The 69,997-nt window shown below is 55.3% G+C and overlaps 3 protein-coding genes across 10 annotated transcripts in view; 2 read left to right on the forward strand and 1 right to left on the reverse strand.

Annotated features, from left to right (window-relative positions):
* Positions 1-2,820: 2,820 nt before the first annotated feature.
* susd4 (sushi domain containing 4) lies at positions 2,821-31,173 on the forward strand. Its single transcript, XM_052024122.1, has 10 exons — positions 2,821-2,854; positions 3,330-3,479; positions 12,596-12,799; positions 14,354-14,569; positions 17,779-17,958; positions 21,754-21,942; positions 22,664-22,855; positions 27,406-27,550; positions 30,002-30,399; positions 30,906-31,173. Exons 1-10 carry the CDS (start codon positions 2,821-2,823, stop codon positions 30,914-30,916), a joined length of 1,719 nt encoding a protein of 572 aa, XP_051880082.1. The 3' UTR covers positions 30,917-31,173.
* A 6,667-nt stretch (positions 31,174-37,840) lies between these two features.
* Positions 37,841-53,486, forward strand: LOC127574781 (toll-like receptor 5). Of its 3 annotated transcripts, XM_052024120.1 has the most exons (3): positions 37,841-37,984; positions 40,690-40,772; positions 47,078-53,486. In XM_052024120.1, the coding sequence occupies exon 3, from the start codon at positions 47,087-47,089 to the stop codon at positions 49,703-49,705; it is 2,619 nt and encodes an 872-aa protein (XP_051880080.1). In that variant the 5' UTR covers positions 37,841-37,984; positions 40,690-40,772; positions 47,078-47,086; the 3' UTR covers positions 49,706-53,486. The 3 variants fall into 3 exon arrangements, with proteins under 3 accessions (XP_051880080.1, XP_051880079.1, XP_051880081.1); XM_052024119.1 differs by lacking the exon at positions 40,690-40,772; XM_052024121.1 differs by lacking the exons at positions 37,841-37,984; positions 40,690-40,772 and adding an exon at positions 41,668-41,693.
* Positions 53,487-64,166: 10,680 nt separating this feature from the next.
* Positions 64,167-69,997, reverse strand: part of disp1 (dispatched homolog 1 (Drosophila)) — a 319,043-nt gene continuing 313,212 nt past the window's right edge. For all 6 annotated transcript variants that reach the window (XM_052024116.1, XM_052024114.1, XM_052024112.1 and 3 more), the window contains one exon: positions 64,167-69,385. In XM_052024116.1, coding sequence (XP_051880076.1) covers positions 66,641-69,385 — 2,745 coding nt within the window. In that variant the 3' untranslated portion in view covers positions 64,167-66,640. The remainder of the gene's footprint in view (positions 69,386-69,997) is intronic.

Consider the following 69,997-nt stretch of genomic DNA (forward strand, 5'->3'; position numbering starts at 1 on the left):
ACTATGACCATGTTTGATGTGCTAACTGGGAAAATAATCTGGAACATTCCCTGATCTCTGTCACAATGGTGCAAAGATGTCTGATGCCTGGTTTGACATAGGCCAATTAACATAGCCCGTTGTCTGTACGTTTGGCCAGTGCAGACCTGAATATCTCATAGTTGTGTCAGTTTCTAAACCATATCACTTCAGTGGCTTTCTGCTGTGAGCTAGCAGCCTACTCTCTTCACAGACAATGGTGTTTATTCATGTAGCTGTTCATGTTTGAAACTAAATAAAACTTACATTACAAAACAGTTTGTAGGTTTGGTCTTGTTTGTATTAAAAGCTACTAAATCCTACACTTTATACTTTCCAACTATGGTCACTTTTCCCAAACAAGAGCAAACTAGGGAGAGAAGAAAACATTCATTGCCAACATGAAAGAGAACTAGAGCAATAGTGGGGGAAGGAGCATGGTGCATCTTGTCCTGTCTTTGGTCACCTCACCCACCATGTCAACTGTCATTAGCTGGAATGCCCTCAATCCTCTGTTCGTTGACAGCCGCATTATCTGGAGCATGGTGAAGACCGCGCTACATTCCAGACATTCACAGCTTCTGGCAGGAACAAAATGGCAGGGGAAAGGTTTCACTCCCAGGATACTCTGGGATTGTCCAGGAGAGGGCAACTTCTTCACACTGAGGGTGGTGAGTACATGGAATGAGCTGCCAGAGGAAGTGGTTGAGGCAGGCACAGTAACAACACTTAACAGACATTTAGATAAGTACATGGATAGGAGGGACGTAGAGGGATATAGGGCAAATGGGACTAGCTTAGATGAGCATCTTGGTCGGCATAGACAAGTTGGACCAAAGGGCCTGTTTCCGTGCTGTATGACTACATGATTAATAATCAAAGGGGCGACTAACAAGAAACAGCATTTGGATTTCTGAGGGGAGACCTGATAGAAGTTTATAAAATTATGAGAGGCATAGATAGGGTAGACAGTCTTCCCAGAGTCGAAATGCCTAACCCTAGAGGAGATGCTTTTAAGGTGAGGGGGGAAAGTTTAAAGGAGATGTGCAGGGCAAGTTTTTTTTACACAGGGAGCGGTGGGTGCCTGGAACTGGCTGCCTGGGGTGGTGGTGGAGGCAGATATAATAGAGGTGCTTAAGAGGCTTTTAGATAGACCCATGAATATGCAGGGATGGAGGAATACGGATCATGTGCAGGCAAAAGAGACTTACTTTAATTTGGCATTGTGTTTGGCGCAGTCATCATGGGCTGAAGGGTTTGTTCCTGTGCTGTACTGTTCTATGTTCTTCTACCCTGGAATAAAAATGACAGGGCTGGGGGGAAGGTGAGGGATAGAAGCAGAAGCCTTCATCTGCTTGCCCATCTGTCTACCATAGTGTGGAGAAGCAGAAGCCTTCATCTGCTTGCCCATCTGTCTACCATAGTGTGGAGAAGGGCCGATATTTTTTCAGATGGCCAAGCTGTTTAATGGAAGGTAAACAATCCGACCGAGTATTGGCTACAATCAGGCATCATAGTTGGGGGTATTCTTGGCATCTGGTGGGAGTGGTGGTCATCAGACACCGGGAGTGTGGAGGGGAGAGCCTGCAGAAAGCAGGGTGGACATTAACTCTGCTCCTATCCCCACAGCTGCTGCCTGACCCGCTGTGTGTTTCCAACGTCCTCTGTTCTCGCTTCAGTTTTCCAACATTCCAAATCGGGCAGATGGCAGGGAGGATCTGGGAACTGAGGAACTGTCGGTCAAGAGTGAGGTTATCCATGAGACGTGGGAGGAGGCCATTCGGCCCTTGGAGCCTGCTGTGCCATTGAACAGGTTCACAACTGATCTGCTATCTCAGCTCCATCTTCCTGTCTGATTCCCCCATCCCTTCATTCCTCTAATATCCAGAAATCTATTGCAACAAACAGTCTGCTGGAAGAACCCGAAGCGTCGACAATTCCTCTCCTCCCACAGATGCTGCTTGACCTGCTGAGTTCCTTCAGCAGACTGTGTGTTGCTCCACAGTCCAGCACCTGCAGTCTCCTGTGTCTCTGTATCTATTGACCTCTGTTTTGAATGGTCAGTGAATCAGCCTCCACAGTCCCCAGGGTAGAGAATTCCAAGGTTCACCATCCTCCAAGTGAAGAAATGTATCTTCACCTCAGTCGTGGTAACTGACCTACCTCTTTTTCTGTAGTGGTGCCCTCCAGTCCTAGACTTCTCAGCCAGGAGGAACATCCTCAATACACTCAGCCTGTTGAGCCCTGTTACACTTTATATATCTCCATATATAAAGTAACTAGTCTCTAAAGGATAGAAACCTTTCATCTTTAATGGTCAGTCCAAGGGCATAGGCGGAGCCTGTGGGCGAGCTGTCAGTCAAATAGGTATGGGTGGGGCCTGTGGGTGAGCTGTCAGTCAAATAGGTGTAGGTGGGGCCTGTGGGTGAGCTGTCAGTCAAATAGGAATGGGCAGAGTGTGTGTGAGCTGTCAGTCATATGGGTATGGGTGGGACCTGTGGGTGAGCTGTCAGTCAAATAGGTGTGGGCGGGGCCTGTGGTGAGCTGTCAAAGGGTGGGGCCTGTTGGTGAGCTGTCAGTCATGGGTGTGGGCGGGGCCTGTGGTGAGCTGTCAAAGGGTGGGGCCTGTTGGTGAGCTGTCAGTCATGGGTGTGGGCGGGGCCTGTGGTGAGCTGTCAGTCAAAGGGTGGGTGCAGGGTCTGTGAAAAAGCTGTCAGTGGAGGGCGGAGGCGGAGCCCCGACGAGCTGTCAGTCAAACGGCGGGGGCGGTGCCCGTGGAGGAGCCGTGGGTGATGTCCTATGATGACAACGGGCAATGCATGGAGATACCCAGCAGGTCGGGCAGCGTCTGCGGGCAGGGAATCTGAGTCAGTGGGTCAATGACGAGAGCTGCCCGAGCCGGGAGCGCGCCTGGACCAGCGGAACTGTCAATCAAAGCGTGGGCAGCCGGCTTGCACCGCCCACTGCTTTGCCTTGCAGCCCAGGGCCAGGGCAGGTATGAGGAATGCGAGATTACTCCGGCAACCGACGTACAGTGAAGAGACTGCAATCACATTCCCATCTCCCCCCCCCCCAAAAAAAACCTAAATAATAACGGATTTTGCTGCAATGTTTTTGTTTGCAGATGCATGGTAATTATGCACCCGAGAGTCTTACACAAAAATGCCTTTCCCTGTGCAGGGACTTACTAGGAGCAGCACAGGTTTGCAAAGAGCAGACACCAGTGCTATCAGCACTTAAGCTTCCGAATTTTGTTTTGTCCGGGCGAGGTTGTCAACCGCGCTGTTACATATTTAATGATTCCTCTCCAGGTTGTTACAGTCGCTGCTGCCGAGAGATGTATCATGGAGCGACTTCCAGCAGCCGAGTTTCAGTTGGGACCCACCGGCATCTTCCAGTGGCCGCTCTGATGCTCTGCGCTGATGTCTTGCTTTGTGTGTGCACTGCGGATCAGATGTCCGGTAAGTTCCCGAACAGGACTGGACCGAGTCCCGTTGTGTTAGTAATGCCTTAGCGCGAATGTGGTTCAAGCCCGTGTTATTGCAAAATGCATAAATATGAATTGTACAGGTTAAGATCTGTTCCAATCTCCTATAGTATAAGCCAGATGTGCATATATTTAAATGATATAAATATTTATGGATAGTTGATTATTTCAATGTACACCATTGCAGTGAGTCTTGCCCTAAGTTGACTGATACCGCCTTGTGAGGGTTGAAGATGGTAAGATACAGGAGCAGAATTAGGCCATTCGGCCCATCAAGCCTGCTCTGCCATTGGCTGATTTACTTTTCCCTCTCAACCCCATTCTCCTGCCTTCTCCCCGTAACCTTTGACACCCTCACTAATCAAGAACCTGTCAACCTCCGCTTTAAATATACCCAATGACTTGGCCTCCACAGGCAATGAATTCCACAGATTCACCACCCTCTGGTTGAAGAAATTCCTCCTCACCTCAGTTCTAAAGGGACGTCCTTCTATTCTGAGGCTGTGCCCTCTGGTCCTAGACTCTCCCACTACTGGAAGCATCCTCTCCACGTCCACTCTATCTGGGCCTCTGAAGGTGACTTCCACACCGGTGGTGTGGGTTCTGAGATACCACATGAGGCTGGTGCAGACTCTTCCACGGATGGGGCAGGAGGTGTGTAACTGGGAGTGGGCCCTGGGTGGTCTGTGAGGCGGTGTGTTCCTTCCCTCACTGACACAGGGCGTCTGAGAGCTCCCGATGCATGGACTCGAGGTTCCCGACGCCATCCTGAATGCTCCTTCTCCACTCTGAGTGGTCACGGGGCCAGGTATTCCCAGTGACGATGTTGCATTTCTCCAGTAAGGCTTTCAGTGCATCTGCCCAATGATTTCTTCCTGTGACAGAGCTCGGAATAGATTGCGAAAAAACAGAAAATGCTGGAAATACTCAGCTGGTCAGGCCGCATTTGTGGGAAGAGAAACAAGAGTCGGCATTTCAAAGGCAGAGACCCTTCGTCAGGGCTGAAGAGGAGACTAAGGGGGCTGGAAGAGCTGCCGGGAGAGTGGGATATATCCGGGGTGACCACAGGGATATCTGTCAGCAAGGTTGTCTGGTCAGTGAGTCAATGGGAGCAGTCAGAGAGAGAGGACATAGACAAAAGAATGTGGGAGTTGCAAAATACAGAGCTGGAAGACGTGTCCAGCAGGTCAGGCTGGGTGTGTCCTCCACTCAGAGAGAGAGAGAGAAAGGGAAAAAACTGAGCTAATATCACAGATTGACTGATATAGACAGAGATATCAAGTTACCTGAAGTTGTACAGCTCGGTGTTGAGTCCTAGAAGGTTGCAATGTGCCCTGACAGAAGATGAGATGTTATTCTTCAAGCTTGCATTGGGCCTCATTGTAACAGTGCAGGCCACAGTCTGATAGGTGAGAGTGGGAAGTGGGATGGGGAATTAAAGTGACAGGCAACGGGAAGCTCAGGGTCACCCTGTGGACTGAACGTGGGTGTTCCACAAAGCAATCTGGGTTCGGTCTCCCCAGTGTAGCGGAGACCGCACTGTGAGCACCGAATGCAGTTCACTGGACTGGAAGAAGTGCAAGTGAATCGCCACTTCGCCTGGACTGTCTGGGTCCCGGGATGGTGGGAAGGGAAGGGGTGAAAGGACAGGCGTTGTATCGCCTGCAGTTGCATGGGAATGTGCCATAAGAATGGGGTGGTTGGTAGGGATGGACGAGCGGACCCGGGGGTCAGGAAGGGAATGGTCCCGGCAAAATGCTGAGAGGGGAGGAGAAGGGAAGATGTGTCTGGTGGCGGAAACTGCATTGAATGACCTGTTGAATACAGATGCTGGTGGGGTGGGAGGTGAGGACGAGGCAGACCCCATCCTTGTCCTGTCCCAGAGGAGAGCAGGTGGGAGCAGAGGTGCGGGAAATGGATGAGGTGTGGCCAAGGGCTTTGTTAACCATGGCAGAGGGGAAGCCACGGTTCAGGAAGAAAGAAGATGTTTCAGAGGCACCTGCATGGAGAGTCTCATCATCGGAGCAAATACGACGGAGGACCCGGGAGAGCGGAACGGTCCTTACGGGAGGCAGGGTGGGACAGAGCAGTGGGGATAGCTGTGGGAGTCAGTCGGCTTGTCCTGGATGCCAGGAGCTGGCCTGTCTCCTGGGATGGAAACAGAGAAAAGGAAGGGCACCGTCAGGGCAGAAACTGGCAGCAAAAGTAATGAAGCTGCAGAGTTCTGCATGAGTGCAGGAGGCAGCACCAATGCAGTTGTTAACCTGCTGGAAGATGGGTCGGGGGAGTGGGTCCCGGCAGGACTGGAACAAAGATTGTTCCACGTGTCCCACAAAGGGAGCGGCAGAGCTTGGGCCCGTGCGAGTGCCCGTGGTCACACCTGTGATCTGGAGGAAGTGAGTGGACTGGAAGGAGAAGTTGTTCAATGTGAGGACACTCAGCCAGGTGAATGAGTGTGTTGGTGGGGTCGGGGTATTGGTATTGGTTTATTATTGTCACTTGTACCGAGGTACAGTGAAAAACTTGTCTTGCACACCGATCATACAGATCAATTCATTACACAGTGCAGTTATATTGAGTTAGTACAGAGCGCATTGAGGTAGTACAGGTAAAAACAATAACAGTACAGAGTAAAGTGTCACAGCTACAGAGAAAGTGCAGTGCAATAAGGTGCAAGGTCACAACAAGGTAGATCATGAGGTCAGAGTCCACCTCATTGTATAAGGGAACCGTTCAATAGTCTTATCACAGTGGGGGAGAAGTTGTCCTTAAGTCTGGTGGTACGTGCCCTCAGGCTCCTGTATCTTCTACACAATGGAAGAGGAGAGAAGAGAGAATGTCCCGGGTGGGTGGGGTCTTTGATTATGCCGGCTGCTTCACCAAGACAACGAGAGGTAAAGACAGAGTCCATGAGGGGAGGCTGGTGTCCGTGATGCGCTGGGCTGTGTCCACAACTCTCTGCAGCTTCTTGCGATCCTGGGCAGGGCAGTTGCCATACCAAGCTGTGATAGTGGAAGAAGTTGTTCAACGTGAGAACACTCAGCCAGGTAAATGAGTGTGTTGGGGGGATGAGGGAAGAAGCAGCGGCCCTTGGACCCACCTGATGTGGGACAGAGGTGTAAAGAAATTGTGCGTCCACGGTAACGATGAGTCTTTTGGGACCAGGGAATGGGAAACAGCCAAAGTGGCAGAAGCGTTGACGGTGTCACGGATATAAGTGGGAACAGGCTGGACCACGGGAAAGGGTAGAGTTTAAGGTAGGAAGGAGGAAGTTTGGAAGGGCGAGGACAGGCTGAAACAACGGGACTGTCGGGGTTGTCCTGCCTGTAGATTTCGGGCTGGAGATAGGTGTGTGGGTCAGGAACGCTGGAAGCTGTGGAGGAAAGATCTTCTGAGGAAATGAGGTCCATGACTCTCTGAGGCATGAGTTCAAATCCTGGCTCAGCAACTGTGGAATGTAAATTAAGGAATTTAAAAGGGGGGGGTGCAAGATAAACACAAGCTAGTCTCCGTAATGATGAACCCAAAACTACTGTGTTGTTGTAAATACCCTCTGGTTCTCTGTTGCCCCTATGGGGAAGGAAATCCGCCATCCCTACTGGTGACTCCAGACCCATTCCGTGGGCTTGACTGTCGGATGCTCTCTGGAAAAGGCCTCAGCATGGAACCCCAGATCCTAAACCACTGGGGCTAACGAACCAAAAGGTGAGGCTGTGCAACAGCACCTCAGAGAGTGGGACGGACAGAGAGGCGGGCATTTGGTACTCGTGGGCAGTGGTCAGAGAGACGATGGAGGGGAGCAGGAGGATCCCAGTCACAGGTTGAACCAGGACAGACCCAGAGCTTGGAACAGCCCGCCACTGCTCCACAAGAGAGGTTCGAACAGTGAGCTTTGGCAGAAGTCAAGTGGAGGTTATTACCATGTGCACAAGTACGGTGAGGTACAGGTACAGTGAAAAACTTGCTCACAGCAGCATCACAGGCACGTAGGTACAGACAGCACACAGGACATAAAATATACATAAATTGTACAATATAGTGAAGAAAAAGGCTGTCAAAACAATACATTAGTGCAAAACAAAGATACAATCAGGGACAAGTCCATGACGGTGCAAGAGGTGGTCCGTAGTGTTCCGTTGCTGAGGTAGGGTTCGGGTTGTGCAGGTTGGTTCATGAGGCTGGTCATGGAACACATTCACTCCAGCCTCCTGCCGAGCTCGACCCACTGCAGTTTGCCTACCGCCGAAACAGGTCTACAGGTAGCTGTTCCCGAACCTGGTGGTGTGGGACTTCTGGCTCCTGTGCCTCCTGCCCGATGGTAGCAGCGAGCTGTGCTCCTTCTCTCTGCGTACAGACAGAAGCTGAAACATGAGGATCCAGTACAGAGTCACACAGTGCTGGTCTGAGGAAATCGAGGAGCTTCTACGCGACTGCTTTGAGTCAGTGGACTGGACAATATTCGGAGACTCAGCTACCAGCCTAGTTGAGTATGTCACCACCGTCACAGACTTTATCAGCAAGTGTGTTGAGGACTGTGTACCAAAGAGGACAATCCGGGTGTTCCCAAACCGGAAAATATGGATGAACCGGGAGATCCACTCTGGGAGTCAAGGGCTGCGGCGTCCAAATCAGGTGACCTTGACCTATGCAAGAAATCGAGATACGACCTCCATAAAGCTGTCGGAGATACCAAGAGACAATGCCAGTCCAAAACTGAATCCCAGACCAGCCATCAGCTGTGGCAGGATTTATGTGCTATAATGGGCTACAAAACAAAGTCAGGCAGCATCGCTGACAACAGCGCATCCCTTCCCAATCAGCTTAATGCATTCTATGCACATTTTGAACTGAGGGAGATTGGAAAGTCACCACCCACCCCAACAGCCTCCAATGCACCTGAACCCATGGTCACCGTTGGGGATGGAAGATCAGTCTTCCGGAGAGTGAACCCACAGAAAGCATCTGACCCTGATGGTGGCCCTGGCTGTGTCCATAGATCCTGAGCAGATCAGCTGGTGGGGGTACTTGCAGACATATTTAGCCTCTCCCTGCTTCAAACTGAGGTTCCCACCTGCTTTATGACGGCCGCTATCATCCCAGTACCTAATAAAACAAGATAACGTGTCTTAACAACTACCACCCCGTGGCTCTGACATCCACCATCATGAAGTGCTTCGAGAGGCTGGTCACCGCACGCATTAACTCCAGCCTCCCGGAAAACCTCGACCCACTGCAATTCGCCTACCGCCGAAACAGGTCTACAGCGGCCGCCACCTCCCTGGCCCTACACTCAGCTCCAGAGCACCTAGACAGTAAAGTCACCTACGTTAGACTATTGTTTATTGACTACAGCACCACCTTCATTACTATAATTCCAAGCAAACTCATCACAAAACTTTGGCACCTGGGACTCAACACCTCCCTCACCAATTTTTATCGATGCACCATAGAAAGCATCCTATCTGGATGCATCACGGCTCGGTCCAGCAACTGCCCTGCTCATGACCATAAGAAATCACAGAGAGTTGTTGACACAGCTCAGCACATCACAGAAACCAGCCTCCCCTCCATGGGTTCTGTCTATACCTCACGCTGCCTCGGAAAAGCAGCCAGCATAATCAAAGACATTCTCTCTTCTCCCTTCTCCCATCGGGCAGAAGATACAAAAGCCTGAAAGCACGTACCACCAGGCTCAAGGACAGCTTCTATCTCGCTGTTATAAGACTATTCAACACTTCCCCAGTACGATAAGATGGACCCTTGACCTCACAATCTACTTCATTATGACCTTGCACCTTATTGTCTGCCTGCACTGCACTTTCTCTGTAGCTATAACACTTTATTCTGCATTCTGTTATTGTTTTCCCTTGTACTATGTCAATGCACTGTAGTAATGAATTAATCTGTACAAACGGTATGCAAGACAAGTTTTTCACTGTACCTTGGTACTTGCGACAATAATAAACCAATTCCAAGGCCATGACCCAGACGGTGGGGATCCTTGATGATAGATGCCAGCTTCTCAAGGCAGTGCCTCCTGTAGATGCTGTCAGTGGTGGGGAGAGCCATGCCTGGGGTGGTCCAGGCCGTGTCCACTGCTCTCTGCAGCCTCCTGCGTCCCTGTGTGTTGGAATTGCTGTACCAGACCATGATGCAACCAGTCAGGATACTTTCAACAGTGCATCTGTAGAAGTTTGTTAGAGTATTTCGTGATGTGTCAAACCTCTTTATTGCAGAACACAGATATGGTTTATGTAACCTCATTTCCCCAAGAGCATTACTGTATACACATTAACTTAGCTGAAAGTTTTGATGCGATTCCAACCTCCCACTTCCCACATTGATGTATCTATCCACGGCCTCCTGTACTGCCTGCTGAGGCCGGGCGCAGGTTGGAGGAACAACACCTCGTATTCCGTCTTGTAGTCTCCAACCTGACGGCCTCAGCATCGATTTCTCTGACTTCCGTAACCCCTCTCCTCTGTTCTCCCTCCCCCCTTTTGTTTCCCCTCATTCCCAGGGCCCCCTCACCCCTTCTCTTTCCCCTCCCCCACCCTCACAGCCTGCCCACCTCCTTCCTTTATTCCACGGTCCACTGTCCTCTCCTATCGGATTCCTTCTTCAACCCTCGGCCTCTTCTACCTCTCACCTCCCAGCTTCTCACATCATTCCCACTTCCCCCTCTCCCCCACCCACCAACCTTCCCCCTCTCACCTGGAATCACCTGTCACCTGCCAGCCTGTGCTCCTCCCTCTCCCCCACCTTCTTATTCTGGCTTCTGCCCCCTTCCTCTCCAGTCCTGATGAAGGGTCTCGGCCCGAAACGTCAACTGTCCATTTCCCTCCACAGATGCTGCCTGACCTGCTGAGTTCCTCCAGCAGTGTGTTAGTCCCTCCCAGTTATCAGTGATTCTCCGCACAAACCCTTATTTTCGCTGTTAGAGCACTGAACATATTTGGGAAGAAATTGTGGAAAATTTGACACACTTGTTGCCTGGTCGAGTTGTGACCTGCCTGCCCTGAATATCCCTCAGCCTGTCCCTCGGGGAAGTGTCCCTTTTCCCCGATGAACATATTTCTGAAGTTCCCGGTCTGTATCTGACCCCCCCCCCCCCCCCCCCCCCATTAGAGTTAAGCTGGTTCTTGGCACATCTCTGGGCAGCTTGTGCCCAGAAACATTTCTCACTTCAGAATCAAGACCAGATTTATTATCACTGACATATGATGTGAAATGTTGTTTTGCGGCAGCAGTACAGTGCAAAGACATAGACTCCTGACCTCACAATCTACCTTGTCTGACCTTATTGTCTACCTGCACTGCACTTCCCCGTAGCTGTGACACTTTGCTCTGTTCTCTGTTATTGTTTTTACCCTGTACTACCTCAATGCACTGTGTAATGAATTGGTCAGTACGATCGGTATGCAAGACAAGTTTTTCACTGTACAAGTGACTATGATAAACCAATACCAATAGTTACAGAAATAAATAAATAGTGCAAACAGAAAGGAATAACGAGGAGTGTTCTTGGACACTGTCTGCCTCTCATAATTTTCTATAACTCTATCAGACTCTCCCTCGGCCTCCTCCGCTCCAGTGAAAACAACCCCAGCCTGTCCAGTCTCTCCCATCACTGAAGCACTCCCCTGCGCCCTCTCCTGCACTCCAGAGACCCCGGTTCGATCCTGACCTCAGGTGCCGTCTGTGTGTGGAGCTTGCACGTTCTCCCTGTGACTGGGTGGGTTTCCTCCGTGTGCTCCGGTTTCCTCCGTGCTGGTGGGCTACTGAACAACTGTATGCTGCCCCTGATGTTTGTGGGTTGCAGCAGGATCAGGGAGGGGGTTGAACATTGAGAGAGAATAGGGTGCAGAGGAGTAAGTCAGGGAATGGGATTGATGGGATTGCTCTGAGGGCCAGCATAGGCTTGATGGGCCAAATGGCCTATGCCGTAAGGAATTATGAGAAGGTATGAGGTCTGAACCAATAATGTGTATTCCAAAAAGGCAGAGAACCGAGCATTGAGCCCCATTGACCTTCCAATCACAAACACCATCAACCATTACCCGACTCATCACTCCAGCGCAAGAGATAATTCTTTAAGAGTCTAAGTTGAGTTTATTGTCATATGCACAAGTACCTGTGTGCACAGGTGCAGTGAAAAACTTACTTGCAGCAGCATCACAGGCACAGAGCGTTAGAAACACAACATTCACAAAAAAATGTAAATTACACATAAATTATACAAGAAAGAACACAGTTAGAACAAACAAGAACAAAGCCCGTTGTAGTGCAAAGTGGTCATGGTGTTGCTATACTGAGGTAGTGAGTAGGTTTGTGCAGGTTGTTTAAGAACCGAATGGTTGAAGGGAAGTAGCTGTTCCTGAACCTGGTGGTGTGGGACTTCAGGCTTCTGTACCTCCTGCCCAATGGTAGCTGTGAGAAGGTGGCACAGCCCGGATGGTGGGGATCTTTGATGATAGATGTTGCCTTCTTGAAGTATTATGTAGATACTTCCGATGGTGGGGAGGGACGTGCCCGTGATGTATTGGGCTGAGTTTACTCTCTGCTTTGTCCACCTGCTTGTAACATCCTCAAGGATCTTGAATATACTTAGAAATGAGGCAGTTAGCTGCAACTCATTACTTAGTCATTAATGTTACTAGGTTAAAGAGTCAGAGGCCTACAACACAGAAACAGGCCCTTCGGCCCACTGAGTCCGTGCTGACCATTTACACCAATCCTACACTAATCCCATTTTATTCTCCCCACATTCCCATCGACTCCCCCCAGATCCCACCCCTCACCCACACACTGGGCGCAATTTACAGCGGCCAGTTATCCTGTTCTTAGAGGCACGAGGGAACGTCGACTGTCCACTTCCCTCCACAGATGCTGCCTGACCTGCTGAGTTCCCCCAGCATCTTGTGTGTTTAACCTATTGTTGGGATGTTTGGAACTTCAGCTGAATGGAAGTGGGACTGTTTGGTGGGACTGTTTGGGCAATGTTTGAGGCTCGTCCTTCCCACTGAGTGTCCGGTGGGATGTGTGGGGGGGAGTGTGACCGTGGTAACGTGTGGACTCTTGCCTTCGCAGCTCCTACCTGCACGGTGCTGAGTGTGATGAATGCGGAGGTGGAGAACCGGACCTACCAGGTGGGAGAGGTGCTGGGCTTCCAGTGCCTGGCCGGATACCACCTCGACTTCCACTCCTCCCACCTCCAGCCCCGGTGCCGGGGAGATGGAGAATGGAGCTCAGTCCCCAAATGCATCAGCAACTTTGTGATGGGCCGCTCGTCAGGTGAGGGAGGGCGAGGCTGGAGGGGGAATGGGGGCGAGGGAGAAGGGATGTGAGTGGAAGGAGTGGGGGAGAGAGGGAGGGGGAGTTGGGGAGAGAGGGAGGGGAGAGGGCGGAGGAGGGGGGAGGGAGGGGGGAGGGGAGGGGAGGAGGAGGAGGATGGGGGAGAGGGAAGGGAGGGGAGGACGGGGGAGAGGGAGGGGAGGATGGGGGAGAGGGAGGATGGGGGAGAGGGAGGGGGGAAGGGGTAGAGGGGAGGAAGGGAGAGAGAGAAGGGATGGAGGAAGGGAGGATGTGGAGAAGGGATAGGGAGGGGAGAAGAGTGGGGAGGAGGGAGAAGGGATAGGGAGGGGAGGAGAGGAGAGGGGGAGGATGAGGGACGGGGAGAGGAGGGAGGATGGGGGAGAGGGGGAGGATGAGGGAGGGGAGGGAAGATGGGAGAGAGGGTGAGGTTGGGAGGGTTACATTTTGGCTGGAAGAATGAGAGGAATGTAAACCAGAGCCCACGTCCTGACAGCGGATTGGTCACACACCCCCAGGCCCACGTCCTGACAGCGGATTGGTCACTCACACCCCCGGGCCCACGTCCTGACAGCGGATTGGTCACTCACACCCCAGGCCCATCTCCTGACAGTGGATTGGTCACTCACACCCCCAGGCCCACCTCCTGACAGCGGATTGGTCACTCACACCCCACAAGTCCACCGGGCAGTGATCAGCGTGGGACGTCCTGCAGATACTGCGGGACGGGGCACTATGGAACCTGTGGGGTGGTTCCCGGAGCAAACAGTCCAAACCATCTGGCAGAACGCCTCATCGCCAGGCTTGACCAACAAGCCCCAAGACCTTGCTTGGGTGACGGTGAGAGAGGCCCTCCCTGTCAGAGCTTTCCTCTGCAGACCACACATCACCCCCAATGCACGCTGCCCTCGGGATGGCTGCGGTGGGGAGCAGACGGTCACCCACCTCTTTGCAGACTGTGGATTTGCTCAGAGGGTGCGGAGACGGATGCGAGGGTCCGTGTCCCGGTTCATCGCCAGCAGCTGCATGACAGAGGACACTCTGATCTCCGGGCTGTTCCCGGGGGGACACACCGAGACAGACATCAAGTGTTGCTGGAGGGTCATCAACTCGGTGAAGGACACCCTTTGGTCTGCCCGAAACTGGTTGGTCTCCCAACACAGTGAGATGTCCGTAAGGGAATGCTGCTGACTGGCACAGTCCTGGCTGCAGGAGTCCGTGCTGAGGGACACACTGAAGCTGGGTGCAGCCAATGCAAAGGCTCTGTGGAGAAGATCCACAGTCTCGGCTCCTTCTTATACTGCACGTGGAGGGACGGGGTTGGGTGGCGAAGCCCCTCGAACAATGAAAGGGGTCTCACCTCGGGGCCACGTGAGTGGCAACAGTGCGATGTTTGGTTTTTTCATAAGTTTACACTACTGAATGTAACGACCATGAATGTAAAAGTTTTATGCACTGTTTTTTCCTTTGTATTTATTCTTTTATTATGAATAAAGTCTGTTTTTGAAATAAAAATAATTACGCTTGTTGTTGCAGAGGTCGGTGCTGTGGAGACCTGCCCTGAACCCAGCCCTCCAGACCATGGGGGGAGGCTCCCTTCCTCCCCCAGCCTCTTCCACGAGGGTGCTCTGATCCGCTTCCACTGCCAGCACGGGTACAAACTGAGGGGCCCACCGAAGGCGGAGTGTGAGCGCCAGGAGGACGGAACCCTGGCATGGGAGCCCAGCTCTGCACCACAATGTCTCCCCGAATGTAAGTCCCAGAGCAGTGAACCCTGAGTCAGCACCGAGGGAGAAGTCACGGTGATGCTGGAGGAACTCAGCAAAGCAGGAGGTCAACTTTTCAGGTTAGAGGGCTTCCTGTTACGTCGGTAGTAGGATAGTTTGGAAAAATTAACCAAAGAAGGGTCCTGACCCGAAACGTTGACCTCCTGCTTTTCCCCACGGATGCTGCCTGGCCTGCTGAGTTCCTCCAGCATCATCGTGGTTCTCATCTAGATTCCAGCATCTGCAGTCCTTTGTTTCTCTCAGAGGGAGAAATCAGCTCAGTCACTCACACAGCAATGTGTGAGCGTGTAATTGTTTCTGTAAGTGTGTGTTCATGTGAATATATGTACACATGTCTCTGTACATATCCATGCATGTGCCTGTGGATCTATGATACGTCTGTGCATGCTTCTATATCTGTGTTTTCTGCAAGAGTGTTCATCAACAAGCTCTGGGCAAGGGACGGGTAATTGATTTGCAACAACTTTACAGCAGGCAAGTCAAGTCAAGTCTGGAGAAGGTGGTCCCGTATCTCGGGAGCTGCCTCTCAGTGAAGGAGGCATCAGTAATGAGTGGGACAGGCTGCAGTACCTTTCCCTCAAGAGGGCCAAGGGTGACAGGGTAGAGGTGCTTCACAAAATAATGGGGTTCGATACAGGGGGGGGTGCAGAGAACATGGCCACGTGGGGGAGACAATGCTGGATAATCAGAAGAGGTGGTTTTGTTAAACAGAGTTTGGTTAATTTCTCCAAGCTATCCTACTACAGATGTAAGAGGAAGCCAAATTCCACGTTATTGATGCGGATGGTGAGCAGAATCCTGGGGAACAACATAGTTCACTCTCGTCTCACTCTCTGAACCCTCCAGCCCTCTGTCAGTCCGTTTTGCAGGCTTGCCCCTAATTCTGTGCCCCTCAGCTATCTTCAGTAGGGTTAACCTCTCTCACAGTGCATCTACTACCTTGTTAAAAAAATGTTTCTTCGTAGTCTGGCTGCATCCTGCAAAAGGACTGGGTGGTGAGGAAGGTATTGGGAGAAATCCCAAGCCAGGCTGACCAGGAAGGAGAGCAAATGGGCCAAACACAGGTAAATGGGACTAGCTTAGACGGGCATCTTGGTCGGCATGGATGGGTTGGGCTGAAGGGCCTGTTTCCGTGCTGGTATAACTCGGGTCAAGTCGAGTTTATTGTCCTGTGCACAAGTACGGTGAGGTACAGGTAGAGTGAGAAACTTGCTCGCAGCAGCATCACAGGCACGTAGGTACAGACGACACACAGAACACTAAAGGCAGCCTTGCAGAGGTCATACCTGTCTGATAGAGTGTGTTTGCCAGTGCCTATGTGTGCGCCTGTGTGTGTGTGTGTCTATGTGCATCTGTGTGTCTGTGTATGTTTCATTCAATTACAACGTGATAGTAGGCCATTCTGCCCTTTTGATCCATGCTATCATGCTATACTGGCCTCTTTCATGTAATCTGGTCAGCATATCCTTCCAGTCTTTAGCCAGCTCCTTAAACTGATGAGGCTGGTCCCTTTAACTGCCCCCTCTGTGAGTGCGTCTGCCGTCCCGCCCTCCCCTACATCAAACACCTCTTCTGATTATCCAGCGTTGTCTCCCCCACGTGGCCATGTTCTCTGCACCCCTCCTGTATCGAACCCGTTATTTGATGAAACCCCTGTACCCTGTCACCCTTGGCCCTCTCAAGGGAAAGGTACTGCAGCCTGTCCCACTCATCACTGATGCCTCCTTCACCAAGAGGCAGCTCCCGAGATTCGGGACCACCTTCTCCAGCTGCCTCACCTCTCCAGAGACCCGGGTTCGATCCTGACCTTGGGTGCTGCCTGTGTGGAGTTTGCAGGTTCTCCCTGTGACCGCGTGGGTTTCCCCCCGGGTGCTCCGGTTTCCTCCTGTAGACATGCAGGTCGGTGGGTTAATTGGCCACTGCGAATGGCCCCCAGTGAGGGTGGGTGCAGGAGAATGGTGGGCTGAGGGAGGGGCTGACAGGGGTGCAGGGAGTGCCAGCATACACAGCAGGCTGAATGGCCTCCTCCAAAGTTATATAAGAAAATAAAAATAAGTGAATTGTATGGGATTCAGCCGGTTAGTGAACATTTACTTAACGAATCTTCACCGCTGGAAAGTTTCAGCCTGTAAGTTTTGTCTTGGCAAGACCAGCAGGGAATGGCTTTTGATGTACTGCATCCTGAATGGAGGAGCTGACGAGCCTCTGGGCTGCCACCACCCACCACAACTAGTCTTCCCTGTGCAAGGGTTTACAGGACCTCCCACCGTACAACTCGCCGCACGGTGAAGGGAGCCGGTCCCACCTGTTGACCGGGGGGTAGACCCATGCACGATCATTCTCGCACCTTGAGCTCCGATATCGTGCCGGGGTGCCCTGCGTTAGATGGTGGTGTGGATGCTAGTCTGGGGAACACAATGATCACCTCTGGTGATGGGCGAGCTTGTGCCAAGTAGCACCCAGTGGAATAATTAAAACCAGTGCTCAAACAAGAGTGGAGAGGCAACCTGTTATATTTCATATCATTCATTATTCCTTACAATATAGAAGGCCGTTCAGCCCATTTAGCCTGACCTACTATCGGAGGAGTCCCATCAATCCCATTCCATTTCCCTGTAACCCGTTCTCCCCACGTTCTCATCAACTCCCCCCAGACTCTACCCCTTGCCCACACACCGGGGACAACTTAACCCACTGACCCACACGTCTTTGGGATGTGGGGGGAAACTGGAGCACCCAGGGGAAACCCATGGGGAAACGTGCAAACTCCACACAGACAGCAAAGCCCACGGGGTCACAGGGAGAACGTGCAAACTCCACACAGACAGCAAAGCCCACGGGGTCACAGGGAGAACGTGCAAACTCCACACAGGCAGCAAAGCCCACGGGGTCACAGGGAGAACGTGCAAACTCCACACAGGCAGCACTGGACATCAGGATCACTGTGTCTCTAAGGCAGCTGTATTATGTACTGTGCCACCCCCCTCCCGACTCTTGCGGCTGCCAGCGACTCCATATCTCTGATGTCCCTCCCCGGCCACTCCCACACGACTCCCAGTTCCAGCCCGGTGGGAGTGACAGCCCTCAGGAGAGGAGGGAGGGCAGGAGACGGGCTGGGTAAGGCTGGTCACCCGATGGCTGCCCGCTCCTCACCTGCTGCCTCTTCACTCCAAGGGACCGAGTGCCCCCTGCCATCCATTGAGGATGCTGACGTGTACAACATCACCTACCGTCCCGGGGACCGTCTGATCATCAGCTGTCACCAGGGCTTCCAGATCCGTTACCCCGACATGGACATCATGGCAGCAGTGTGTCCAGAGGATGGGACATGGGACAATCTGCCCAGCTGCCAAGGTCTGTATGCCTTCAGGTAATGAGACACAGTTTCTGCATCAATGCCTCCCACCACATGTCGTGCACAGACTATAAGAGCTGGGACGTCACGCTGCAACCTTATAGAGCACTAGTCAGCCCACAGCTGGGTTATTGTTCACCCCATTGTAGGAAGGAGGTGGTTGCACTAGGGAGGGGATTCACCTCTGCAGTGCACTCAGTCTTTTTCCCCAGGGTTGGGGAATCAAGAATTAGAGGGCACAGGGTTGAGGGGAGAGATTTAATAGGAACCTGAGGGGCAACTTTTTCACCCAGAGGGAGGTCCGTATATGGAACGAGCTGCCAGAGGAAGTGGTTGAGACAGGTACGTTAACAACACTTGGACAGGTACATGGATAGGAACGGTTTAGAGGGGTATGAGCCAAAGGCGGGCAAATGGGACTCACTTGGACGGGCACCTTGGTCGGCATGGACCAGTTGGGCCGAAGGGCCTGTTTCCGTGCTGTATGGCTCTATGACCAGGATGGAGTGTTTCAGATATGTGCCTGAGTTTGTTTTCTTTGGAGGGGAAGAGGCTGAGGGGGAACCTGAAAGAGTTAAACAAAATGATGAGGGGTTGAGAGTAAGGATCCTTTTCCCATGGCGGGGGGGGTGTAAGACGAGAGGAAGCAGGGCGATAGGTGGTACGGAGGGGATCTGAGAGGGGGTTGTTTCATGCAGAGGGTGCTAGGGCTTGGAACTCGCTGCCTGAGGGATTGGTGGAGACAGAGACTCCCACAACATTTAACATGTATCTGGACCTGCTTCAGTGCTATATGACAAACCAAGCCTGCGTGGGGTTTGACCTCAGCATCTTGGGATGGTGGTTGGGTGGAGGGTGGAGGGAGCAGAGTGAAGACCAGGGATGGAGGGAGCGAGTACAGGGAGTGAAAGGGAGGGATACAGGGCAAAGAGATGGCAGAGAGGTGGAGGCAGATAAGGAGAGGATGGAGGGGGAGGGTGGAATGGGAGGGGAGGGGAGGGAGGGACCATATTGTTTTCAACAAGCTGCCTAATGTGACTGCTGTTTAGCAAGGCAGAGTGATGATTGGTTAATCCCCTTGTCAATCAAGCTTGGTCACTGCTCTGCAGTAAGAGTCTGCGATTTTATGCATAGAATTTACATTCCTACTCTTTGTACTCTGTTAACCAACTGCATATTACCCCAATTTCAAGTGCTCTAACCTTATACCAATCTCCCCTCTGGGACTGTACTGAAACCTTTGAAAATCCAAATATACCACATCTGCTGGTTCTCCCGCATCTACTTTCCTACCTACCAGCCTCCCCTCCGTGGACTCTGTCTATACCTCTCGCTGCCTTGCTGAAGCAACCAGCATAATCAAAGACCCCACCCACCCGGGTCATTCTTTCTCCTCTCCCATCAGGTAGAAGATACAGGAGCCTGAGGGCACGTACCACCAGGCTCAAGGACAGCTTCTATACCGCTGTGATAAGACTATTGAACAGTTCCCTTATACAATGAGGTGGACTCTTGACCTCACGATCTACCTTGTTATGACCTTGCACCTTATTGCACTGCACTTTCTCTGTAGCTGTGGCACTTTACTCTGCATTCTGTTATTGTTTTTACCCTGTACTACCTCAACGCACTGTGTAATGAATTGATCTGTACGATCGGTGTGCAAGACAAGTTTTTCACTGTACCTCAGTACAAGTGACAATAATAAACCAATCCCAATACCACATACCAACACCTACTATTGACTGACACAGTGTTATTCGTAAATATTCTACATTTTTATTTATTCATTGGAGTTCTTTTTTAAACATGCACCTTGCCCACAAAATTTGCAGATATACAATACAGGATATATAACACTTTGGTTAGGCTGGGATTGGAGCATTGTGTGCAGTTCTGGTCACCCCCTTACAGGAAGGATGTGGAGGTTTTGGAGAGGGTGCAGAAGAGGTTCACCAGGACGCTGCCTGGATTAGAGGGCAGGTGCTATAAGGAGAGGTTGGACAAACTTGGGCTGTTTTCTCTGGAGCGGTGGAGGCTGAGGGGAGACCTGATAGAAGTTGTTTACACAGAGAGCGGTGGGTGCCTGGAACAGGTGCCAGGGGTGGTGGTGGGGGCAGATACGATAGTGGCATTAAAGAGGCTTTTAGACAGACACATGAATATGCCGGGAATAGAGGGATGTGGACCATGTGCAGGCAGATGGGATTAGTTTAATTCGGCATCATGGTCAGCACAGACATGGTGGGCCAAAGGGCCTGTTCCTGTGCTGTACTGTTCTCTGTTCTATTCCTCCATAACCATTCTTAGTGCAAGCCATATCATTCCATTTACCAACCCTACATCAATATGAAGTCAGTTTTCCCTTCACACACTTTCCTTGAACAAACAGTCCGAGGAGGGTTTTCACACAGGTTCCAGCCCCTCAGTGTGCACCAGTGGGCCAGCCTGAAGCTCTTGCCTTTCACTGCAGAGCCTTCCTGGAAGCTTCACTGAGCTCCAGCGTGGAACCACTTCCCCACACCGAGGCAGCAGACGTTCGAAGCCCCGGAGCTGGAGCGTCGCTGCTGAGTCGGCTGTTTGTTTCAGGCCTGTGAAATCGTTAAACAAGGTGTTTCGAAATGTGTGACATCAGCTGCTTTCTCACTGAGAGGGGCTGCAGCTCGATGGCCTGTTCTTGTGCACCAGAAGGATAGGAACTGCATTGACCTGACCACTGCTTGCTCCTGTGGTCTGGATTTAAAGGGGAGGGGTGGAGAGATGGGAGGGGTGGAGAGGGGAGAGATGCGGGGGGGGGGAAGAGATGGGGGAGAGGGGGAGGGGGGGAGGTGGAGAGATGGGAGGGGGGAGCCTCGGTGGTTCCAGTGCTCGTCGGGATGTCCGGACAGTCTCTGCCTTCATCAGCCCCTCAGGCGCGTTTCCTGTGGCCTTGGTTTCCCAGGATTTGGGGGTTGGATTTTCCTGGGGTGTCAGTATTCTCGGTGTTTGTAGGGGGTGGGGGGGGGCGTGGGATGGTTGGGGTTTGGATTTACAGGGAAGGGACTTGTATTTCCTGGAGTCTCTGCTTCCTGGGGAAATGGGTTTACCCCAGGGTTCGGGTTTCCCAGGAAGGTTGGATCTGCTTGGGTCTCAGTTTTTCCGAGGAGATTGGATTCTTGTGGGAGCTTGGATATCCGGGAGGGGTGGAACTGGATCTTCCTGCTTCCCAGTGTTCTGTGGAAATTGGTCTCTATGGATGGACATGGATTTTTGGGGGACTTGGATTAAGGAGGGTGGTGTGGGGCGCTCCTGGCTAATTGATCTTGGTTCTGTCCTCACTTCCCCACCCCACTCCCTGCTCTCTCTCTCCTCCCCCCTCTGCCTCCACCCCTCTCTCCCCCGTCTCCATCTGCCCCCCTCTCTCCCCCTCTCCCCTCCCCTATCTCCCCCTCTCCCCTCCCCTATCTCCCTCCCCTCATATCTCCCCCCTCATCTCTCCCCTCCCCTTCCCCTCCCTCCCATCTCTCCCCCTACCCTTCCCATCTCTCCCCCTCTCCTCCCCTCCCCTCATCTCTCCTCTCTCCTCTCCCCTCCCCCTCTCTCCCCATCTCCCCCTCCCCTCATCTCTCCCCCACCCCTCCCATCTCTGCCCCTCCCATCTCTGCCCCTCCCATCCCTCCCCCCTCCCATCTCTCCCCCCCCATCTCTCCCCTTCCCATCTCTCCCCCTCCCATCTCTGCCCCCTCCTACCTCTCCCCCCTCCCACCTCTCTCTGTCTCACCCCCTCTCCGCCCCATCCCTCCCCACCCCCACAGGGTGCCTGCGCCCCCGAGTGTTCCCCCACAGTTACGTTAACGTGTCGGATTCCCTGACCACGTTCCCAGTGGGCTCCGTGCTGCGGTACCAGTGTTTCCCGGGATACAAGCTGTCAGGTCCGGAGCTCCTGGAGTGTACCTACAACCTGCTGTGGTCAGCCGGACCCCCCGGCTGCCTGGACGTTGAAGGTAGGGTGGTCCGTGGGTCTGGTCCCGTGGGTCTGGTCCTGTGGGATGGTCCATGGGATGGTCCCATGGGGCTGGTCATAGGGTGGTCCGTGAGGTGGTCATGGGGTGGTCCGTGGGTCTGGTCCCGGTGGGTCTGATCCCGTGGGGTGGTCTGTAGGTTTGGTTGTTGGGTGGTCCGTGGGTTTGCCTGCGCATGCACCTGTTCTGACCACTCCAGCCCCCCAGAAATGGGTGGAATTGTGGGGGAGGGGTAGTGGGTCAGTGGGTGTGTCGGATGGGGGGAGTTGGGTGGGGTTCTGGGTGGGGGCTGGGTGGGACTGGGGGAGTTGGCTGGAGGGAGGTGGTCCGTGGGTTTGCCTGCGCATGCACCTGTTCTGACCACTCCAGCCCCCCAGAAATGGGTGGAATTGTGGGGGAGGGGTAGTCGGTCGGTGCGTGTGTCGGGTGGGGGGAGTTGGCTGGGGCTGTGAGGGTGGCAGATGGGTGGGGTTGTGGGAGTGGGGGGTGGGTAGGGCTGTAGCTGGAGGAGGTGGGTCCCTGGGTGGTGGAGACCACCGGGATGGTGTGACTGACCTACGACGGGTGGTCTGGGACATTGTGTTTACTCTTGTGTCCCGTTTCCCCCCGCCCCCCTCCGTGTACCCCTGTCCCACCCCGCTTCTCTCCCCCCCCCCCCCCCCCGAGGGGGCTGGTCTCACTCGCCCTGTGTGTTTGTGTGCAGCCTGCCCACTGCCCCCAATCCCGTCGCATGGAGACTACCTGTGCCACCCCTACCCCTGCGACCGGTACATCCACGGCACCGTGCTGGAGTTCTACTGCGACCCCGGCTACTCGCTCGCCACTGACTACAAGTACGTCACCTGCCAGCACGGAGACTGGTTCCCCGCCAGCCAGGTCTTCTGCCAGACAATCGGTGAGGGTGTGAGCCAGGGTCCTGGGCTCCCTCTGCTCCCGGGCAGGAGGGGACAGAGTGGGTGACAAGAACAATCTGCACTGGGGGAGCTGAGGGGGAAGGGTTTGGGCACAGGGCAGCACAGGGAGGGAGCCGTTTGTGCCCTCAGCTCTGGGTAGTTGGTTTATTATTGGCACATGTACCAAGGTGAACAACTTTGTTTTGTGTGTCACCCACACAGATCATTTCATTACACAGTGCACTGAGGTAGTACGAGGGAAAACAATAACAGAATGCAGAGTAAAGTGTCACAGTTACAGAGAAAGTGCAGTGCAGGCAGACAATAAGGTGCAAGGGCCACGACGAGATAGATTGTGAGGCCAAGAGTTCATCCTTTAGCCTATAAGAGGTCCATTCAAGGGTCTTTTAACAGCGGGACAGAAGCTGTCCTTGAGCCTAGTGGTACGTGCTTTCAGGCTTTTGTATCTTCTGCCCGATGGGAGAGGGGAGAAGAGGGACTGTCCGGGGTGGGTGGGGTCTTTGATTATGCCGGCTGCTTTACCAAGGCAGCGGGAAGTGCAGACAGAGTCCATGGAGGGGAGGCTGGTTTGTGTAACAGACTGAGCTGTGTCCACAGCACTCTGCAGTTTCCTGCAGTGATGACGAGGTAGATTGAGAGATCAGGAGTTCTTTATCACACAAGAGGTCTGTTCAGGAGTCCGATAGAAGCTGTCCTTGAGCCTGGTGGTATGTGGTTTCAGGCTTTTGTATCTTCCGCCCAATGGGAGAGGGGAGAAGAGGGAATGCCTGGGGTGGGAGGGGTCTTGCTGGCAGGGCTGATGCCCCCAGAGATGGTGGCCCAGGGGTCCACCTGGACAATGCCACAGCTCAGGGCCTTGTTGTGAGCATGCTCACCTTTAGCCTCCCCTGAGTTGAGAGGATCGAGGGAGTGTCGGGGTGCAGGGGTGGGAGTTCCCTCTGTAATTGGAGAGTCATCCAGCACCGAAACAGGCCCTTCAGCCCACCACATCCCTGCCAGCCACCTAAACCAATCCCATTTACCATCCCATTTGTCTGTAGCCTTCCATACCTTGGTGATTCAGGTGCTCTCCTAGATCCCTCCTACATTACTCAAACCATTAATGTAGATGAGTAAGGGTCCCAGCACCATCCCTGTGGTACACCCTTGGCCACCCGCCTCCAATCACAACAACTCCCCACCCTCACACTCTGCCTTCTGTTTACAAGCCAGCTCTGGATCCACCTTGCCTTAGATCCAATGATCTCTAACCTTTGGTGTTGGTTTTGCCTGTGGACTGCACCTGCCCATCGTTGCCACCTCTTTGAAAAATTCAATTAAATTTTTTTTAAGATATCTCTATTAGTCACATGTACATCGAAACACACAGTGAAATGCATCTTTTGCGTGGAGTGTTCTAGGGGCAGCCCGCAAGTGTCGCCACACTTCCGGCGCCAACATAGCACGCCCACAACTTCCTAACCCGTATGCCTTTGGAATGTGGGAGGAAACTGGACCACCCGGAGGAAACCCACGCAGACACGGGGAGAATGTACAAACTCCTTACAGACAGCGGGGGGAATTGAACCCAGGTCGCTGGCGCTGTAAGAGCGTTACGTTAACTGCTACACTACCGTGCATTTAGGGTGTCCCAACAAATCCCTGCTGAATATCCCTGATCAACCCCTGCCTCTCCAAGTGCACATTAATCCTACCCCTCAGAAGTTTTCCAAGAATTCCCTACCACTGGTGTTAGACTCCCCGGCCTGCGATTACCTGGCCTCTCTCTGCTGCCCTTCTCAAATAGAGGTGCACACTTCCAGCCTTGCCTTCCATAGCAGCTTGGGATACACCTCATCAGGCCCTGGGGATTTATCCACCTTAAAGCCTGCTCATATCTCCTCAATTTTAATAATAATATTTTCTAGAGTTTCACCACCCCGCCTGATCTCTCCAACTACAATGTCCTTCACAGTGACCACAGGTGAGAAGTATTCAATGAAGACCTCATCTCCATCCTTTGGATCCACCTACAGATTGCCCCTTTGATCCCTAAGGCGCCCTACTCTCTCCCTGGTTACCCTCTTGCCCTTAATATACTTACAAAATGCCTCGGCATTTTCCTTAATCTTGTCCGCCAGTGATATCCCGTGCCTTCTCTGTACCCTGCTCTGTTTTATGTATCTCCCCACGCATTCTGTATCCTGAGTGGCCTCTCCTGTTTCCAACTCCCTCTGTGCCGGCTTTCTTTCTTTCTCCAGCGCTTGTTCTCCCAGGGATCCCTGGACTGCTGTCCATACCTTTCACCCTCATGGGAACCTGCTGGCCCTGAACTCTCGCCTTCTCACTTTCGAACGTCTCCCACCTACCTACCTGCAAGTAGTGCTCCCAGTGTACCTTGGTCTTAACACATTGACATCAGCAATGCCAATTCAGTACTTTACTGTTTAGACCATGCTTATCTCTTTCTGTCCTTGAGTTATGGTCACCGTCTCCAAGGTGCTCTCCCGCTGATATTCCAACCACTTACCTGACAACATTCCCTAAAATTAGGTCCAGTACCACCCCTTCTCTAGAGTCATAGAGTAACACAGCATGGAAACAGGTCCTTCGGCCCAACTGGTCCATGCTGACCAAGATGCCCATTTGCCCATGTTTGGCCCATATCCCTCTAAACCTTCCCTATCCATGTACCTGTCCAAGTACCTTTTAAATGTTGTTAATGTACCTGCCTCAACCACTTCCTCTGGCAGCTCGTTCCATATACACACCACCCTCTGGGTGAAGAAGTTGCCCCCTCAGATCCCTTTAAAATCTTTCCCCTCTCACCTTAACCCTGTGCCCTCTAGTTCTTGATTCCCCAACCCTGGGAAAAAGACTGAGTGCATTCACCCTGTCTATGCCCCTCATGATTTTATACATAGCATAGCAGACTGAAGGGTGACCTTATAATGCTGCAGGGAATAAAGTCCCAGCCTGCCCAACCTCTCCCTATGACTCAGGCCCTCGCCCTGACAAAATTCTCATAAATCTTCTCTGCACTCTTTCCAGCTTAATGATGTCTTTCCTATAACAGGGAGACCAAAACTGTACCCAGTACTCCAGGTGCGGCCTCGCCAACACCTTGTACAACTGCAACATAACATCCCAACTCCTGTACTCAGTGCCCTGACTGATGAAGGTCAGTGTGCCAAACACTGCCTTCACCACCCTGCCTACCTGTGACTCCACTTTCAGGGAAGCACGTACTTGTACTCCTAGGTCCCTCTGTTCCACAACACTCCCCAGGGCCCTGTCGTTCACTGTGAAAGTCCCACCCTGGTTTGACTTCCCAAAATGCAGCACCTCGCACTTACCTGGAGTGAATGCCGTTTGCCAATCCTTGGCACACTTACCTCGCTGGTCAAGATCCCCCTGTAATTTTTGATAACTTACTTCACTGTCTACGATACCAGCTATTTTAGTGCCCAGTAGGACGAGCTATGTACTGGCTGAAAAAACTCCTGGATGGACCACAAAAATTCCAACCCCACCCCCCCTTCACCTTTCACACTAGGGTGATCCCAGTTAATACTGGGGGAGTTGTAGTTCCCTACTAATGGAACCTTATTACCCTTGCATCTCCTTGTGGATGAGGGATTCCAGACAGGAGAGTGTTGCAGTCTGAGAGTCAGGACATTCAGGGAAGCACGACTGGAATTCTCTCCCACAAAAACCTGGAGATTGCCGGACAGGTGGAGTTTCCAACACTTGTCACCTGTCAGTGAGAGGTGGGGAGGGGAGAGGGTGATGAAGGGGGGGGAGGGGTGGTGAGAGGTGGGCGCTGTCGAGTGAGGGGGTGGAGTGCTGGAGGTTGGGGACAGTGAGGGGTGAGGAATGTGGACTGAGGGGGCAGAGGAGCAGGGTTTGAGGAGAGTGATCCCTTGGAAAGGCTGGGACCGATTAACAGGAGACAACGTAGTTTTGTGTAGCGGATGTCCTGTCTCACAAATCTGATTGGGTTTTTGAGGAGGTAACTCAGAACGGTGTTACGGCAGAGCGGTGCACGTGATGTAACGTGGCCTTCAGACACGCCTCAGAATGGCCAACTGCAGGATAAGGGAATTAATTTAGGTAGGCATCATGGTTGGCATGGACAGGTTGGGCTGAAGGGCCTGTGCTGTATTACTCTGTAACTCTGTGAGATTTGGAATGATGGGGTTGGGGAGTGAGGGGCAGGGTGATGGGTTTAGGGAGTGAGCGGCGGGGGGACAGAGTTCGGGGAGTGAACGGCAGGGTGACGGAGTTCGGGGAGTGAGGGAAGGGGTGACGGGGTGATGGGGTCGGGGACTGAGGGTTGGATCCAGTCTCGGTGGGTACCAGGGCTCCCGTCGGGTGAATTACCAGCTGCCTTCCTGCCATCGTGGGTGAGATGTGCAGCTCTCCCTGCGACGTTGCATTAGCGGGTAGTGACAGTGGGGGGGGGTGGGAGGGTCCTGGTCCCCCCGAGGCCTGGTGCACCTCTCCCCGGACCCCCCACCAGTTACCGCTGCTGTCTCTCACCCTGGAGCAGGTCAGTCCTGGGCAGACAGTGAAGACTCCATCCTGTCCACCTGGAAGGTGGTGGCCTTCACTGCCATCAGCGTCCTCCTGGCCCTCCTCCTCCTCGTCTTCCTCAAGGCCTTCCAGATCCGGCTGAAGTCTCCTTGCCAGTCTGGGTAAGGAGGGGGAGCGGGGGGGTCGGTGTGGGGTGTCCGTGACCGTGGGGGTTGGTGTGGGGTGTCAGTTACCGTGGGGGGGCTGACGTGTACGCTGGGCTCCGCGCCGGAGGTTGTACGCTGGGCTCCGCGCCGGTGGTTGTACGCTGGGCGCCAGAGGTTGTACGCTGAGCGCCGCGCCGGTGGTTGTACGCTGGGCGCCGGAGGTTGTACGCTGGGCGCCGCGCCGGAGGTTGTACGCTGGGCTCCGCGCCGGAGGTAGTACGCTGGGCGCCAGAGGTTGTACGCTGAGCGCCGCGCCGGTGGTTGTACGCTGGGCACCGGAGGTTGTACACTGGGCGCTGCGCCGGAGGTTGTACGCTGGGTGCCGCGCCAGAGGTTGTACGCTGAGCTCTGCGCCGGAGGTTGTACGCTGGGCTCCGCGCCGGAGGTTGTACACTGGGCACCGGTGGTTGTACGCTGGGCGCCGCGCCGGAGGTTGTACGCTGGACTCCGTGCCAGAGGTTGTACGCTGGGCGCCGCGCCGGAGGTTGTACGCTGAGCACTGTCCCACCGTCGCAGCTCAGTCTGGGCATTCACCAAGGGCAAGGGAGAGGTTCAGTGGGTGTCAAAGTGAAGGATGTCACATCATCAGTGGCCTCTGAGAAAATGAACACGGCACTGTTTCAGTTCAACCAGCTCCAACTGGCAAAAGAAAATCAGCAACAAGTCACATACTGTATGCACAGAGTCACACAGCACGGAAACAGGCCCTTCGGCCCAACCGGTCCGTGCTGACCAAGATTCCCATCTAAGCTAGTCCCATTTGCCTGCGTTTGGCCCATATCCCTCGAAACCTTCCCTATCCATGTACCTGTCCAAGTACTTTTTAAATGTTGTTAATGTACCTGCCTCACCCACTTCCTCTGGCAGCTCGTTCCATATACGCACCACCCTCTGGGTGAAAAAGTTGCCCCTCAAGTTCCTATTAAATCTCTCCCCTCTCCCCTTAAACCTGTGCCCTCCAGTTCTTGATTCCCCAACCCTGGGAAACAGACTGTGCGCGTTCACCCTCTCTATGCCCCTCATGATTTTATACACCTCTATAAGATCACCCCTCATTCTCCTATGCTCCAGGGAATGAAGTCCCAACTTCTCTCCATAACTCAGTCCCTTGGGTCCCGGCAACATCCTCGTGAATCTCCTCTGCACTCTTTCCAGCTTAATGGCATCTTTCCTACAGCAGGGCGACCAGAACTGTACATAGTGCTCCCAAGTGCGGCCTCACCAACGTCCTGTACAACTGCAACATGACATCCCGACTTCTGTACTCAGTGCCCTGACTGCTGAGTGGTTGATATCTTGAACACTCTGCCTCAGGATGTGGTAGAATCGTGCAGTGACTACATCCAAGAGGCATTTAGTCTGGCTTTTGAATAGGCAAGGTACAGAGGATACGGTCCCAATGCAGGCAAATGGGATTAGTGTAGGTGGACAAAAAAGGCCAGCATGGACGTGATAGGCTGAAGGGCCTGTTTCCGTGCCATTGACTACCAATTCTACCAATTGTTAATTGGTTTATTATTGTCACATGTACCAAGGTGCAGTGAATATCTTATCCATACAGATCAATTCAAAACATTGAGATAGTACAAGGGAAAACAATAACAGAATGCAGAATAAAGTGTCACAGTTACAGAGAAGGTGCAGTGCAGGCAGACAATAAGGTGCAAGGTCATAACGAGGTAGATTGTGAGGTCAAGAGTCCATCTTATCGTGCCAGGGAACTGTTCAATAGTCTTATAGCAGCAGGACAGAAGCTGTCCTTGAGCCTGGTGGTACGTGCTTTCAGGCTTTTGTATCTTCTGTCCGATGCGAGGGGGGAGAAGAGAGAATGTCCGGGGTGGGTGGGGTCTTTGATTATGTTGGCTGCTTTACCGAGGCAGTGAGAAGTGTAGACAGGGTCCATGGAGGGGAGGCTGGTGTCCGTGATGTGCTGGGCTGTGTCCACAACTCTGCAGTTCCCTGTGGTCCCGGGCAGAGCAGTTGCCATACCAAGCTGTGATGCATCCGGATAGGATGCTTTCTATGGTGCATCAATAAAAATTGGTGAGGGTCAAAGGGGATGTGCTGAATTTCTTTAGCCTCCAGAGGAAGTAGAGGTGCTGGTGAGCTTTCTTGGCCGTGGCATCTACGTGGTTGGACCAGGACAGGCTATTGGTGATGTTCACTCCTTGGAGCTTGAAGCTCTCAACCCTCTCGACCTCAGCACCACTCACACTGGGGGTTTCGGGAGGAAACCGGAGCACCCAGGAGAAACGTGTAAACTCCACACAGGCAGCGCCCGAGGTCAGGATCAAACCCGTGTCTCTGGGGCTGCAAGGCGGCGTCTCTCCCCACTGCCCCAGTCGAGTGCAGCGGGGGTAGGGGGTGTAACGGTGCTGGTCCTAAGGTGCCTGGTTTGTGTTGCAGCGGTGAGGCGGAGGGGACAGGGAGCCAGACCTTCGTGGTGGTGGAGGGAGTGCCTGTCACGTTGCCCACCTATGAAGAGGCCGTGTGCAGCTGCTCGGCGGACCAGCCGGACCCCCAGCTGGAGGCCCCTGCAGCCCAGGGGGAGCAGGTGCTCCAGACATCCGACCAGAACCCCCCCGCCTACCCCGGCCGCATCACCGACCCGCTCCTGGCCGCCAACCCGGTGGCCCCCGTCCGGCCCGGCCAGCTGGAGTGCGCGGGAGCAGAAGAACGGGAGGGGTCCTCGCCGTCCATGTCCTTCGGCACGGCCGCCACCCACCCCATGACGGAGGAGACGGGGGACAGCCCAGCAACGGGGGACACGGTCTCCACCTCCCCCAGCCTCAGTGTCCCGGACGGTGAGTGCTCAAGCCGGGCGGTTACCGGGGGCAACGCCGCGGCCCGCGAGGGAGACGGGCCTGCTGGGTGTAGGGGCACCTGGGGGTGGGTATTGGTGTCCCTGGGGATGGATATTGGGGTCCCTGGGGGTGGGTGTTGGTGTCCCTGGGGACAGAGCACACAGTAGGGGTCCGGTGGGTAATTGTAGTTCGTGGGGCAGGCAGTTGAGCTGTGGGAAGTAGTTGGTGTCCACAGGGTCAGATGGGCCATGGCCCGGAGGCTGTTGCTGGGAGTGCGCAGAGCTCGACTGCGGACGGAGGGGTGGGGGGTGGGGGGAGAGGTTCCCCACCGTACAAGCAGGGGTCCACAAGAGCAGCAGAGGACAGAAATCAGACGCAATACCGTAAAATGCTGGGGACTCTCAGCGGGTCAGGCAGTGTCTGTGGAGAGAGGAACAGTCACCCTCTCAGGTGGAAGGTCTCCCATCATTGACCTGAAACTTTACCCGTCCCTTCTCTCTCCACAGGTGCTGCCTGACCCGCTGACTGTTCCCATCACTTGTACCTCGGACAAGGTGGTGAAGGAAACAACAGGGATCCCTCTACTTGGCACTCCCAGCCACTGAAGGCCAGAGCAGGGAAGTTACACTGGAACCGTGAGCAACGTTGATTAGGCCCCAACTGTGCAGTGGTGGACACCGTGACACGGGACCAGAAAGGGTGCGGGCACGTCCCAGAGGCTGCCCACAGGGCTGGGACCTTGTGGCTGTGGATGGGCCTGTGTTCCTTGTTACAATGGAGACTTTGGGGGGGTGCGGGGGGGGGGGGGTGGGGTGGGGTTATAATTGAGGTTTACAAAAGTACGGTGTCTCTGGACACAGTGAAGGGAAGGGACTCGTTTTGCTGGCAGGGGGTGGGTAACGTGGGGGAGGGGGTGGTGGTGGAGGGATGTAGGTTTAAGGTCACTGGGAAGAGGGCCAGAGGGGAGCTGAGGCTTCCACCCCCCTGTGGGAGGGGGTGGTGGAGGCAGAACCCTCCCCACGGTTACAAACGTCAAGGAATTGGGACGAGAGAGCACTTGAAGTGGCTCATGGTGCGCAGGGACACGATGGGCCGACTGGTCTCCTTCCGAACCACTGATTTGTGTTGTTTAAATCCACTTCATTCAGTAAATCTACAATATAACTAACTCGTACCAATAACAGGCACAATTATACTCGTGCACACTGTAGACTCATCACGACTTGATTTGTGAAACCACCGGGCAGTTGTAAAGCCGGCTGTCCCTCGTGGAGGAGACCCTGCTGCCCTCCCTGATCTCCCTGCAATTATTGATAACCTTCACTGCCTATGACTCCACCTATTTTAGTGATATCCACAAACCTGCTAACCTTGCCTTGTACATTCACATCCAAATTGTTTAATGTAACTAACGAACAACAAAGGTCCCACACCGGCCCCTGTGGAACACCACTGCTCACAGGCCTCCAGTCCGAGGAAAAAGCCCTTCAACTGTCACCATGTTCTTCCCACCATCGAGCGAATTCCCGGACGAGTCCAGTGGTTCAGAGGTGCACACGTTGGCAGGAGAACCCTGGGAGACCTTGACGTTGACTCCCCAACGTGTCAGATCAGGAAAACCCTCCTGATTCCCACCTCCCGTCCTCCCTCAGCTGATGGATCGGTGCTCCTCATTGTCAGCCAACGTATGGAAGGAGCAGCAAGGGGGCAGGGCAGAGCGAGCTGGGGGCGGGGACTTCAGTGTCCATCACCAAGTGTGGGCTGGCAGCTCGCAGCCCGGGCTCTGAGGGACAGAACCAACCGACTGGGTTAACGAGTGAACCAATGGCTGTGTAAAACATGGGTGAGGCCGCATTTGAGGTACCGTCTGCAGTTCTGGTCGCCCCGTTAGAGGAAGGATGCGGAGGCTTCAGAGAGGGCGGACAAGAGGTTCACCAGGACGCTGCCTGCATTAGAGGGCATGAGCTATAAGGAGAGGTTGGACAAACTTGGGTTGTTTTCTCTGGAGTGTCAGAGGCTGAGGGGAGACCTGATAGAGGTTTATAAGATTGTGAGAGGCAGAGATAGGGTAGACAGAGTCTTTTTTCCCAGGGTAGAAATGTCGAATTCCAGAGTGCATGCATTTAAGGTGAGAGGGGGAAAGTTCAAAAGGGATGTGCAGGGAAAATTTTTCACACAGAGAGCGGTGGGTGCCTGGAATGGGCTGCCAGGGGAGGGGTGGAGGCAGATATGATAGTGGTCTTTAAGAGGCTTTCAGATCGTCACATGAATATGCCAAATTAAACTAATCCCTTCTGCCTGCACGTGATCCATATCCCTCCACTCCCAGCATCTGCACAGACATGGTGGGCCGAAGGGCCTGTTCCTGTGCTGTTCTGTGTATGTAACTCGGGGGATAAACCAACCAGACCTGGTCCTGTGGCAGAGCCAACTGTCCGTGACACATTGGTAGAGGTGACCACTGCACGCACATTGTTGGACTCCCACCTTCAAACCCTCCACAGTGGTGGTGTGGCACCACGATCGCATTCAGTGGGATAAACTCAGATCTGGCAGCTCAAAATCGGGCGTTCATCAGCTGCTGCAGACCGTCGGCAAAGATCTACAGCGGCGTCATCTGTGACTGTGTGGTCCAGAATGTCCCTCACTCATTCCTACCAAGCCAGGGGACCGGGCCTGGCTCAGTGCCGAGGGCAATTCTCTGCATGGCACCAGGCAGACCCAGGAACAAAGTGCCACCCTGATGACGTTGGCACGGGGCTACACCTGAGAACATCGGGTAATGGACAGAACAAGTCAAAGCTCTGCAGCCTGGCCACATCGTCGTAGGACCCTGAGACCATTCACGGGGGGAGCGGGCTCCAAGGACATCCCCTGTCTCCAGAGGGCGAGGTGAAGGAGAAGGCTGAAGAGATGCACCACATTCAGACCGGCGCTCACACCCAGACCAGTGCTCACACCCAGAACTGCTCACAGCCAGCCCTGCTCACACCCAGCCCGGTGCTCACACCTGGACCTGCTCACACCCAGACCGGTGCTCACACCCAGCCCTCGTCACACCCAGCCCGGTCACACCCAGACCTCCTCCGGAGCTCCTCATTCCCACCAGCATCCACCTTCTGACAATTCGGGGCAGTCCTCGGATGTCAGGAGTGTGGGATACTGGAAGGATGATGGTGGGAACAGACAGGGTCCCACCGGAGCACTGAAGACCCGGGATCCAGGACGGTGCTAATTGCACGGTGGTGAATTATTGGATGGGTGGGGTGGGGGGTGGGGGGAGTAGGCTAAATCTCCCCTGGGATTTATTGTAATGGGATGAATCACCCTGGAGAGACCCCCACCCTAGGGAGACCCCCACCCCAGCGAGACTGCCCCCCAGGAAGACCCACCCCGGGGGGACACCCACCCAGGGACCACTCACCCTGGGGACCCCCCACCCTGCCGAGACAGTGACTTGCACCAACCCTCACGTGGTCACCCCCACATGGGGCAGAGCACTGCCAGGGTGAGGAGCAGCCCCTCCCTCCCTCACCAACACCCCCTCCCTCCCTCCCTCACCAACCACACCCCCCCCCGCCCCCATCACCCAGACCCATCCACCCCCACACGGGGAGAAAACACTGGCTGCAACCCCGACCCCAACCACTGACCCCTGACCACAGACACCCCGAACCCGACCCCCTCTAACCAGACCTACCTCTGACCACACCCCCCAGGACCTCAACACCCCTGGGGGGTGGGGCGAGGGGTTAGTGTCTGGGCTCCCCCCCTGTCTTGCCCGTGAACGTTGGGAGAAGATGTGTTCACTCACCTGTGGGTGGGGGGATGGGTCCCATGGTGTCCCACACAGTCCCAATGCCCGCATCAGTACAGAAGGTCTGACCTCGGTGTGGGTGCGGCCCCTTTATCCCCAGCGACCTGCCCTGCTGACTTGGGTCAGCACCCTGTGGTGTAGGGGGCAGCGTGGGGCGGGGCAGTGTGCTGGCTTGTGTTCACACCATCTGCCTGCACCGCCTGTCTGTAGACACACACACACAGCTGCCCCCCCCCCCCCCCCCCCCCCCCAGTTCAGTGCACCCTGTGCTGTGTGGGTCTGATCTGGGAAAACAGGCTCGTCAGCCCTGCCTCTGCTCTGGAAATTCCAGGCTCCGTGGGAAAGACTCCCTTGGCTGCGGGGCTGGGAGTGTGTGTGTGAGACTCAGTGTGCATGTGTCAATCAATGTGTGTGTGTGTGTGTGTGTGTGAGTGAGAGAGTGTGTGGACCCCCAATCACACTCACCCGTAATGGGGTGAGTGGTGGAGAGGACACTCCCTACCCCAGGCCCCTGCTGTTGGGGGCAGGGACCCGTTTCCTGACATACCTCACCCCGTGTCTGGACTGTGGAGCCCAGCCAACAGTCCAAGGGGTAGCCCCTCTCCAGCAGTAACCTGTTCCCCTCCCGCAGTAACCCCTCTCCCGCAGTAACCCGTTCCCCTCCCGCAGTAACCCCCCTGCCGCAGTAACCCATTCCCCTCCCGCAGTAACCCCCCTCCCGCAGTAACCCGTTCCCCTCCCGCAGTAACCCCCCTCCCGCAGTAACCCGTTCCCCTCCCGCAGTAACCCCTCTCCCGCAGTAACCCCTCTCCCGCAGTAACCCGTTCCCCTCCCGCAGTAACCCCCCTGCCGCAGTAACCCGTTCCCCTCCCGCAGTAACCCCCCTGCCGCAGTAACCCATTCCCCTCCCGCAGTAACCCCCCTCCCGCAGTAACCCCCCTCCCGCAGTAACCCGTTCCCCTCCTGCAGTAACCCCTCTTCCACAGTAACCCCCTCCCGCAGTAACCTGTTCCCCTCCCGCAGTAACCCCCCTCCCGCAGTAACCCGTTCCCCTCCCGCAGTAACCCCCCTCCCGCAGTAACCCCCCTCCCGCAGTAACCCGTTCCCCTCCGGCGGTAACCCCCCTCCCGCAGTAACCCCCCTCCCGCAGTAACCCCCCTCCCGCAGCAACCCCCCTCCCGCAGTAACCCGTTCCCCTCCCGCAGTAACCCCCCTCCCGCAGCAACCCCCCTCCCGCAGTAACCCCCTCCCGCAGCAACCCCCCTCCCGCAGCAACCCCCCTCCCGCAGTAACCCCCTCCCGCAGCAACCCCCCTCCCGCAGTAACCCCCTCCCGCAGCAACCCCCCTCCCGCAGTAACCCCCCTCCCGCAGTAACCCCCCTCCCGCAGCAACCCCCCTCCCGCAGTAACCCCCTCCCGCAGCAACCCCCCTCCCGCAGTAACCCCCCTCCCGCAGTAACCCCCCTCCCGCAGCAACCCCCCTCCCGCAGTAACCCCCCTCCCGCAGTAACCCCCCTCCCGCAGTAACCCCCCTCCCGCAGTAACCCCCCTCCCGCAGCAACCCCCCTCCCGCAGTAACCCCCTCCCGCAGTAACCCCCCTCCCGCAGTAACCCCCTCCCCTTCCTCGCAGGGTGGCGCCAGCAGTTACAGAACAGACACCACCCAGAAGCAGGCCCTTCACCCACCTCAACCATTCTTCCGTACTATCCCCGTCTCCCAGCACGTTGGCGATTCAGGTGTTGGTACGCGGTTTGCTGTTGTTTCAGCTGCTGAGATCTTCGTGTGTGCGCCATCCCGACGGGTCGTGCCTTACACAAGTACACCAAGGCAGTAAAAAGGAAAACAGAATAAAGTGTCACAGCTACAGAGAGAGTGCGGCGCAGGCAGACAGTAAGGTGCAAGGTCATGACGAGGTGGATTGAGAGATCCGTTCAAGAGTCTGACAGCAGTGGGTGGAAGTTGTTTGTCCAGGTCCCTGCCTCAGCCACCCTCTCACACGGTGTGTCCCAGACTCCAGCCACCCTGTGGGTGAGACGATTGCTCAGACAGGGTCCAGGTCAGCAGCCACTCAGTGGGCTGTAAGGTCTGGAGGGGCTGAAGGGCCTGTTCCGCTCTCCCTCACCCGGTGACCCGGATCCAGCAGGGCTCCCCACTATCCCCCGCCGGGAGCTGACGTGTCAGGCTTGGAGATGAGGCCGCTCCGAGTTGAATAGCCAGCTGACCGCCCCCCAGCCCCAGATGTTGGCCCTGTTGTCCCTGGGGGGTGGGAGGGGGCAGACAGGGATGGTCCCCCTGCCTCAGCCCACAGAATTTGAGCCTTGGCCGCTGACAGGTGATGGGCTGTGGCAGGCATCACACAGGTGAGTACACTGCCCGCCCTGGTGTTGGCCTGCAGCTGCCTGTGGGGACCCTCAGCTCCCCCCGCACCACTGCCTGGGTCCCAGAGATGTACAGTTGGGGGGGGGGGGGGGAGGAGAACAGGCCCTTCGGCCCACACTCCGCGCTGACCCGTTCCCCATTAGTCCCATCGCCCAGCACAGGGCCTACGGCTCTCTGGGTGATCCCAGTTCCCGTCTTAGATGCTGCTGGTGACCCTGCCTCCACCTCTCCCTCCGCCAGGGTGTCCCGGGGGGTCCCACCCCTGGGTGCAGGAGGTCTCCCCTCAGATCCCTGCCAAATCTCTCTCAACCCTCACCCAAGATCTGCACCCGCACCCCCGACACAGGACAGGTCACGGGCTTTGGGACCAGCTTCGGGGACAGGTCATTGTACCCCTACTGGGACCCCCACCTCCACCCCAACCCCCTCCGCCACTCCCACTGGGACCTCCACCCTGACCCCCACTGGGATCCCGACACACATCTCCACCCCAACCCCCACCCCCAGTCCTGCTGGGACCTCCACCCCCACTGGGAGCCCCATCTCGACCCCCACTGGGATCCCCACCCTGACCCCCAGTCTTACTGGGTTCCACATCTCCACCCCCACTGGGACTCCCACCTCCACCCCACCCAATCCCCATCCAGCCCCCATCCCGTGACATTCCAACCCCCCCCCCCCCCACCCCTACCGTGCGACGACCCAACCCCCGGCCACATCCCTCCCCATCATCGGCAGCATCTACAGGAGGCGCTGCCTCAAGGCGGCAACGTCCATCGTCAAAGATCCCCACCATCCGGGCCGTGCCATCTTCTCGCAGCTACCATCGGGCAGGAGGTACAGAAGCCTGAAGTCCCCACACCACCAGGTTCAGGAACAGCTCCTTCCCTTCAACCATTCGGTTCCTGAACCAACCTGCACAACCGTAACCCTCCCTCAGCAGCGGAACATACAGACATCCTCTTGCACTGCCCTGGACTTGTCTCTGTGTTTTGGCACTAATGTCTTGTTCTGCACAGTTCTTCACATATAATTTATGTAGAATGTATATCCTGTGTGCATCACCTCCGTGCCCGGGGTGCTGCTGCGAGCACCTGTGCACAGGACAATAAACTGGATTGGGGTCTGTGTGCATTCCTCCTCCCCGTCTCCAGATCCTTCGCCAGGAAGCTCTGCTCCTCCCCTGACCGACATTCCTTTGGTTTTAACAGCCAGGCGGACTGACTCCCCTAGATTACACGCCTAATTAATGCAGGAATGTTGACCGAGGGGTGGAAGCCAGAAGCTGGTTTCGTAAGGAACAGACGGTTTGTGACTCCGCCGAGGGTGACCGGCTCCTGCCCTGTCTCCGTGCGCCCTGAAGTGCCCTGGTGTGGACTCTGCCACAGGTGAGCCGGCAAGTTGCTGACAGGTAGTTGGAGATGGCAGCTGCTGAAGTCTGGAGCAGAAACAAACTGCTCGGGGAGCTCTGTGGGGTGTGGGGGGTGGACGGATGGTTGACATTTCCCATCCGGACTCTTCGTCAGGACTGAGGGTGGAGACGGGGAGATGGCCGGTATAAAGAGAGGAAGGGGTGAGACAGGGGCTGGAACGTGATAGGTGGAAACAGACGAGGAGGGCAGATGATTGGCAGATGGAGGGGGGAGGGGTGGAGGAGGAGAGGGACACCAGTGAGATGCAGTTTGAAGTATGGCCCATTCTCTCTGCTGTTTACTCCCAGCCTCTGTGTTCTCCCGTCCCAGACACTCACGCTGTGAGACACAGACAAGATTACGCTAACCGCTACACTACCATGCCTGGACACTGCTGCTTTGTGTTGAGCAGCCCCACGCCAGGGATTGCCATTGAGGACGTGATGCTCTCTTCAGTGAGGCTTTGAGACCATTTGCTCTGTGCTCCTGGAACCTCTCCTCGAGGAAACTGGCAGTGGGACTTGCCTCAGCACCCTCGTGTCTGCCTCGTCAGTGAGGAGACCCAGCAGAGATGGAGGCTGACATCAGCTCCCCCCGTCCCAGTTTCAAGTCCCCAGGTCTAAACATCACCAACAGCCTGTCCTGGTCCAACCAAGTAGATGCCACGGCCAAGAAAGCTCACCAGTGCCTCTACTTCCTCAGGAGGCTACGGAAATTGGGCATGTCCCCAATGATTCTTACCAACTTACACAGATGCACCATAGGAAGCATCCCATCCGGATGTATCACAGCTTGGTACAGCAACTGCTCTGCCTGGGACCGCAAAAAACTGCAGAGAGTTGTGGACACAGTCCAGCACATCACGGAAACCAGCCTCCCCTCCGTGGTCTCCGCCTACACTTCTTGCTGCCTCAGTAAAGCAGCCGGCATAATCAAAGACCCCACCCACCCCGGACATTCTCTCTTCTCCCCCCTCCTGTCAGGCAGAAGACACAAAAGCCTGAAAGCACGTACCACCAGGCTCAAGGACAGCTTCTGTCCTGCTGCTGTTCAAATCTGAATGGACCTCAAACACAAAAGATGGACACTTGACCTCACAATCTACCTCATCATGGCCCTTGCACCTTATTGTCTGCCTGCACTGCACTTTCTCTGTAACTGTAACACGATAGTCTGCATTCTGTTTTCCTTTTAATACCTTGATGTACTTACGTACGGAGTGATCTGCCCAGATAGCACACACATGAAAGCTTTCACTGTGTCTCGGTACTTGTGACAATTGTAAACCAATCCAATCCAATCCAATCGTTCCAGTGGGTTTGGAGGATCTGACAGAGGCAGTGTTGGTGATGCTCCCTCAGCGCTTCGAGGCCCCCAGTGTAGGTTCCCCAAGACTCACAAGAGGGCCAGGATCACTGCTGCTCTGTGGACCAGTAACTCAGTGTTGGGTCTGAGACCCTGCCCTTCAGACAGCAGAACATTGCCCTGGTGACAGCGGGTGACATCTGCCTTCAGTAAGGGGAGGCTTCTGGGTCAGAGGAAGTTGCCCACGTTGTCCTGACGCAGGTACTCGACCCCGAAACGTCAACCGTCTCTCTCTGCCTCCACAGATGCTGCTCAACCTGCTGAGTTCCTACAGCCTCTTGTGTATTGCTCCAGGTTGCAGCGTCTGCATTCTCTCCTTGTGCCTCTGTTGGGGGGCTGTGTTGTGCGGAGGGGGGAGGGTCGGTTGTGAAGGAACTTTGCCTTCCAGATGTTCAGTGAAGACTTGGCTAAAGGAATGAACGGCAGCGTGGAGCTCCCCCGTGTGCCGAACTCACTGGGCAGCTTCGGCCTGCAGTGGAGTTGGTGAAGGTTGAACAGTAACTCAGGATGAACCTGGGGCTCTGCCACTGGGAGGCAGTGGCTCTAAATTGGTTAATTGGTAAATTGGTTTACCAAGGTGCAGTGAAAAACTTTGTTTTGCCTGCCATCCATACAGGTCATTTCATCACACCAGTGCAGGGTGGTGGTAGATGGAGCGTATTCTGCCTGGAGGTCAGTGACTAGTGGTGTTCAGCAGGGATCTGTTCTGGGACCCCTGCTCTTTGTGATTTTTATATATGACTTGGATGAGGATGTGGAAGGGTGGGTTAGTAAGTTTGCTGATGATGCAAAGATTGGTGGTGTTGTGGATAGTGTAGAAGGTTGCTGTAGGTTACAACAGGATATTGATAGAATGCAGAGCTGGGCTGAGAAGTGGCAGATGGAGTTCAACCTGGATAAGTGTGAAGTGATACACTTTGGGAGATCGAATTTGAAGGCAGAATACAAGGTTAATGGCAGGACTCTTAGCAGTGTGGAGCAACAGAGGGATCTTGGGGTCCACGTCCATAGATCCCTCAAGGTTGCTGCACAGGTCGATAGGGTTGTTAAGAAGGCGTATTGTGTGTTGGCCTTCATTAGTCAGGGTATTGAGTTCAAGAGCTGCGAGGTGATGTTGCAGCTCTATAGAACTTTGGTTAGACCACACTTGGAGTATTGTGTTCAGTTCTGGTGTGCATGTCTCTCTCTGTGCGCGTGTGTGTGTGTGTGTGTGTGTGTGTGTGTGTGTGTGTGTGTGTGTGTGTGTGTGTGGCAGCAGCACAGTACGTTACAAACATGTAACTTAAACTAACATAAATCATACATAACTTATGCAGGCAGAAAATAAACATAAACAGGACCAGTACAAGCCTGAGAGAGGAAAAGAAGTCCAGTCCGGGGCAGTGTTGGAGATTTTCAGGTCAGTTTGAGAACCTGACGGCAGTGGGGAAGAAGCTGTTGTTGAACCTTGAGGTGTGGGTCTTCAGGCTCCTGTACCTCCTGCCTGATGGCAGCATCGAGAAGGTGGCACGGTCTGGATGGTGGGAGTCCCTGATGATGGATGTCACCTCCCTGAGACATCGCCTCTTGTAGATGTCCTCGACGGTGGGGAGAGCTGTACCCGTGATGGAACTGACTGAGTCCCACTGCTCTCTGCAGCCTCTCACGTTCCCACACCAGGCCGTGATGCAACCAGTCTGAATGCTCTCCACCCATTTACACCAACCAATGGGATCAGCATAGAAGGGTACAATGGTCAGCTTGGACATGGTGGGCCAAAGGGCCTGTGCTGTGCTGTGTGACTCCATGTAGGGCAGCGGGGGGGGGGGGGGGGGGGGGGGAGGGAGGAGGAGAGGAGGGGAACATGATCAGCCGATAGCCCAGCTCCTGGGGCTGTGAGCATCATGTCAGGACAGATGGAGGGTCCTGTCACAGACCCACTGCCCCTGGGTGTCCCGTCTCCCTGTCACACACCCACTGCCCCTGGGTGTCCCGTCTCCCTGTCACACACCCACTGCCCCTGGGTGCCCCGTCTCCCTGTCACACACCCACTGCCCCTGGGTGTCCCGTCTCCCTGTCACACACCCACTGCCCCTGGGTGTCCCGTCTCCCTGTCCAGGGCTCGCTCCGTGTATCAGTGACAGAAAGAGGAATTGTGACAATCTGTGCCTGCGGAAGGGGGCTGTTGCCCAACACCGGCAGTGAAAACAGTCTGCTCTTCCGAATTGCATAAAACCCATCCGTCGAAGTTCCTCTTACTGGCCGGGCTGACTGATCACAGTGTGTGGTCGCCGAGAGAGAGGGAGAGAGAGAGATACACGCCCGGCTGCACCCACCACAGGTTTGTGCCGGCGGGAGGGGTCTGGGGGGTCTTTGTTGGCGCCCTTCACCCCTGCCGGCAGTGGGACAGGAGGGACACAGGGGCACCGGCAGGTGTTTGCCCCCCACCCCTTCATCCCCGAGGGGAGGGGGCTCGGTCCTCTACAGCTGCCCTCTCGTACCCTGCTCCCACGCAACAGGGCGCTGGAAATTCGGCCGGGAAATGGCTGTAAGGAGGGGTGGGAGACGGAGAGGTGCTGGTGGGTGGGAGATAGAGAGGTGCTGGTGGGTGGGAGACGGAGAGGTGCTGGTGGGTGGGAGACGGAGAGGTGCTGGTGGGTGGGAGACGGAGAGGTGCTGGTGGGTGGGAGACGGAGAGGTGCTGGTGTAGAGAGGGAGCTGGGTGTTCTTGAACACGGAGGATCAGGTCCAGTAATGAGGCATGTTGGTCTCCGTTGCAAGAGGATTCCGGTATAGCAGGAAAGACCGTGCGCTCCAGATACATTCTTCTTCCAAGGCAGTGCCTCAGGATGGGGGATTGTACAGTGTCCTGGTGAGGCTGCACCTGGGATATCGTCACAGGTCTCCCTCCCGTAGGATGGGTAGGCTTGACCTCTCGGTATGCAGCGAGCTGTGGTATCTGTATTAGAATTGGTTTACCACGTTCCAAAGACGTGCGGGTTAGGAAGCTGTGGGCGTGCTATCTTGGGGCCAGAAGCGTGGCGACACTTGCGGGCTGCCCCCAGAACACTCTACGCAAAAAGATGTATTTCACTGTGTGTTTCGATGTACATGTGACTAATAAAAAAATCTTACTGTTGTCACATGTACCGAGATACAGTGGAAAGCTTTTGTTTGCCTGTGATCCAGACAGATCATTCTGTACATAGGTCATCAAAAGAAAACAGAATGCAGAATAAAGTGTTCCAGTTACGGAGGAAGCACAGAGCAGGCAGACAATAAGGTGCAAGGGCCACGTAAGGGAGATTGGGAGATCGAGATTTCATCTTTTTGCGTACTAGGGGTCCATTCAATAGTCTTATAACAGCGGGATAGAAGTTGTCCTTGAGCCTGGTGGTACGTGCTTTCAGGCTTTTGTATCTTCTGCCCGATGGGAGGGGGGAGAAGAGAGAATATCTGGGGTGGGAGGGGTCTTTGATTATGTTGGCTGCTTTACCGAGGCAGCGAGAAGTGTAGACAGAGTCCATGGAGGGGAGGCTGGTTTCTGTGATGTGCTGGGCTGTGCCCACATCTCTCTGCAGTTTCTTGAGGTCCTGGGCAGAGCAGTTGCCGCACTAAGCTGTGATGCATCTGGATAGGATGCTTTCTGTGGTGCATCGATAAACATCGATAAAAAATATGTTGTGATGATCACACCCCAAGGTACATGGACCAAATGCTGGTATGTGGGATTAGTGCCACCAGGTACTGGCTGGCACAGACCCAGTGGGCCGAAGGGCCTGTTTCCCTGGTGTATGACTCCTTGACTCCACAATTAACTAACTTGAACAAGGAGTCATCAGTGGAAAGGTCCAACCTTCCTGCAGGTTCATCCACTGTCCCAAGTGCTACCCTTGTCCCTACACCTCCTCCCTCACCACCCTTCAGGGTCCCAGACAGTCCTTCCAGGTGAGGCAGCTCTTCACCTGTGAGTCCGAGGGGGCGGTTTATTGCATCCGGTGTTCCCGGTGCAGCCTCCTCTACATTGGTGAGACCCTTCGCTCCATCCACCGCAACAGCCAGGACCTCCCGGTGGCCACCCACTTCAATCCCACATCCCACTCCCACACCAAAATCGTCGGCTGTCTGTTTCCCTCTATGGATGCTACCTGACCCGCTGAGTTCCTCCACTGGTTGTAGGTCCAGGTTTCCAACACTCTGCCGTCTCTCTCTTGTCACCCACTGTCCTGCTTCTCAGCTTCCCGAGTGTGTGATTGGAATCGGGTTATTGTACCAAGATACAATGAAGTGCTTTTGTCTGCCTGCCATCCAGACAGATCGTTCTATACATCAGTACATCGAGGCAGTACAAAGGGAAAGCACAGAATAAAGTGTCACAGCTACAGAGAAAGTGCAGTGCAGACAGACAATAAGGTGCAGGGTCACAACGAGGTAGATTGTGAGGTCAGGAGCCCATCTTATCATACCAGAGAACCATTCAATAGTCTTATAACAGTCGGATAGAAGCTGTCCTTGAGCCTGGTGGTACGTGCTTTCAGGCTTTTGTATCTACTGCCCGATGGGAGGGGGGAGAAGAGAGAATGTCTGGGGTGGGAGGGGTCTTTGATTATGTTGGCTGCTTTACTGAGGCAGCGAGAAATGTAGGCAGAGTCCATGGAGGGGAGGCTGGTTTTGGTGATGCACTGGGCTGTGTCCACAACTCTACAGTTTCCTGTGGTCCCGGACAGAGTGGTCACCATCCCAAGCCATGATATATCTGGATCAGATGACACATTCACTTTTCCAATTTTAAAGCTCACATAATGTCCACCAGAAGGATCCAAAATTGGATCAAACCTAAAGGAAGAAAACAACTATTTCCCGAAACACCAATTGAAATATTGGCTAAATGCCAGTTTAAAGTCTGGACGTCCTGTCTGTCTCCACAATCAGTGCTTCTCACACAAATCACAACGTTAACCGGATGTGGAATCCTGGTAGCGGTCCCCGTCACTGCCAGCATTAGTTCAGGTAACGATTTTCACTGACGAACACACATCAGCTTTCAACCATGGAAACAAAACAGCAAAAACCTGCCAGGCCCCTGCATTCCAGAGAACAAAAGGCTCTCTGAGGTAGGTACAATAACAACATTTATAACACACTTGGACAGGAACATAGATAGGAAAGGTTTAGAGGCCAAATGTAGGGTCCGGAGGATTTCCCCTGCAGCTCACACCCTGTTAGAAAAGTCCAGCGCTGACACTGGATTACTGCACAGTCCCTTCAGATAGGAACTTGCACACAGTTTTAGACTTCACCATGCGTTATGTATTCTTGCTTAAGGCTTCTGACTTCAGTCCCGTACAGCACGGAAACAGGCCGTTCGGCCCAACTGGTCCATGCCAACCAAGATTCCCATCTAAGCTGGTCCCACTTGCCCGCGTTTGGCCCATATACCTCTGAACCTTTCCTATCCATATACCTGCCCAAGTGTCTTTTCAATGTTGTTGATGTACCTGCCTCAACCACTTCCTCTGGCAGCTCGTTCCACATACTGACCACCCTCTGGGTGAAAAAGTTGCCCCTCAGGTTCCTATTAAATCCCTCCCCTCTCACCTTAAACCTGTGCCCTCTAGTTCCTGATTCCCCAACCCTGGGAAAAAGACTGAGTGCATTCACCCTGTCTCTGCCCCTCATGGTTTTATACACCTCTGTAAGGTCACCACTCATTCTCTGACGCTCCAATGAAACAAGTCCCAACCTGCTCAACCTCTCTCCATGATTGGTTGTCCCCTGGGATTTGGGTGGGTCCTTACTGCTTGATTGACAGCTGGCAGTCTGGGGCTCTTGGTCAGTGTGTCCACTGTTTAACATGTTCACAGTCACAGTGACAGCAACGTGGTGGTTGGGAACCATTTGGGAACCTTGGCTTTCTTTTTGTGTGAAGACACAGAGCAGGGAGACAGAGCTGTCTGCCTTTAGGAAGGATCTGCCGGTCTCTCTCCTCTCTTCTACCTTCTGGGAGAGGATAAAGGAGCTTGAAAGCCCGGACCACCAGACTCAAGACCAGCTTCTTCCCCACTGCCGTGAGACCCCTGAACCAATCCCCTTCCCGGTGGGGCTCAAACCCTTAACTTCACCTCTTCTGTTACTGTCACTTCAGCATTTCTTTCTGCACCACCTCCGTTTGCATGACTGTACCCCGCACCACTCCGGTGTTTCTGTGCTCGTTGCTGTCTTTGTATTTATTATTACTGTGTATGCTGTTTACTCAAATCAAGGCGAGTTTATTGTGGTGTGCACAAGTACAGTGAGGGACAGGTGCAGTGAGAAACGTGCCCACAGCAGCACACAGAACATAACTTATACAGGACAGTGAAGAGAGAGGGAAAAGGCTGTGCAGAAACAAGACGTCAGTCCAAAAACAGAATCAGAGGCAGGTCTAGGGCAGTGCGAGAGGTGGTGCGTAGTGTCCCGCTGCTGAGGTAGGGTTAGGGTTGTACAGGTCGGTTTAAGAACCTGACGGTTGTAGGGAAGTAGCTGTTCCTGAACCTGGTGGTGTGGGGACTTCAGGCTTCTGTACCTCCTGCCCGATGGTAGCTGTGAGAAGATGGCACGGCCCGGATGGTGGGGACCCTCGATGATAAATGCCCCCTTCTTGAGGTGGTGCCTCCTGTAGATGCTTTCAGTGGTGGGGAGGGCTGTGTCCGTGGTGGTCCGGGCCGTGTCCACTGCTCTCTGCAGCCTGTTGTCTTACTATGTGTTGGAATTTCTGTACCAGGGCATGTTGCAACCAGCCAGGATACTTTCTGCACTGCATCTGCAGAAGTTTCTTAGGGTATTTGGTGACGTGCTGACCCTCCTTAAGCTTCTAAACTCTGTGGCTTCATGCAAGGAAGGAATTTCATTGCACCCTGGTGTGTCTGACAATAAAGAGATGGTATATTGCAGTTGTACAAGACGTCGGTGAGGCCGCACTTGCAGTATTGTGTTCAGATTTGGTCGCGCTGCTATTGGAAAGATGCCAATAAACTGAGACGAGTGCAGAGGGGATTTACGAGGATGTTGCTGGGACTCGAGGGACTGAGTATGGAGAGGGGTTGAGACTGTTTTCATTGGAGTGTAGCAGACTGAAGGGTGACCTTATAGAGGTGTATAAAACCATGAGGGGCAGCGATAGGGTGAATGCACTCAGTCTTTTACCCAGGGTTGGAGAATCAGGAACTAGAGGGCATGGGTTTAAGGTGAGGGCAGAGAGATTTAATAGGAACCTGAGGGGCAACTTTTTCACCCAGAGGGTGGTCAGTATGTGGAATGAGCTGCCAGAGGAAGTGGGTGAGGCAGGTACATTAACAACATTTAAAAGGTACTTGGACAGGAACATGGATAGGGAAGGTTTAGAGGGGCAAGGGGCAGGGGGTCCATTCCTGGGGCAGGGGGTCCGGTGCTGGGCCAAGGGTAAGGGGGTCGAGTCCTGGGCCAAGGGGCAGGGGGTCCGGTCCTGGGGCAGGGGGTCCGGTGCTGGGCCAAGGGTAAGGGGGTCGAGTCCTGGGCCAAGGGGCAGGGGGTCCGGTCCTGGGGCAGGGGGCGCGGGGTGCCCCTGAGGCGCCCCTGTCTCCCCCCCCCCCACCCGATCCCCCACGTCCGCGGACGGACAAGGAGGGGTGGGCGGACGCCGGCTGACTCCCGGCCGGGGGGTGGAGGGGATGACACCGGACTAACCCCCTTCCTCCACCCCTCCAGGTTGGGACCATGTTTCTCTGCACCCTCTGCTTGCTGGCAGCCGCCTCCGGCTCGGCCGCCTCCCCGTCCCTCTGCTCCCGCCACGGGACTTACCTGTCCTGCGTGAAGCGGAGCCTGCGGCGGCCGCCGGCCCTGCCCGCGGGCGTGGAGCACCTCAACCTCAACTGGAATAACATCAGCCGGCTGGACAAGACCTCCTTCTCCTGGACGGGCGAGCTCCGGGTGCTGACGGTAGGACTACAGGACAGTCAATGGATCTCGGTGGGAGCCAATGCCTTCGGGAACCTGCCCAACTTGACCTTCCTGGACCTGGGGGGCAACTCCCACCTGGAGTTGGACCTGGAGGCGTTCGCCGGCTTGGGGCGGCTCCAGAGCCTGTGGCTGGACTACAACGGCCTGGGGGACTCGGTGCTCCAGCGGGGGTACTTCAGAGACCTGCGCTCACTGCACACCCTGGTCCTCCAGGGCAACCAGCTGCAGTACCTCAGGCCGGACCCCACCTTCTCCGGGCTTCGGCCGCTTCAGTACCTTGACTTCAGCTTTAACCAGCTGCGGGAGATTTGCCGGGGAGACCTCGCCCACATCCAGCACCGGGTTTTCCGCACGTTTAACGTCTCCCGCAACCGTCTGCTGTACGCCGACCAATCCTTCGACTGGGCGAGGTGCGGGAACCCCTTCCACGACATCTTGCTGTACACTCTGGACATCTCCGGGACCTCGCTGGGCGTCCGGCAGCTGCAGAAGATGTTCCTCGCCCTGACGGGGACCCTGATCGTCGAGCTGAGAATGGGACACCTGCCTATCGGCGCGTCCTTCGGCTACGACAACCTGCCCGACCCCGACAACCAGACGTTTGCCGGCCTGGCCGACAGCTCGGTCACCATCCTGCAACTCACCAACACCTTCCTCTTCTCCCTGCAGCCCCGCGTCTTCGCGCACCTCCCCGCCCTCAAGATCCTCACCCTCTCTTCCAACCGCATCAACCTCATCCACAGAGGCGCCTTCTCCGGCCTGGGAGCCCTGGTGCAGCTGAACCTGTCCCACAACCTGCTGGGCGAGATCTACTCGTGGACCTTCAGGGGTCTGGAGAACGTGTCCCACATCGATCTCCAGCACAACCACATCGGGATCATCCAGATGGACTCCTTCCGCGGCCTAACGCAGCTGGTGACCTTGAACCTGCGGGAGAACTCACTCCCCAAACTCCCCGGCTCCCGGCCGCTGCCCGGCCTGCGGTACCTCCTCCTGGGACACAACCGGCTGGGCTCGGTCTACGGGCTGCAGGCGGCGCCCGGCAGCGTCTTCCTCGATTTCTCCAACAACGTCCTGGTGGACCTGCAGGTCTTCTACGAGATCATGAAGCTGCCCGCCGTGACCTACCTTCTGCTGAGGGACAACCGCGTGTCCAGGTGCCAAGTGCCCCCGGGCGCCACCGTCCCCACAGGCAACCGGCTTCTGCACCTCGACCTCTCCGGCAACTTCCTCCAAGTGATGTGGGCGGCGGGTCAGTGCCAGGACTTGTTCCACAACCTCTCCAACCTGACCGAGCTCCTCCTCCAGGGCAACTACTTGACCCAGCTGCCCCGGGGAGTGTTCGGGGGCCTGGTCTCCCTGAAGAGGCTCAACCTGTCCCTGAACTCGCTGAGCCAGCTCAGCCGCGACCTCTTCCCCGGCAGCCTGGAGATCCTGGACCTGTCCAACAACCGGCTGGTCTCGCCCGACCCGGACACCTTCAGCTCCGTCCGGCGCCTGGACCTGAGGTTCAACCAGTATATCTGCGACTGCGGCCTCAACCGCTTCCTCCGCTGGTTCAACCGCACCCAGGCGGACTTGGTGGGACCCCGGACCCAGCTGAGGTGCGCCTTCCCGGAGGGGCTCAGGGGCGTTGCCCTCGTCTCCCTGTCGCCGGGCTGCGGGCTGGAGGACACGCAGTTCGCCCTGTCTGTGGCCCTGACCACGCTCCTGCTGACCCTCCTCGCCTCCGTCCTCCTCTACGTTCGCTGCCGCACCTTGCTTCTCCTGCACTGCCGGGCGCTGGCCAGGACCGTCCTGAGCGGGGCCGAGGCGGAGCCGACCCGGGCGGGCTACAGGTTCGATGCCTACCTCTGCTTCAGCGGCCGGGACCTGCAGTGGGTGATGGACACCCTGCTCTCCAACCTGGAGAAGAAGCGGCTGCAACTGTGCGTGGGGGAGCGCGACTTCACCCCCGGCGAGGACCATCTCACCAACATACGGGACGCCATCTGGGGCAGTCGGAAGACGGTGTGCGTGGTCAGCAGGCGCTTTCTGGAGGACGGCTGGTGCCTGGAGGCCTTCAACATCGCCCAGAGCCGGCTCTACCATGAGCTAAAGGACGTGGTGGTGGTGCTGGTGGTCGGCTCCCTGCGGGACTACCAGCTCCGGAGGTACCGGCCCCTGAGGTCCTACCTACAGAGCAGGGAGTACTTGCGCTGGCCGGCCGAGCCCCGGGACCAGCGCTGGCTCCTGGAGAGGTTGGCCGACAAGATCCGGCAGGACCCGGAGCGGAGAGCGGTCGGGCCCCGGAGGAAGGGCTTCCTGGGTCTCCTCTCCCGGAGGAAGCCGGCGGGAGATCTCAGGTTACAGCGGGTGGCCACCGTCTCCAGCTGAACCCAGGGCAGTAGACACCAGGGTACCCTATCAAACACCGTGGTATCCCATCAGATACCACAGTATCCCAGTAGATACCACAATATTCCATCAGATACCACAGTATCCCAGTAGATACCACAATATCCCATCAAATACCGCAATATCTCGGCTGAACACTTCCTCTCCCCTGGCTGGGATCCTGCCGTGCCTGGATCCCAGCGCAGGGCTGCCTGCCCCCCCCCCCCCCCCCCCAACCGGGACCATCGTCGGAGAACGTTCCTGGACCCAGCACATTTCCCCAACTAGACAGCAGGCTGTTCGGCCCAAACAGCCCGTGCTAGAAGTTCTGCCCCATCGCACCTTCCTCCGACCTCTCCCTCCAACGACAGAAACACTCAGCGGGTCAGGCAGCGTCTGTAGAGGGAGAGTCTCCCGTTCCCTCTCCTGCCCAGTTTCCCCCGAAACGCCCCCGTTCCACGCCCCCGGGTGCAGAGGTTCGCTCCGAATTCCCCGCTGGGTTTCTGGGCTCCAGTCTTGTATGGATGACTCTTTCCAGCCCATACAGACCTCCTCTCCGCTCTACCCCCCCCCCTCCGCCACCCCCCGTCTGTTTAAAGCCCCTATCCCCTCCCCCCCCCCCGTCAGCTGTTCTCAGGAGAGAGCCCCCGTCAGAGAGCGGGAGGTCCCTCGGCTCTGAGAAGCTGCTCCCCGTGGACTTCTCACCTCAGCGCCATCTCCCTGCCCTCTCCCCACACTGCTGGAGTCCCACAGTGTGGAATGGAGTCAAGGACAGAACCTGCACAGCCTCCCCCCACTCCCCCCACTCCCCCTCTCCCCCTCCCCACTCCCCGTGAAGAGATGTCTCCCTCGCGTCAGTCCTACATGGTGTCTCCCTGCATGGACCCTGTAGGGCAGAGAGAGACAGGGACAGAGTGTGAGAGAGGGAGGGAGAGGTGGGAAGGCAGGAGAGAGAAAGGCAATGGGGGGGGGGGGACAGAAACAGAGACACAGGCCCTTCGTCACTACCGACCATCATCTACCTCTTCACTCTAATCCTCACACTAATCCAGTTTTTAACTCTCCCCACCATTCAGCCACAGGCTGGGGCCAATTAACCCACCGACCCCGCACGTCTCTGGGATGCGGGAGGAAACCGGGGGTGGGGCGGGTGGGGAGACCGTGCAAACTCCACACAGCGCCGGAGGTCGGGATCGAACCCGGGTCTCTGGGGCTGTGAGGGGGCGGCTCTGCCCACTGGGTCGTCCTAAGGAGTTGTCCTAATGAGACAACTCATTTTTCTAAACTCCGGAGAACACAGTCCCTGTCCACTCGATCTCCCCTCAGGGGGCAAACCCACCATCCCGAGAACCAGTCGGGGGATTCCCTGCTCCACTCCCTCCGTGGCAAGTACTCCCTTTTCCTGAGATGAGTAAACCACAACCGGGTGCTGTTTCACCAAGATCCTGTCTGATTGCAGCAAGGCTTCCCTACTTCTGGAGTCATATCCACTTGTAAAAAAAAGCCAAAAGACCATTTGTTTTCCTAATTGCTTGCTGCCCCTGAAAGAGAGAGGTGAATGGGCAAAGGCAGTGTGGGGGGAAGGAGAGAGAGAGAGAGAGAGAGAGTGAGAACAAGTGAAAGGGAGGCGGAGACAGAACACTGGGGAGATGACAGAGAGAGACATGGGGACAGAGGATAAAATCGGGGTCAGAGAGAGTAAGCAAAAGGGGGTACAGAGAGAGAGAGGGAGAGCTGGGAGACAGGTGGACGTGGGGAGAGAGACCTCTGCCTCATCCACTCACAGTCACAACGACCCACAGAAATGGCACCACTCGTCCCTCAGCTAAATCATTGACACAGTTAGTGAGCCGCTGGGCCCAAACACTGATCTCTGGGGTATCCCAGCAGGCAACACGGTATCCCAGTAGACACCAGGGTACCCTATCAAACACCGTGGTATCCCATCAGATGTCACAATATCCCAGTAGGTACCTCAATTTCCCATCAGATGTCACAATATCCTAGTAGATACCTCAATAGCCCATCAGATACCACAATATCTCAGCAGACACTACAATATTCCAGCAGATACCGCAATATTCCAGTAGATACCGCGATATCCCAGCAGACACTACAATATCCCAGCAGACACCACAACATCCCGGCAGACACCACCTACCACCCATTCATTCCCATTCCCTGTTTACTTTCTGTGAACCAGCTCCCAGTAAATACCAGTCCATCCCACCGAATTCCCTGTTCACCAGCCTCCTGTGTGGGACCTGTCCAACATCCCCAAAACACCACCTGGCCTTAACCAGTCACATCCTCACACCCCCAACAGACCAGCCGCACCTGGTTCCCCTTCAGGAGTCCGCACTGACTTTGCCCGGTCACACCATCGCTTTCTAAGCGTCTTAACATCACATTTATCACCGATTCCAGCGTTTTCCCAACCACCGGTGTCAGGCGAACAGATGCGAATTCCCTGTTTTCACCTTCCCTCCTGGAACAGCCGGGGTCACGTTTCTATCCTGCAATCTGCAGGGACCTTCTCCAGAAGGTGCAGAACTCTGGGAGGCCCATCCTCAACGCCATAGCCACCCGATGTAGAACATCAGGTCCTTGGGACCTATCAGCTAACGGGCTTTGTTTCTACATCATTTCCTCACCTACACTTTGTTCTGTGTTATGTCTGGGATTTTTGTTCTCTGTGTCCACCTCTGTGAAGGAAGACACAAAGGAATCGTTTAACCAAGACACAAGAGACCGCGGATGCTGGAATCTGGAGCAAATAAACGAACTGCATTATGAGGATAGGTTGAGTGAGCTCGGGCTTTTCTCTTTGGAGAGGAGGAGGATGAGAGGTGACTTGATAGAGGTGTACAAGGTGATAAGAGGCATTGATCGAGTGGACAGTCAGAGACTTTTTCCCCAGGGCAACAATGGCTAACGTGAAGGGACATAATTTTAAGGTGACTGGAGGAAGGTATAAGGGGGATGTCAGGGGTAAGTTTTTTACACAGAGAGTGGTGGGTGCGAGGAACGCACTGCCGGCAGAAGTTGTGGGGACAGATACATTAGGGACATTTAAGAGACTTTTAGATAGCCACATGAATGATAGAGAAATGGGGGGTTATGTGGGAGGGAAGGGTTAGATAGATCTTAGAGCCGGATAAAATGTCGGCACAACATTGTGGGCCGAAGGGTCTGTACTGTGATGTTCTAGTTCTATGCTGGAGGAACTCAGCGGGTCGGGCAGCATCTATGGAGGGTAGAGGAACTGTCGACAGGTCTCCCCCTCCACCCCCTCCCCCCCCCCCCCCCCCCCCCCCCCCGCCACAGCTCAACCCCTCGACCCTCTGAGTTCTTCCAGGAGATCGTTAACTGGTTGAAAGGTTTTGCTCTGCTTGGGGGAGGAACGGGTTCATGTTATTCCGGCCGTGTCCGGTTCTGTCCAAGGGGCCGAGAGACAGGAGGGACCAGGTCAGAGCAGGGTAAAAGCAGAGGGGGGGTGTGTGAGAGAGAGAGAGACGTCTGGCAGAAACCCAGCGGTGGGAACATCAGAGGGGCAGCCGGCACTTCACAGGGGAAACAATGGAAAAGTTTACACCTGCTGGATAAAGGTAAAATAAGATGTGAAGTCTGATGGAAAGTATGGAGCTGGCAGAGGGCGGGCGGGAGACAGATGCAGAGACGGGAACCGATGATTTATCAGAGATTATCGGAAGGGGGTCACACCATCTCATCGTCCCCCTGTGGCTCTTTGCCGCGCTTCATGTCCGTCGCTTTGTTGCTTGGTTTCAATAAACTTTTAAAAGAAGAACCGAGTTGTGTTCACAGACTCACGGAGTTGTACAGCGTAAAAACAGGCCCTTCGGCCCACCGCGTCTGTGCCGACCCCCATCCCTATCTATACCGATCCCACTGGCCCGCATTAATTCCACACCCCCCCCGCGCCCCGTTCATTCACGTTCCTGTCCAGATGTCCCTTAAATGTTGTCACTACCCCCCCCCCCCCCCCGCCACCTCCTCTGGCAGCTCATTCTAGATACTGACTACTCTTTCTGTGAAAGATTTACCCATTTAAACTGCCCCCCCCCACCTTAAACCTGCGTCCTCCAGTTTTAGACACCCCCTACCTTGGGAAACTGCCTCTTAAACACCTCCGTCACGTCACTTCTCCGCCTCTTTCACTGCAGGGAGAACAGCTCCAGCTCTCTCCAGCCCCCGCAACGTTCTTGTGAATCTTTCCTGCAGCCTCTGTAAGTAACTTGGTGACCAGAACTGCGCACGTACTCCCAGTGTCACCCAACCAACGCCGTGATAGCGGTAGCTTTACTCCTCCAGAACAGACACAGGTGACAGGTCCACAGCTCCCACTCTCCAGAGGTAAACCTGACCGCTCAGCTTGTCTCCTGGTCTGTAACACAAGTTCTGGCCGCTGATGTACTTCTCTTTCGGGACCCCTTTGTTTCTCCCCACATACAAAGGGGGGACCCCAATATCAAAATGTACACCCCGACATTTACCTTTGTTGAACTTCATTTGCCAATTCTGCAAGCTGATTTTCTTTTAGTTATTTATGTTTGGGGTCCGGGTCCCACCGGCAAGTCCAGCATCTACTGCCCGTCCCTCACTGCCCTTGGGAAGGTGGGGCGTGAACACCTTTGAACCACTGCAGTCCTTCTGGTGAAGGGGCTCCCGCTGGTGCTGTAGGGGAGGGAGTCCCAGGACTTAGACCCAGCGACGGTGAAGGAACGGCGATAGATTTCCAACTTGGGATGGTGTGGGACTGGTTGGGGGGGGGGGGGGGGGGGGGGGGGAGGGAACCTGTGGGTGGTGGTGTCCCCTGCACCCGCTGCCCCTTGTCCTTTGTGGGGTGGAGGTGGAGGGAGAGGTGGCGGATTTGGAAGGTGCTGTCGGAGTATCCTGGGCGAGTGACCGCGGTGCGTTTTGTAGATGCTTCCCACTGTGGGCCGGTGGTGGGGGAGGGAGTGAGTGGGGTTGGGGGGTGGGTGGGTGGGGAGGTCAGTTAAAATCACCAGCAGTGTCCCGTGTCCTTGAGGATGCCCTGAACTCCCTCCTCATCCACTGATCCAGCTCCCACTGTGCCCAGGATTTTCATTGGCTGGCTTCCGCTCTCTGTCCGAAGCGAAAAGCAGAACCGAGGACACAGCCTCAGGGTAAAGGGACATCCCTTTAGAACTGAGAGGAGGAGGAATTTCTTCAGCCAGAGGGTGGTGGATCTGTGGGATTCGTTGCCACAGGGGGCTGTGGAGGCCAAGTCATTGGGTGTATTTAAGGCAGAGATTGACAGGTTCTTGTTTGGTAAAGGGGGGGGGGGGGGTTAAGGGTTACGGGGAGAACAGGGTTGAAAGAAATCAGCCCTGATTGAATGGCGGTGCAGACTCGATGGGCTGAATGGGCAGACTCGATGAGACTCTGTCTCCGTTCCAAACTTAGGTCAATGTTTCATTAGGTGAGGGATTGTGAATCCCCTCTGAAACTTGGGGCGGTCCCCAACTCCACCCCCACCCACTTGGAATCCTAGACACTGTGAGTGCTTACAGGGTCATACCATGCAGGAACAGGCCCTTTGGCCCAACGAGTCCCTGCCAACCATTAACCACCCATGTACACCAATTCACCACCATTTTATTCTCCCTACAACTCCCCCCAGATTCTACCCCTCACCCACACACTGGGGGCAACTTACAGGGGCCAATCCCACCGACCCTGCATGTCTTTGGGACGTTGGGGGAAACCGAAGCACCCGGGGGAAACCCACCCAGTCATAGGGAGAATGTGCAGACTCCACACACAGACAGCGCCTGAGGTCAGGATCGAACCCGGGTCTCTGGAGCTGCGAGGCAGTGGCTCTGCCCAGTCCACCGTGAACAATTCCTTTCCGCCTCCACTCCAGACAGCGGTTCGTGGATGAGAGAAGTTCCTGCTATCTTCCCTCTCACTCCCAGTGGCAGGGGTGGCGGATTCTCCCCTCCCTCCCACCACCAGCACAAGCCCTGCGCGGAGGTGGGAGTGTACAGAGGGCGTTTCTGCCCGGTATCACGGCTCATTTCCCTGCTGCTGGTTAAAGCCCCAGCCGTTGCATGTGATGCCTCTGTGGTGGAGCTGTTGGCGGACTGAGACTCTCAGGGTGAGGCCATGCTGGGTGCGCCGAGCCTGGGAATGTGGAGTGACCCCCTCCCTGCACCTCTGAGACCGGGACTCCCAACCACACCCACTGTTGGCTTGCTGCCGTGTTCCTGGTGAACCTTCTCCTCACCCTCCCCAGTGTGACCACATCCTTCCTATGGTGTGGTGACCAGAAGTGTGGCCTGGCCAAAGTCATCCCACATAACTCACGAGGATATTGCCGGGACTCGAGGGCCCGAGTTAGAGGGAGAGGTCGGACAGGCTGGGACTTTATTCCTTGGAGTGTAAGAGACTGAGGTGTGATCTTATAGAGGTGTATAAAATCATGAGGGGCATGGATAGGGTGAACACACACAGTCTTTTTCCCGGGGTTGGGGAATCGAGAACTGGAGGACATGGGTTTTGGGTGAGAGGGGAGGGATTTAAAAGGGACCTGAGGGGCAACTTCTTCACACAGAGGGTGGTGGGTGTGTGGAACGAGCTGCCAGAGGAAGTGGTTCAGGCGGGAACAATTACAACGTTCAGTAGGCCCTTGGACAGGTGCATGGATAGGAAAGGTTTGGAAGGATTATGGGCCAAATGGGAGTAGCTTAGATGGGAGTCTTGGTCGGCATGGACCCATTAGGTAGCAGGGCCTGTTTCCGTGCTGTGTGACTCCATAACTTCCCTGCCCCAGCTAATGACGGGAAGCATCCTGCACGCCTTCTTCACCTCTGCTCCCACCTTCAGGGTCTTCGGGCTTGTACACCCAGGTCCCTCTTCTTCAACGCTCCCTAAGGCCCTACATAGACCACCTTAATTTGACCGCTAACACACGTCACCTCACGCTTCTCATCTGTAGGATGGTTGAACTAACGAGCCTGGAACGGGCCTACATTGAACAGGCAGCGGCTTCCGTTTGCAAAGCTGAGCCCACCCAGTCCCCTTTCCCAGGCCCAGCATCACATCGTGCAGCAAATGGAAATTTCCTCCATTTACTGGGAACACTGGCGATATTGTCAGCAAGTCCAGCTCCCTCCGAGCAGAGCTGGTGGGGGGAACCAGACTACTGGGACCTCCGGGTCTCCTCTCCCCCGGGAGATGTCCTTCTGATCTTCTCACTCCAGATCCGCCAGTTGCCGATGGTCCCTCACCCCCGGCTTCCCTGCCTCGGGATTCCCTGATTCCGATCCACGGCTTCCCAATCTCAGCTCTCGCTCCACATGTCCCGGGACAGTCAGATTCGTTGCCCGGCTCTACTCGCGCCCCCCGCACCCTCCCCTCACTCGCAGGTCTCTGCGGTTTCCCTGGCCCCGGAATCCATCGCAGCCCAACGATCTGCACCGTGCCCAGCTCCAGGTCCCTGCTCCTCCATCGACGCCCGGATTTCAGAGGTCCCGGAGGGGCCACGGGCCAGGTGCAACTTCTAATGAAGCGATTGCAACTCCCATTGGGCAGAAGGTACAAAAGCTTGAGAACACATACCACCAGGCTCAAGAATAGCTTCTACCCCGCTGTTATGGATCTCTTCAATGGACCTCTTGTTTGATAAGGTGGACTCTTGACCTCCCAATCTACCTGATCATGGCCCTTGCACTTTGTCTGCCTGCACTGCACTTTCTCTGTAACCGTAACACTACATTCTGCATTTTGCTTCCTTTTTACTACCCCAATGTAGTTCTGTACAGAATGACCAGGATGGCACGCCAACAAAAGCTTTTCACTGTATCTCAGTACACATGACAATAATAAACCAATCGCCAAGATTGTTGAAGGTGAGACATCGAAGACAAGCCTCCCCTGACCCACTGGTGGAATACTGCTGTGCCAAAACATGAGTCTGGCAGTGAGGCAGAGACACCACGGGCCAGATACCAACCCTGCTCCAGTCTAACTCCTCACGTCAGCCCCTCTCTCCCGAAGCTCTTGCCCTTTGAGATGTTCCCTCAGCTCCTGCCACATCCCTGTATCCCAGCACGGCTGGAGGGAAGCGTAAATTCCATGAAGTAAATGCTTGGGAGTGAAACGTTGGCTGCCAGACTTCAGCATGTGGTAAAAATCCATCTTGTTCTCCAAAGTCCAGGAGAGAAAATCCACACTGCGACCCACAGCAGACTCCAGACTGTGGTCGATGGTTAACTGCTCGCTGACGAGGCAGGCAGGGGGCAATTAGGGACAGGTAATAAATGCACTCAGATCCTCATCTCCTTTGCTCAGTCCTTCTCACATCCAGATCCCACACCATCCCTGCTCCAGTTCCCCTCCTGGATAATTATAGCTCACCTCCTGATTCCCAGATATTCCCACAATATCTGGGATATGCTCCAGTCCCCTGCACTTCCTCAACACTTGGGTAAGATGCTGGCAGTTCCCCTGTGTGATCACCCGATGTAAACACTGCACAGCGCACTCACACAGCACTGATAAATCCTACCCCCAACACTCTGTCAGTGGGACCTGCACAAGTTTTAAGGTCCAGTGCGCCACATCTCAGGTGGAGCTGCACCTTCGCACAATGACCAGCAGATGGAGACCGTGACCTGCATCACACCAACTCCTTCAGCACCAACCAGTCAGTCATAGAGCAATACAACACGGATACAGGCCCTTTGGCCCAACGAATCCATGCTGACCGTGGTGCCCACCTAGGTAGCCCCAATTTCCTGCGTTCGGCCCATATCCCTCTAAGCCCGCCCCTGCATGTACTTATCCAAGAGCTCAGAGGCTCAGGTGGAGTTATCCAACAAGTCCATGGTCGTCTCCTCATGGCCTTTGGCTTTTCCTTCCAAGTATTTATCGAAGGGGCATAGATGGGGAAGGTAGTAGGAAACTTTACCCCATGGCAGAGGTGACCAGAACTAAAGGGCATAGGTTTCAGGGAAGGGGTAAGAGGCTTAGAGGGGATTTGAGGAATAACTTCTTCACCCAAAGGGTGGTTGGAATCTGGAACTGATGAGGGGTTGGAGGCAGGTACACGCACAACATTTAAGATGTATCTAGGCAAACACTTCAATCACCAAGGAACAGAAAGCTATGGACCAATACTAAATAAAATCAATATAAGTGGGTAGTTAGTGGTCGGCATGGACACAATGGGCTGAAGGGCCTGTTTCTGTGCTGTATGAACAATATGCAACTCGCTTGTCAAATATAGAGTCTTGCTTGTGCTTCACATCACAGTTCTGTGTGACAACTAGAACCACACACTTGGGGCACTGTGTGCGGTTCCGGTCACCACACTAAAGGACGAGGTTGCCCTGGGGAAGGTGCAGAGGAGATTCCCCAGGACGTTGCCCGGATTGGAGGACTTCTATTGTAGGGAGGGATTGGATCGGCTGGGCTTGTTTCCCCTGGAGCGAAGGAGACCGAGGGGTGACCTGATGGAGGTGTATAAATTTATAAGGGCTGTAGATAGTGAGAATCTTTCTCCTCTAGCAGGGGTATCAAAAACAAGAGGGCATAGGTTTAAGGGGAAAGGAAGGTGTTTGTAAAGCGATTTGAGGGGAAGGTCTTGTTTTAGACAGAGAGTGGTTATTCATAGATTTAGACAGCACGGAAACAGGCCCTTTGGCCCGACTCGTCCATGCCAACCAAAATGCTCGTCCAAGCTAGTCCCAGTTGCCTGTGTTTGGCCTATATCCCTCTAAACCTTTCCTATCCATGTAACCTGTCCAAATGTTTTTTAAACATTGTAATCGTACCCACCTCTACCACTTCCTCTGGCAGCTCGTTCCACGTACCCACCACCCTCTGTGTGGAAAAACTTGCCCCTCAGGTCCCCTTTAAATGTTTGCCCTCATGCCACTGTGTTTTAGACACCCCCACCGTGGGAAGAGGAATCACCCTGGTGCCTTCACCTCAGTAACACAGACTGTAAACAGTTGAGGTGCCAGCACGGATCACGGTGGCACCCACCTGATAATTATCCACATCCCGACTCTCTTTCCTGGTTAGTCAATCCTCCATTCATACCAATAAACTGCCCCAAGCTCAGGGCTTTCCCCTTGTACAGTAACTTTTTAAATGACACCCTAATGAATGCCGTTTGGGAATCCTAATGCATTCCATCTGCCAGTTCCCTTTTCAACCATCCTGCACATCACAATAAAATTCTAATCAACTTCCCTCCACGGACTCTGTCTACATTCCCGCTGCCTCGGTAAAGCTGCCAACATAATCAAAGACCCCTCCCACCCAGGATATCCTCTCTTCTCCCCCCTCCCATCGGGCAGAAGACACAAAAGCCTGAAAGCACGTACCACCAGGCTCAAGGACAACTTCTATCCCGCTGTTATAAGACTATTGAACAATCCCCCAGTACAACAAGGTGGACTCTTGACCTCACAATCTACCTTGTTATGGCCTTGCACCTTATTGTCTGCCTGCACTGCACTCTCTCTGTAACTGTGACACTTTATTCTGCATTCTGTTACTGTTTTCCCTTGTACTACCTCAGTGCACTGATGTGATGAAATGATCTGTATGGATGGCATGCAGAACAAAGTTTCTCACTGTACCTCGGTACATGTAACAATAATAAATCAATTTAATAAACTGCCCAACACACAATTTTCCTTTCATAAAACCACATTGACTCTGATTCGTTGTAATATGATTTTCTAAACATCTTGTTATTACTTTCTTAATAATGCATTTCCCCTGTGACGTGTCCGGCTAAATGGTCCAGTTGCCTGCTTTCTGTCTCCCTCCTCGTGGAGGGGTGTTATGTTGGTGGACTTCCAATCTGCTGGGACCTCTCCAGAACCTGGGCAGGTTTGGAAGATCACAACCAATGCAGCTGCCTTCTTTGAAGACACAAGGATGGGGGTCTGTTCATTTTCCTCGTGGTAATAGCTCTACGATCCTCTCTCTGCCTTGCATCCTGATTTTCTATCTTTACCTGTGCCTCGACCATCTGGAAGGAACTTGTTCAGCCTCTCCCACTTTGCATCTTTAGTAAGCCAACTCTTGCCCTCTGTGGGATCAACAGTTCCTCTAGCTGGGAAGCTCACTGCCGGTTTTCTCACATTATCCATTTTCTTCATTATCTTTTTAGTTACCCTTAGCCCGTTTTATAACATTTTCACAATCTCCCCGCTCTTGCAACACTGCATGCCACTAACTCAGCCGGAGATGGATGACCCTTCCACACTGGTAGAGTGAAGAGTGAACCCTGTCACAGGGGAACCCACCACCAGCGAGAGCTGCTCTGACAGCTGGGTGCCTCCGGACCAGCTCAGCTCCGGGCAGCCCTGCTGCTGGTTTGAGGGTAACCTCCAGTGGAGCAGTGGGTTAAGCTGGTGGCTTGCAGCTCCAGAGGCATTGGGTTCGATTCCTGCCCCGGGCGCTGGTCAACTTGACGAGCTTTTGTGGGCGGTACGGTAGTGTAGCGGTTAGCGTAACACTATTACAGTACTAGCGACCCAGGTTCAATTCCCGCCGCTGCCTGTAAGGAGTTTGTACGTTCTCCCCGTGTGTCTGCGTGGGTTTCCTCCGGGTGCTCCGATTTCCTCCCACATTCCAAAGACGTACAGGTTAGGAGTTGTGGGCGTGCTATGTTGGCACCGGAAGCGTGGCGACACTTGTGTGTTGCCCCCAGCACATTCTTAGCAACGCAAAAAGACGTTTTTCACTGTGTGTTTCGATGTATATGTGACTAATAAATAAATATCAAATAATATGTTTTGAGTCTTGCTGCTTGTCTCAGGTGACGTCCAACGCGGAGAAGGGGTTCATCCGTTGAGGGAAGGCTGGGGGAGGGGGGAGCTGATGACGAGAGCAGGAGGAGGCTATTCGGCCCCTCACCCTGCCTTTCACTGTGACGGTGGCTGACCTGCCCCAGGCCTCAACCCCTCTTCTGCGCCGGTCCCTCTTCAAACACCCTCAGTGATGTGGCCTTCATACCCCTCTGAGACAGGGAATTCCAGAGATTGAACAGCCCCCTGCCCCCCCCAGCAAGGAGTTGCCCCCACACATGACCACCTCTTTATCTCATAACTACCTCTCCTTGTTCAGGACTCTCCCACTGGTGGGAACATCTCAACATCTACCTTGTCATGCCCCAGTTTCAACGAGGTCACCCCTCATTCCGGAGAGCAGCCCCACCCTCGTTAGCGGTTCAGCAGATTACCTTGCCTGTTGTTGATGTGACAACCAGCTGAGGACTCCCAGGACTGCTCCCTCCCGGCAGATGCGGTCACACGAGGTCCTGACCGCCTCCACGGGGCTCTGGACGTTGGAGCTGCCCCAGGTGTCAGTGGAGGTGGACAGTGGACAGGCCGTGCCTGCGTTGTCAGTCTGCGGCTGTCCGCTCATCTGGTGTTGCTCTTGCGTCACCTCTCTTCACTGCCTGCGGCTTGTTCACCACAGTCAACAGTGATCAGAACAGAGGACACGTCCAACTGCGAAACCCCCTGCTTGGTGCACGTATACAGACATCAGCTGCAGGTGTGTCTGGATGTGATAAAGGCGCCGTATGCAAGGTCATTACATCGGGTAGGGGCTGATGCCATTGGTAATATACGGTAGTGTGCAGTGGTGTGACCCAGATGGAAGCAATGATTGGCAGATAGAACATAGTGCAGCACAGAACAGGCCCTTCGGCCCACAATGTTGTGCTGACATAGCTAATCCCTCCTACCTACAGAATGCCCATATCCTCCATTTTCCTCATCTTACCAGTGATCTTGTGGTCGTGTGGACAATGCAAACAACCTGCGGGTCTTCGAAGGGTTGAGGACCGATTACCTGAGAGGGCAAGGTGGCTGACGGGGAAATGTGAAGTTACTTATTTCAGCAGGAACAAATAAAACCACGGCATACGCGGGAAGAAACGTCTTAGACACGTGTGGCATGAGAGATACTGGAAACCTGAACACACAGCGCTGGAGGAACTCAGCGGGTCGGGCAGCACCCGTGGAGGGAAATGGACAGTCAACGTTTTGGGTCGAGACCCTTCATCAGGACTGGCAAGAGGGGAGATGGCCGGTGTAAGGAGGTGGGGGGAAAGGGCTGGTGGGTGATAGGCAGGTGAGGGAGGGGGGAGTGGGAATGAGTGAAAGGAGCTGGGAGCTGGAGGTGAGAGGTGGAAGAGGATGGAGTCTGATGGGAGAAGACAGTGGACCATGGAATAAAGGGAGGGAGGTGAGGAGGGGATATGTGTATCTCGTTACTAAAACACAAAGTCGATGTGCTGGTACAGCAAACAATTAGGAAGGTAAGCGGACTGTGGTCTGCCACAACCACGGAGGGGTTTGTGGTCTCTGTCCTGACGAAGGGCGGTACTGGTCCTGGGAGTAGAGTGGGGCTGATGCTGACTGGAATTTGGAAAAACCGATTGGCGTGAATGCAGGGTTCAGATAGGGGACGAGTTGTGAACTTGTGGATGACAGAAGTGGGTAGAGGGGCTTTGAGAGTGGCAGTGTACAGTCGAACAACGCAACAGCTCAGAAACACTTTCCAGTTGTTCCATAGCAAACCGGTCATCTTCTTCAATTCCTTAGCAAGACATAGCTTAGCGTATCATGGAAACCAGCCTCCCCTCCATGGACTCTGTCGACAGTTCCCGCTGCCTCGGTAAAGCAGCCAACGTAATCAAAGACCCCACCCCGGACATTCTCTCTTCTCCCCCCTCCCATTGGGCAGAAGATACAAAAGCCTGAAAGCACGTAACACCAGGCTCAAGAACAGCTTCTATCCCACTGTTATAAGACTATTGAACGGTTCCCTTATACGATAAGATGGACTCTTGACCTCACAATCTACCTCGTTGTGACCTTGCACCTTATTGTTTGTCTGCACTGCACTTTCTCTGTAGCTGTGACACTTTATTCTGTGCTTTCCCTTTGTACTGCCTCGATGTACTGATGTACAGAACAATCTGTCTGGATGGCAGGCAGACAAAAGCACTTCATTGTATCTTGGTACAATAACCCGATTCCAATCACACACTCGGGAAGCTGAGAAGCAGGACAGTGGGTGACAAGAGAGAGACGGCAGAGTGTTGGAAACCTGGACCTGCACCCAGTGGAAGAACTCAGCGGGTCAGGTAGAATCTGCATTCTGTTATTGTTTTCCCTTGTACTATCTCGATGTACTGTTGTAATGAATTGATCTGTATGGACAGTATGCAAGACAAGTTTTTCACTGCACCTCAGTACAAGTGACAATAATAAACCAATTTACCAAGTGCAAAATCCCAGTAGAATGCATTTGAATAAATTCATTGCTCTCTGTCCAACACATACTTGTCAAATAGGAATATTTTGTTTAATAGCTGTCATAACTTTTTTTTTTAAATAGCATAAAGCATACGTTAAGAATGCAAGTATTAAATTATTCTCCCAATACTCAACTCGGGTCAAGAAGAACAAAATGAAGAGGGGAACGGGACGGGCTCACTGGTTCAAAGGTTTGATCGTCAGGAGTCCATCCCAGTTTGTGTACAAAAACCTGTGTGTAAAAATGTGACATGGTCACAGTTACTTCTGATGCAAGTGACGGGTGATGGCGGAGAGTGGGGAGAACAGTTGTGACAATGGTTGGTAGACTTGATCTGTTTTTATATGGCTGGGGATAGAGAGATTGGTGCCATGATCAAAGACGAAGTTGGGTGATAATCAGCTGGTCAAATCAATGAACTGGACTGAGTATCAAATACATTAAGTGGCCAGAAGTTGGACAGGACGGATCGGTACTCTGGGACACATCAGTTACTGTCACGGGCAGCTGCGGAGATCCCCGAACCCTCCACTGCTGGACAGAAGGCACCCCGAGCCCCAGCCGATCCCCAGAGCAACCCCTGGGGGTACGGTGGAACGCCAGGGATCACAGAATGACAACGTGTCCCTCTCTGGGGCATCACTCGGCCTCCAAACCCCACCAAAGGCACGCGGTCACACACGGGTGGGGGGGGGGCTTCCCAAAACCCAGGGGGTCACGGCGTGGTGCTTGCACAGTGATGGCAGAGGTGTCAGGGCAGTGGAGGTAGGGACAGTGGGGTGGGGGGGGGGGTTGGGGGATGGAGTGAGAGAGGTGACGGGCTGGGGGTGTCACAGCAATCCCCACTTCAGCACGGCGAGAAGCTGTGGGAGGCGGGATGGGCACGGGGACCTTGGCGTGCCCTGTGCACGCCCACCCTGCAGACGATGCCTCCCCAAACGTGGGGGTGGGGGGGGGGTGAGACTACCCTCCCGGCACCAGGCTGCGTCCGGTCCCAGTGGTCTGGGGAGGGACAGCGAGGAGGGGGATCGATTACCCTCCGGGTAATGGTAGGTCACCTCTGGTCCACGGTCTGGTGGTGGAAATAAGGCAAAGGATGGGGAAGACTGACGGAGGGGGCCCCAGTCCCGCCTCCCATCCACTCCCTCCCACCCTCTTGCCTCAGGCCGGAGGGGGAGGGGGAGGCAGACACGCTGAGTGGACAAAGACAGTGGGCACGACACTGAACTGTGGGGACCAGGACCACCCCCCCTCCCCCCCCCCCCGGGTGCTGGGCAGAAGCAGGGTGAGAAGCTCAGCCAGAATTCCTGCTATCAACGTCTCCAGGGGTGGGGGGCGTGAGGGGAGGAGATAATCCAGGGATTGAGATGGGGAACCAGCTGCTGACTGGTGGAGCAGCACCAGGGACACGCCTTGTCCCCCCCCTCCCCGGTGACGGCGGGAGTTGGTGTGGGGTCAATGGTGCCACGTCCCAGTCTCCCCACCGGCACAGACGCAGCGGGAGCAGTCCGGGGTGTGGAACGCCGCTGGTCTGTGCTGGGACACCGAGAAGGATGGCTGGGTGGGTGGGGGAGGAAGTTGGAGAGAATAACTTGGGAAGGATGTGACGAGATTCCTTTATCATGGCACCATCTCCGGCCCGCCTGCCCTTCGATGGCTTGCCTCGGCCCCTGGCACAGTCCCGCCCCCGCCGGACGTGCTCCTGCCTCGAATTCAAGCCCCTGGCAGTGACCTCCCTGTGCGCAGAGGACTCAGGTGTTAGCTGGGAACGTCTAACCCAGACAGCGGGCACTGGCGGGAGGGGAGGGGTTCAGTCGGCCTTTGAAAAAGTGGTGTGGACACAATTGCACTTTTAGATGGGGGGGCGGGAGGGGATGGGGTGAGGGGAGTCGGTCTCCGGGCCCCCTCCCCGAGGACCGCCTGCCATTCGGTAGCAGCTCGCTGCAGCTGGGAGAGTGGCTCCGTGGGGACCAGTGTGTCCGCCAGGTCCCCGCCGGACGCTGCAGGGAGAGCCGGCTGGGTTTTGGTTCGTGCTGCCCTGAGGAGTTGCCTTTACTGGGGCCGGTGGGGGGTGGGGTGTGGGATGGGGGGGGGCCAGGGGGAGGTCTGGGTCCCCACCCTGCACACCCTCTCCATGGCCCAGGGAGCCTGGCTGTCCCGCTCTCTGTCTGCAGGAGGGTCCGCTGGCTCCAGCTGTTCCTGGGTCAAGGAGGGTCAACTGGCTCCTCAGACCCCACTGGTTGGGGGGAGGGTCCACTGGCTCCTGAGACCCCACTAGATGGATGGAGGGTCCACTGGCTCCTGAGACCCCACTAGATGGATGGAGGGTCCACTGGCTCCCAAGGCCCCACTGGATGGGGGGGGGGGTCCACTGGTTCCCAAGACCCCACTGGATGGGGGGGGGAGGGTCTACTGGCTCCCAAGACCCCACTGGATGGGGGGAGGATCCACTGGCTCCTGAGACCCCACTGGATGGGGTGACGGTCCACTGACTCCATTTGTCCCTGGGTTGGGTCCACTGGCCCCCGAGACCCCACAGGTCGGATTGTGGGTTGCCCCCCAACACCCTCCCTCCATCCCCCCCACTGCGGGCCTCTAATGGGGGTTGGCATGAACCCGTGCAGCGACGCTCTCTGCCGCCCGCTCCCGTCCGCCTGGTGCCCGGCTGGGCTGCTCCACCCCAGGGTGGTGGTGGGGGTGGGGGCAGGGGTGGGGCGGGGTGGCGGGCTGGTAGGCGGGCGCCCGACTCCCGTTGAAGAGCCGGGGGTCGGAGCCCTTGGGGGCGCCGGCCAGCGGCTCCAGCTCATAGCCCTCAGGCCGCCCGCCAGCGCCGGCTTCCCAGTGGCGGCGCCCCCCGGCAGCCGGAGGGGCGGGGGACGGGGCGCGCCGGCGGGGCAGGGGGATCTGCCCGCAGGAGCCCTGCGGGCCCAGGCAGCGGCACAGGCACTGGAAGAAGAAGGTGGCGAAGCCCCAGCTGACGCACATGATGAGCATCATGAAGGTGCCCAGCTGGGTGTAGGCCAGCACGGTGGAGGGCATCATCATCGCCCCCGCCACGAAGCTGGTCAGGGCTGCCATGGCGATGGCCGAGCCCATCCGGCTGAGGGAGAAGACCACCTTGCCCTCGCGGTCGGCCTCGGGCGCCAGCCGGTAGGCCACGCCGTAGTGGACGGCAAAGTCGACGGCCAGCCCCACCGCCACCGAGATGGTGACCGACTCCAGCACATTGAGCTCCCAGCCCAGCAGCACCAGCGAGCCGACGGTGACGAAGATGGTACCGGCGATGGAGGCGATAGCGTAGAGGCTGATCACCAGGTTGCGGGTGGTCAGCAGCATGACGCCGAAGGCCACGGCCACCGACAGGCCCATGGCCACCAGCGTGCCGCCCGACAGGCTGTCCTGCAGGTCAAAGAACTCCAGGCCACTGACGAACCAGCCCCGGCTGAGGCCGGCCGGGGCGGCCTTCAGCTCCTCCGAGACCCAGGCGTCCACCTCGGCGTAGAAGCGGCTCATCTTCTCGTAGGCCAGGGTGAAGAGGTAGGTGCTCTGGAACTCCAGCACCACGGCCCGGATGGTGTCGTTGATGTCGAAGCGGGGCCCGGGGGTCTTGCTGTCCAGGTGGTAGCCTGTGCTGCGCTCCAGTTCCATGATGGCCCGCTTGATGCACAGCTCGAAGACCTCCTGCCTGTAGGGGAAGGTGGACTGGCTGCAGCAGGGGTAGAGGCTGGGCTCCTCGCAGTCCTGGTTCTCCATCCACTGCCGGAAGGTCTCCACGAAGCAGCTGGTGAAGTCCTGCTCCTCGCTCTGCCGGTAGAAGGTCTGGTTCCTCAGCCGCTGGCAGAAGTGCAGCAGCCAGAGCTGGGAGGCGGGGCTGGCCACGTCGAAGGCAGCGTCCAGCACCAGCTGCCCCTTGTCATGGGGGTTGAGGGGGTCGCCGGCATCCACGGGCGAGACCCCCCACACTAGGGTGATGGGCATGTGCAGCTCTTCGCCGTGGTGTGCCCGCTCGAAGACGAAGAGCCGGCGGAACTCAGCGTCGTAGCGCTCGAAGGGGTGGGACGAGCGGAAGACCTGGAACTCGGAGAGCTCCAGTGAGGGCAGCTTCATCTTGGGGTCGACGCAGACGATGTAGGCACCGCCCACGGTCAGCGCCAGGAACCAGCACAGCCAGATGTAGCGGAACTTGATGACGAGGCAGGGCAGCACCTTCTCGAAGAAGACGCGGGAGGCGTCAGAGGCCGTCAGCAGGAGGCGCTTCAGCCGGCGGCCCAGCCGGGCGGGCCAGCCGTCGCGGTAGACCCTCCGCCCGGGCTTGTCGGTGCACTGGAACAAATGCAGCAGGTAGCGTTCGTGCAGCACCACCACCGCCGGCAGCCAGGTCACCATGAGCACGTAGTTGACCAGGATGGCTGTCCCAGCATAGACGCCGAAGCACCGGATGGCGGTGATGTTGCTGACGTAGTTGGCGTAGAAGGCAGCGGCGGTGGTGAAGCTGGTGACGAACATGGAGAGGGCGGCGTGGTTGAGGGTGATGCCCATGGTCTCCACCAGCTCGGCCTGGGGCTTGTCAAACTTGGTGTGGTTCCACACGTCGCACAGGACGAAGGCGTCGTCCGCCCCGATCCCCACCAGGATGATCAGGGCGGTGAGGTTCATGAAGGGGAAGAACTTGAAGCCGAAGACTATCCGGTAGAGGAAGTAGGAGACGATCAGGGAGCTGATGATGGCAAACATGGTCATCAGGGTGATGAACATGGACCTGGTGTAGATGCACATGATCAGGAGGACGATCACAATGGCAATGGCAGGATACGCAGTATCCATCAGAAGGTAGTCCTGGAACAAGTTGTGCTTGATCCCAAACTCGATGCCTGCGATGGTGGTGACACCATCCGAGCAGTTCCAGTTCTCAAAGTTGTCCAAGTAGATGTCCATCATGCTCTTCCCCTTCTCGGTGGGGATGAACAGCATGCTGTACTTCAGTGCTGGGATCACGTAGTCCAGCGTCTGGGGGCTGAGGAAGTCCTTGTCCACCAGGTAGTGGAGGATCTGGTAAACGGCGTTGTACTTGGTGCACTTGCGGGGCACGGACGTGCACTTGAGCTGGTCCTTGCGCCGGGTGGTCACGTCCCAGCAGTCGGGCCCCAGCGTCCCGTTGTGGTAATACTTAACGCAGGAGCGGAGGAGCTTCAGGGTGTGGGCCACGTCCCGCTCGGTGATCTTCTGGCACGAGGAGCGGTTGTTGAGGATGGCGATGTAGTTGCCCAGGGTCCAGCTGGGACAGCAGGAGGCAGCGGACGTCCTCTGACAGAGGTCCCCGAATTGGAAGTGCGACCGGATCTGCAACGGTACAAACACACGGTCAGGGCCAGGGCCAACGCTGCTCGTAAACTGGGGGCTTAACACATCGCACGGGTTCATTCACAAATCCCCCAGAGCAGCACCTCCTCTTACTCACAAGGCTGAGGAAATTTGGCACGTCCCCTTTTCACCCTCACCAACTTTTATCGATGCACCACAGAAAGCATCCTAACCGGATGCATCAGGGCTCGGTACGGCAGCTGCTCTGCCCGGGACCGCAAGAAACTGCAGAGAGTTGTGGACACAGCTCAGCACATTACGGAAACCAGCCTCCCCTCCACAGACTCTGTCTATACCTCTCGCTGCCTTGGTAAAGCAGCCAGCATAATCAAAGACCCCACCCACCAGGGACATTCTCTCTCCTCCCCTCTCCCATCAGGGAGAAAACCTTCTGTTCTTCCTACAGCCAGGGGTCCATTACTCCGATTTTGACATCTCGTCTGCCGTACTCCAAGGGCTTCACCATGTCCTTATCTACTCAAGGTGCTGCTTTTCACAACTCATGGACCCAAATCCCATCCACCTCCTTCACCTTCAAGGGACCATGATCAGAGAGTGGAACTGTAAGAAGGCAGGGCTCAAACACACTCC

The sequence above is a fragment of the Pristis pectinata genome, chromosome 10, assembly GCF_009764475.1.
Source record: "Pristis pectinata isolate sPriPec2 chromosome 10, sPriPec2.1.pri, whole genome shotgun sequence".
Classification (NCBI taxonomy): Eukaryota; Metazoa; Chordata; class Chondrichthyes; order Rhinopristiformes; family Pristidae; genus Pristis; species Pristis pectinata.

Bases quoted from the DNA above. Each gene is read 5' to 3' on its own strand.
- susd4 (XM_052024122.1), top strand. From the start codon at position 2,821: ATGACAACGGGCAATGCATGGAGATACCCAGCAG. The intron at 3,480-12,595 runs GTAAGTTCCCGA...TTGCCTTCGCAG, and splicing joins CACTGCGGATCAGATGTCCG to CTCCTACCTGCACGGTGCTG. The intron at 22,856-27,405 runs GTGAGGGTGTGA...ACCCTGGAGCAG, and splicing joins GGTCTTCTGCCAGACAATCG to GTCAGTCCTGGGCAGACAGT.
- LOC127574781 (XM_052024120.1), top strand. From the start codon at position 47,087: ATGTTTCTCTGCACCCTCTGCTTGCTGGCAGCCGCCTCCGGCTCGGCC.